Below are 69,109 nucleotides of genomic sequence, written 5' to 3' on the forward strand. Positions count from 1 at the left end.
ATAGCAAATGTTGGAGAGGCTGTGGAGAAAAAGGAACCCTCATACACTGTTGGTGGGAATGTAAAGTAGTACAACCATTATGGAAGAAAGTATGGTGGCTCCTCAAAAAACTGAAAATAGAACTACCTTATGACCCAGCAATCCCTCTACTGGGTATATATCCCCAAAACTCAGAAACATTGATACGTAAAGACACATGCAGCCCCATGTTTATTGCAGCATTGTTCACAGTGGCCAGGACATGGAAACAACCAAAAAGCCCATCAATAGATGACTGGATAAAGAAGATGTGGCACATATACACTATGGAATACTACTCAGCCATAAGAAATGATGACATCGGAACATTTACAGCAAAATGGTGGGATCTTGATAACATGATACGAAGCGAAATAAGTAAATCAGAAAAAAACAGGAACTGTATTATTCCATACGTAGGTGGGACATAATAGTGAAGCTAAGAGACATTGATAAGAGTGTGGTGGTTACGGGGGGGAGGGGGGAATGGGAGAGGGATAGGGGGTGGGAGGGGCACAAAGAAAACAAGATAGAGGGTGACAGAGGACAATCTGACTTTGGGTGGTGGGTATGCAACATAATTGAACGACAAGATAACCTGGACTTGTCATCTTTGAATATATGTATCCTGATTTATTGATGTCACCCCATTAAAAAAATAAAATTATAAAAAAAAAAAAAAAAAAGAAAAAAAAAAATCCAAATGCACACTCTCCTCAACAAAGAATCACCGTTTCCATCTTGTGGAGCATGTTTTTCAACACCTTTCATAGTAAATGTTTGAAGGCTTGCTGCATTCTTTTCATCATGACCTCAATTAGCCTTTCCTACAACTTTGAGATGGGGGCTCTTCATATTGTCTTTTCACAGATGAGAAAACAGAAGCTCAGAAAGGTTAAGCAATTTATCCAAGGTCACATAGAAGTGAGGGCAGGAGTGTGAGTCTAACACCTGAGTCCCTGCCCTTAAACACCCTGCTGTATACCCTGGTAAATATAATGTAACAAAATTAATTTGAAAATATATTTTTTTGTGATCTGTAAGTGAATTCACTTTTTTTATGAGTAAAGGTGGAGATGACAGCCAGCTGATAGATGCAGAACACCCGATGACCTCTGCTTCTTGTGGCTGAAAAGATGGCCAAGGTGAGACCACTGGTGCAGAGTGGCCTTTGGAGACACCCTGGGAACTAGGCTTTCATGATCAGCATGGAAAACACAGCTCTGGTGGATCAGAAAGGCCCCCATGTAGAGTGTGCGCTCAAAGTATGAAAATAAATAAACCAGTGGGCTTTGGGAGCTGGGAAGAACAGGATGGCCACCTCATCCAGGCAACCCTTCTCTGCCTGGCAACCCAGGCGGTCCTTTGTCACTGTGAGGCATGCGCCAGAGAAACTCTCCAGGCGCTCCTTTGCCTGTTTGCCATATCAGCTCTGGTGTACTTTGTGGCCCTTACAACAATGCACATGCTGTTACCCTCGGGCAGGAGCCTCTCTAGTGGCCAAGAATGCAAGTGGCGAAGAAAGGATAGAAACCCCCAGCGAGGGGCTGACCTCTCAGCCATAACCCTGCTGTGCTGGCTCAGGGTTCCAGCTCCCATTGCGTGAGTGTGCCGAGGAGGCTAAAAGGCAGAGGAGTGACCCTACTGTCCATCCTGTCCTCCCTTTGTCATTCGGAACCTCTTTCCGGAGGGTCACAGTCATTTTGATACGCTCAGGTTTATTCTTCAAGCTGTGAGGACAGAGTTTAATTTCTCTGTAATAGGAGTTTAATTGCTTTCTTTTGCACCTCCTTATCTGACTATAGGTGTCAAGGGCTTTGAAGATTAAAGCATAAAAAACATTAATTATTTAAGGAAAAGCATTTGAACTTGAGACAGAATAAATGTAGATTAAAACCCAGGAGGTCCAAATTGGCAAATACCGGTGGCCAAGATGAATACCAGCGGAGAGTAAGGCATTCTAATTTACAAACTTGCATGTGTTGTTCCACTCTTGCTTGTAAGCAGGTCTCTGATACGAGTGTATCACTCTAATCTTACAATTTAGGATGCCAAGGCCCAGAGAGGGTCAGTGCCTGGCCCAGGGTCACACAGCTTCAAAAAAGAACGGAGCACAAATTTGAGCCCAAGTTCAAAGTCTGTATGACTTTTAGGTTCACTGTTATTCTGGGGCTGGCTCAATAGACTTGATGTATTTGTTCTCATAGAAAGTGTTCAATAAAGCTCTTTGTGACTCTGGCTTTTCCTATTCATGATGTATTGATTTGAGATTAAGAAATAACCATTTGCAAATATATTTAGAAAGAAGAATAAATCCCATAATGTCGATCGGGGCGCTTAAACTATCAGAAATTACACGGAAGATTCGCTGTTGCTGTGGGCAGAATGTGGGCTGTTAGTTATCAAATCCATTAATGATGACAGCACTATAATAAGGCAATTGACTGGGCTTCTACAGACTAATTCTGATCCTTGTGTATGCAGAGAAGTCAGATTTCCATTTGAGTGCAGTATCATCAGGCCTGATTGTCTTCCCGGCTCACAGTTATTAAACGCCTGGGGTGGATGTTAATTTTAAGAGGATATGAGATGGTAACCGCTGCTTAATCGGGTAGAATCTGCAATTGTGGTTAAGCACTAGGTAATTGGACAGAGCCCAGCTCAGCCTCCTCCGAGCGAGCGGAGTGACTTCAGGCAGAATGCTTCACTGCTCGCCTAAGCCTCCATCACCTTGTCATTCCAACGGAAAAAAGAGCAGCGTCTCCAACCTAGCAGTGCGGTTGGTGTGGCCTGCTGGGTGCCTCCTAGGTTCATAACAAGCAACCAGTAAAACATTTACCGCTGCTTTTTTTTTTTTTTGCCAAGGGTATTGGGTTGCGTGCATGTGTGCATTTGTGCGTGGATCTGTGCGTACACGAGTATGTGTTTTAAGGCCATGAGAATGGCTAAAGAGCAGAAACGGGACCCCGGAGACCTGAATTCTCATTTCATTGATGACTCAGAAATCCTGGAAAAGTTGTTTATTTTCTTTGAGACCCAGTTTCCTCACCTATAAAATGGGATTAACCTAGATTATCTGTAAACTTCCTGTCTGTATAAGGCAGCAATTTTCAACTTTTTCACCTCGTGGCACACATAAACTAGTTACTAAAATTCTGCAGCACACCAAAGAATATATTTTTTGCCAATCTGACAACAAAAGGCATAATTTTGATTATTCACACTGGATGGCTATTATTGTGTTGACTGTTGTCATTTTTTTATTTGACAATCTAAGGGAAAAGAGTTCTAAGGGGAAATAGGTATTGCACGCTTTTTAAATTCTTGTGGCACACTGGTTGAAAATCGATGGTATAAAGCATTCTTTGAGTTTCTAATTCTTTTCCCATCTCATACAGATGCCGAAACATCACCGGTGGGAAAGGAGCTGGTCACAGACACAGATTGGCTGGGTGGGGACAGAGACAGTAGGACAGGGGTCAGGAACCTTTTTGGCTGAGAGAGCCATGAACGCCACATATTTTAAAATGTAATTCTATGAGAGCCATACAACGACCCGTGTACATTAGGCATTATCCAAAAAAAATTTGGTGTTGTCCCGGAGGACAGCTGTGATTGGCTCCAGCCACCTGCAACCATGAACATGAGCGGTAGGAAATGAATGGACTGTAATACATGAGAATGTTTTATATTTTTAACGTTATTATTTTTTAATTAAGGATTTGTCTGTGAGCCAGATGCAGCCATCAAAAGAGCCATATCTGGCTCGCAAGCCATAGGTTCCTGACCCCTGCAGTAGGGACTGGTGAGGACTGTGGTGAACTAAGCCCCATTTGAAGGGGTCACCAGTACTCAGGAACAGCTTATTAGTGCCATAGGAGAGCAGGCTCCACACTGTCAGTTTTTCCTGTTTGCTCAAGAGAAGCTAGAAATATAGATTTTTAGATGAAACTTTGCCATTTTAAAATATTAGCAGCTGATTAAAAACAAAACTGTCTTGAGTGTGAGATTCAGACATGGCCCACATTTGTGGCCTCTGATTCAGCCATATCATCAGTTCAACATCATTCCCAGGCAAGATCACCTTGAGGGAGGACTGGGCGATCTTTTATTTTATTTTATTTTTATTTTATTTTTTATTTTATTTTTTTTCATTTTTCTGAAGCTGGAAACAGGGAGAGACAGTCAGACAGACTCCCGCATGCGCCCGACCGGGATCCACCCGGCACGCCCACCAGGGGCGACGCTCTGCCCACCAGGGGGCGATGCTCTGCCCATCCTGGGCATCGCCATGTCGCGACCAGAGCCACTCTAGCGCCTGAGGCAGAGGCCACAGAGCCATCCCCAGCGCCCGGGCCATCTTTGCTCCAATGGAGCCTTGGCTGCGGGAGGGGAAGAGAGAGACAGAGAGGAAAGCGCGGCGGAGGGGTGGAGAAGCAAATGGGCGCTTCTCCTGTGTGCCCTGGCCGGGAATCGAACCCGGGTCCTCCGCACGCTAGGCCGACGCTCTACCGCTGAGCCAACCGGCCAGGGCTGGGCGATCTTTTATTTTAACATTGTTTTATTTTTAGCATTTTCTCTTAACATTAAGACCCATATAGTTTCAGTCGCTCCTCGCAAGGAGGAGTAGAAGTTCTCTGTTCTGGAAGTGGGCTCAATGTAGTTGATGCATCATCCTGCAGGGCTGCTCTTCCAGGCAAAAGGTTTCAGGGCGGCGGAAAGGTCCTGATGTCCCTAAATCTTCCTCAGACACCTAGGTGCCACCATCTGTGCTGAGGACACTGACCTTCTTGGACCCAGGCAGGTATTCCTTGTTGCCAGACAGTTTTTCATAGTGCAAATAAGTTTCAGAGTCCTTTGGGGTACTTTATTTAATTTAAAATTTTTTTTATATATATGGCTTAATGAGATGGTGGCACAGTGAATAAAACATCAGCCTGGGACACTGAGGATCCAGATTGAAAACTTCGAGGTCACCGCCCTGAGTGTGGGATTATAAACATGACTCCATGGTCGCTGTCTTGAGCCCAAAGGTCACTGGCTTGAAGCCCAAGGCTGCTGGCTAGAGCCCAAGGTCGCTGGCTTGAGCAAAGGGTCACTGGCTCGACTGGAGCCCCCCGTCAAGGCACATATGAGAAAGCAATCAATGAACAACTAAGGTGCTGCAACAAAGAATTGATGCTTTCTCATCTCCCTCCCTTCCTATCTGTCTGTCTGTCTCTCTCTCTCTCTATATATATATACATATATATATAAAACATACACAAATTAAAATTTATAGTATATGTGCTGCCGAAGTGAGCACTAAAATTTATAAATTATATAAAGATGTGCATAACATAAAAGTTACTTACCATCTTAGCCATATTTAAGTGTACAGTTCAGTGGCATTAAGCACATTCACATTGCTGCGCTACCATCACCACCATCCATCTGCAGACTATTTTCACTGGCAAAACTGAAACTCTGTCCCCACTAAATGATAATTTCTTTTTTCCCCTCCTCCCAGCCCCTGGCAACCATCATTCTACTTTCTCGCTCCATGAATTTGACTATTCTAAGAATCTCATGTAAGTGGAATCATACAGTATGTGTCTTTTTTTACGAATGGTTTATTTCACCTAGCACTATGTCTTCAAGTTTTATTTATATTGTAACATGAGTTAGAGTTTCTTTCTTTTTTAAGGCTCAATAATTGTCTAGCGTGTGTGTAGATCACATTTTGTTTATCCATTCATTCATCACAGGAGAGTTGGGTTTCTTCTACTCTCTGGCTATTGGGAACAATGCTGCTATGAATGTGGGTATGCAAATATCAGTTTGTGTCCTTGCTTTCAGTTCTTTTGGATATATACTCAGAAGTGGAATCGAACATATGGTAGTTCTAGTTTTAATTTTTTGAGAAACGTCCATACTGTTTCCATAGCAGCTGCGACATTTGACATTATGTCTAGCAATGCACAAGGTTCCAATTTTTTCAGTTGGTGCCGTCTTCACCAACACTTGTTACCTTCTGTTTTGTTTGTTTGTAGTGGTTATAATGGGGTACCTTTTTAAAGGCTCAAATAAGGGGAAGAGGGAGATAACATGAGGGGTCGGGGAGATATAAAGAAATTCTTGAGAGGAAGCAGTTATAAACCACTCCACCACACGCAGCAAGTGCTCCAGAGCTGTGCTGTCCAATGAGTGCAATGAAAATTCCAGCTCTTCTACTGCACCAGAACATTTCAAGTGCTCCATAGCCATGTGTAGTGGTAGGTGGCTGCCATATTGGACAGTGCAAACCCAGAACATGACATCATCACAGAAGGTTGTATTGGTCAGTGCTGCTATGGGGTTTACAAAATGCACGCACACAAATATATCCCACTTGGATGTTTGAGACTCCAATATTGGCCCTGTTTACAAGCAAGAAAACTGAGGTCTGAAGAACACAATGACTTGATCTGTCTTGTCATACAGCCTCTGGGTGACAGAACCCCCTAGATTCCTGGTCTAGTGTCCTGTGTTCTCTCCCTCTCACCACAAGTTTACATGGAACATGACGGGCAGGGGCAGGGGGTGAAGGGAGGGGATTGAATATAAAGGGTACTGGCTCCACAACATTTCCCAGAATTTCTTTTTAAAGATGATTAGCCTGTGTGTTTATTTCCTGTGCGCTCTGCTAATATTTCTTGCCTCGTGGTTTATTAAAAGTAATTCAGATGCTTCAAGGATCATCTCGCCCTCATTGCCTGGTGGCTGACAGCCTTTGGCTTTAATCAGCTTCGTTACTGCAGTGGGCCCAGGAGATTTTATGACCTCATGTAGCCAATTCTCTTTTCTTCCACAGTAATATAATGTTAGCTGGGCACATGGCCATGCAGAATAAAGATGACATTTCCCAGCTTCCCATGCAGCTAGGCGTGACCAAGTTCTGGCCAATGGGATGTTAGTGGATGGTTAACATGACTGATCTGCAGATCTATTTTAAGAGATGACTGGCAGGCATATGCCCTCTGCCCTCTCTTTTTCCCTGATCCCTTTCACCATCCTGTTGTCTGTAGCTGTCACTGTGGACCCTGAGGACAAGGTCAGATGTTAGGGATGAAGGAGTGAAGCAGAGCCACCATGTAGCCCTGAACTGCTGTTTGGCTTTTTATGCGAAAGTAAACCAAGCTGCTGTCTAATTTAAGTCGCTGTTATTTTGGGTCACTGTTACTCACAGGCAAACCCAAGCCTAGCTGATAAGCCAGGTAACAACAGTGGCTAACTGTGTCAGGCTCTGTCTACAAACTGTTGACCCTCAGAACAACCTTAGTAAATTAAGGATTCTCAACTGGGTATGAATTTTGCCCACCAAGGGGACGTAGGTATTGTCTAGAGACATTTTAATGGCCCTGACCAAGGGGAAGGTGTGAGTGAGTGTGTGTGTATGTGTGTGTGTGTGTGTGCGTGCTCATGCGCGTGTGCTACTGATCTAGTAGGCAGAGGCCAGAGACGCTGTTAAACATCCTATGATGGACAGGACAGCCCCATCACGAGAATTACCTGATCTCACATGTCAATAGTACTGAGGTTGTAGAGCTGGGGTTTTTTTTTTTGGGGGGGGGGTTGTTACAAAAAAGGAAATTGAAGTCAAAGGACATACGTCTCTTGCCTGTGGTGACACAGCATGTTAGCGGCAATCAGGATTCAAACCTAGGCGGTTTCAGTACAGAGTGAGGGCTGGTGTACACTGCACAGGAGACGAGGCACAAGAGGCATTCAGCATGTCCCCCAAACACCCTGCATGTTCCCCCCTCATCTCTAGGAGTCCAGCAGCTCCCGGCTCTGCCACTCACTAGAAGAGTGACCTTGGGCTGGTCACCTCCCCTTTAGGCGCCCTGTTTCTTCCACTGTATGAACAGGGGATGGTAAAGCCCGCATGCCTGTGGAGAGTGTTGACGAGTCCAACACAGTATGCATCAACTAACCAGAATGGGTGGGAGAAGTAGGGTCCCAGAGGACGCTGCTGTCCAGGATGAACCTGCTAAGTTGCCACACCATGGAGAATCACAGAAAGGGATCACAGAGTCCGGGTGGGGGACACCTGGAGATCTGGGGGGAAGAGACTGGATGCTTATCGGTATGTGAAGATTTCAATACTTTACCAACCTGCGTGGCCATTCCAGTTACGCATCCGCCACATTTCAGCTTGAGTAGATGGAGAGATTGCTCAGATCTGGAGGGAAGCTGGGCTCGTTTGGAAAAATGATTTCGAGGAGCCAGTCTCCCTTAACATCCAAGTTATCGCACCCATTGTGGGTTTTAGGAAATGAAAAGGCATCCACTATTTAGATAAAAGGCTAAGGGTGAGAGGTGAGCTCTGCCTAAGCCCACTCCTTGCATTCCCACAGCTGCCCTGGGAGGGGGGCTCATTATTTGTTCCCATTTTACAGATGAGAAAACAAAGACCCAAAGAGACTTGGTACCACTTTCAAGGTTTGGCAGCTGGTAAGTGAACTCGGAAGTTTATTTACACAACCACTCCATTAGGAGGGGTGGGGTTTGGGCCTGAGACCATCTCATATTGGCACTGTCAGGGAACCCTTACTGATAAAACAAATAAACAAACAAAATAACAGGAAAGATCTGGCCTTAAAGTGCATTTAGCTCACTAATATTGCTCTGTTGGCCTGAGCACTTAAGGTGCACCAGGGAAGAAACAGACTTATTGCATTTGTTTCCCCGCTGCCTTTCACCTTGACTCCAGGGACCCGCCTGCCCCATCTGTTCTCCCTGACTGGGGCCCTAAGTTAGCACCAGCCTGGTCTTTGTGCTCCTCCTCCATGCCCCCCTGGCAGGGCTGCCTCTGGATTAGGGAGGTGCTAATGATGTGATAGCTCAGCCCAGGGATTTAATTGATCCCTCAGCTCAGTTGGAAAAATTCCCTCCCTCTAATAGCCGTTTTATCTCCACTTTAATTACATTTCTCATCAGATGCCTCAAAGGAGAGAGAATTAACAATAAAAAAAAAGTCAAGATATTGGGAGCTGGGGGAGTTTCCTTTCTAGACCATTTGGAAGGCAATTGCTGGTTATCACCCTGGAGACATCAGCTTTCACTGGAGACTGAGAGGTGTCCTCTGAGACCGCTGAAATGAACAGTGAAGCGCACAGAGGCGTAATCTTCTCAATGGTCACAAAACCTGGGCTCTAGGGGATATTACATCCTCTAGCCTCCTATTTCTCTTCTCGGGCCATCAGTCCCCTTGGCAAATGGTGCCTCAGAATGATTCATGCCTCCACACGTGGTTAATGGTGCATTAAACCATCTCAAGTCACTATAATAGAGTTAACTTTTGGCAGAAGGACCTCACCAACATGACGAGGAGCTTTGTGAGTTTCAGAAGCTCACAGGGTGAAAGCTGTGTGTGTGTGTGTACACCTTTTTTTAAAAAAGATTTTATTTATTCATTTTAGAGAGGAGAGAGGAGAGAGAGAAAAGGGGGAGGAGCAGGAAGCATCAACTCCCATAAGTGCCTTGACCAGGCAAGCCCAGGGTTTCGAAGCAGCGACCTCAGCATTCCAGGTTGATGCCCCATCCCCTGCGCTACCACAGGTCAGGCTGTATATATATATACTTTTAATATAAACTTGACTTCAGTAAAATGACAGACTTTTTTACATTTTGCTTTTAATATAAATTATAAATATAATTTTTAAAACTTGACCTAAGTAAAATTGGAAAGCCACAAGCTGAAACAACATGATTCAAAATCAGGGTTTTTTTTAAATTTTTTATTTATTCATTTTAGAGAGGAGAGAGAGAGAGAGAGAGAACGGGGGAAGAGTAGGAAACATCAGCTCCCATATGTGCAATGACCAGGCAAGTGCAGGGTTTCGAACCAGCGAACCAGCGACCTCAGGTGTTTCAGGTTGACGTTTTATCCACTGCGCCACCACAGGTCAGGCTCAAAATCAGTTTTAAGAAAGAACATATAGCCTGGCCTGTGGTGATGCAGTGGCTAGAGCATCGACCTGGAATGCAGAGGTCGCTGGTTTGAAATCCTGAGCTTGTCTGGTCAAGGCACATATGACAAACAAGCAATGAACAACTAAAGTGAAGGGAACTATAAATTGATACTTCTTGCTCCACGTCCCCCTCCTTTTTCTGTACAATCAATAAAGAAAATCTTAAAATAAGAGAGAGAGAAAACACATTAATATAGGTACTTCATAACTGGTGTGGTATCACAGGATACAGTCATCCAAATGCAGTTTCTTAGGGTTTGAAGGAACACAATAGGTCTTGACATTTCCTGGACTGATGTTAGCCATATGAATTCCAGAATAAGAACTGTGAGTGCTAATACTCATCTTTAAAAGTCACTGCGGTAGCGCAGTGGGTAGAGCATTGGACTGTGATGCCGAGGACCCAGGCTCGAGACCCCGAGGTCACCAGCTTGAGTGCGGGCTCATCTGGTTTGAGCAAAAGCTCACCAGCTTAGACCCAAGGTTGCTGGCTCGAGCAAGGGGTTACTCAGTCTGCTGAAGGCCCACGGTCAAGGCACATATGAGAAAGCAATCAATGAATGAAAAGATGTCACGACGAAAAACTGATGATTGATGCTTCTCATCTCTCTGTTCCTGTCTGTCTGTCCCTATCCCCTCTCTCTGATTCTCTCTGTGTCTCTATAAAAAAATAAAAAAGTTGACCTGGCTGGTTGGCTCAGGGGTAGAGCGTCGGCCTGGTGTGCAGAAGTTCTGGGTTCGATTCCCGGCCAGGGCACACAGGAGAAGCGCCCATCTGCTTCTCCACCCCTCCCCCTCTCCTTCCTCTCTCTCTCTTCCCCTCCCGCAACCGAGGCTCCACTGGAGCAAAGATGGCCCGGGCGCTGGGGATGGCTCCTTGGCCTCTGCCCCAGGCGCTAGAGTGGCTCTGGTCACAACAGAGCGACGCCCCGGAGGGGCAGAGCATCGCCCCCTGGTGGGCAAAGTGTCGCCCCCTGGTGGGCGTGCCGGGTGGATCCCGGTCGGGCGCATGCGGGAGTCTGTCTGACTGTCTCTCCCCGTTTCCGATTTCAGAAAAATACAGAATAAAATAAAATAAAATAAAAATAAAAAAGTTGGTGTTCGCCTGACCAGGGGTGGCACAGTAGATAGGGCGTCAGACTGGTATGCAAAGGACCCAATTTCCAAGCCTCAAGGTCACCGGCTTGAGCATGGGCGCATCAGCTTGAGCATGGAGTCACTGGCTTGAGCGTGGGATCACAGACATGAACCCATGGTCACTGGCTGGAGCAAGGGGTCACTCGCTCTGCTGTAGTTCCCCGATCAAAGCACATATAAGAAAGCAATCAATGAACAACTAAGGTGCTGCAATGAAGAATTAATGCTTCTCATCTTCCTCCCTTCCTGTCTGTCCCTATCTGTCCCTCTCTCTGACTTTCTCTCTGTCTCTGTCAAAAATAAATAAATAAATAAATAAATAATAAATAAAGTCGGTGTTCACCAATGCGAAAGGGTTTTGATGAAAGGGCCTGGCCCAGGGTGAGGAAGCCCCATCAGAAACAAGAGCAACAGCAATAATAACTCACATCTAGTGAGCACCCAGAAGGCAGCTGCTGTGCCAGGTAATTCCCAGGCATTATTTCTCCTACTCTTTCCAACAATCCAAAGTGAGAGAGATGTTATTGTTGCCCCATTTTACAGATGAGGACATTGAGGTATAGGATCCAATAACTTGCCCACAAATACATGCTCTGCCATGATGTTGCTCTGTGACCTTCCTTAGTTGAATTCCTATATGGCTATAAAATGTAGTGGTCAGACTTTGACCTTGACTACTTCTCAGGCAGAATATAGCCCACAGGAGTGTTTTGAGTTGGCCCTCGCAATGTTATCTACCCACCAATCCTCATCATAGGCTGGAGAGGCTGTCACAAGCTCTGGAGTTGGGCGTGCCTCTGGAGAGGTAGACCAGTAAGCCCTTGAGAGGTGGAAAATGAATTTGGGATTTTATCCTGAGGGTAGCTGAGGCCCACTGGAGCAGGGGGAGGCTGGGACCAGGTTAAAGCTCAGCTGACCATAGTGGGGTTGAGGGTTAGGAGGGCTTGAATGCTGCAGAAGCAGGAGTTACTGACACTCGGCATCTGATGGAGTATAAAGGATGAGGGAGAGGGCAGCCTCCTGGATTCCTTCTGGGTCTCTGGTCCGGGGGATGAGGTGGATCCTTTGAGAACATGGATAATAGAGAAAGGCCAGCTTTGGGCAGGATGTGATGGTGGCTCCAGCTGTGATGATACTATCTTTGAGAAAGGCCAGCTTTGGGCAGGATGTGATGGTGGCTCCAGCTGTGATGATACTATCTTTGAGGGACCAGTGGAACTTCCATGCCGTGACAATTAAGCTTCAAGAATGAGGGACATTCCCCAGATGGAAAGTATAGCAGTATCGAAAGAACAGCATGTATGAGTGCGTGGAGGGGTGGAGGAGCAGGATCTGTACTTAGAATAAGAGGAATTCCATATGATGGCACATAGGACATTTAAGTGACAGGAAAAGGATGAGAAATGAGGCTGGTGATGGGGGCCAGGATGTGAAGGACTTTGAGTGCCCTGGAATTTGCAGGGCAAATCTATAAGCCACAGATTGCTCCCTGGGGGTTTTAAGTAGATAAGTGATTTGAGCAAGTCTTTTTTGTTGTTGTTAGAGGGAGGCCAGAGCACAGAGGGACCCCACTGGTGGTGGGAAAAGTTAATGCTAATGCTTTGAACTGGGATTACCAAGCCCTGGGATAAAGCTGCTAAGTCAATATCTGGGTGTGGGGAGCCAGCGTCAGGTGGAGAGTTCATTTAATATAGATATTTGATGATGAGTTAAGAAGATTATGGAATCTGGTTCTGAGGATTAGAGGTGCAAACAGGCTGTTGACTTCTGTCACTTGGCCACAAAAGTCCTTGTCAGCCAGGCCCTTCCAAACGCAGATGGAAAGTGTTTGGCATCAGCAGTATCTATTCAACTTACTCTGGTAGCCACCTCTTAGAGCATTTTGCATCTATCCTTCCTTCCATCCATCTACTCATTCTTCATTTACCCATCCATTCATCCTCTGTCTTTCTTTCCATCTCCATCCTTCCACCCATCTATACTTCCATCAACCCATCTTTTCTCCCATCTATGTATTATTCTTCCTTCCATCCATGCATCCATCCATCCATCATGCATCCATCCAGCCATAAATATTTAAATTCCTACTGCATTGCCAGTTCTGTTTTAGGCACTTGGGGAGTCATCAGTGTACAAGATAGGCAAGGTCTCTTCTCTGTGCAGTGACCTTCTTGAGCAGGGGACAGGCAATAAACAAAGTACACGAGAAACTGTGAGAGTGATCGGTGCTGCAGGGAGAATTAACACTGGGCAGTGAGAATGGCTGGCTGGCTGCTTTAGCTGGAGTGACTGGAAATGCCTCTCTGTCTCTCTAAGGAAGTGACATTTGAGCTGAAACATAAACGATAAGGGGACAGCTATACCAACATTTTCTTTTATTGGAAGAAGAGCGTTCTAGGTGGATGGAATAGCAAGTGAAAAGGTTTTGTCCAGGAATGAGTTTGGGGTGTTTGAGGGACAGCAACGCCAGTGGTGCTGGGAAGGCAAAAGGGAGGAAGGGAGCAGAGGCTGATGAGCTGGAGGAGGGTGGAGCCAGCCTGAGGGCCTGTAAGTTAAGGTGAAAAGTGCTCAGAGTGAGTACCACCGGAGGAAAGTGAAGTGCTCCGACTATGTGACTGTCTATATGCCTACCACTTTCCTAGCCCCATCTTTTCTTCCTTAGTTGTAAATTATTTTTTTATTGATGCTGTAACAAATTATACACATTTAGTGGCTTAAAGCAACACAGACTTATTATCTGACAGTTCTGGAGATCATAAACCTGAAAAGGGTCCCACTGGGCTAAAATCCAGGTATCAGCTTGGCTGGGTTTCTTTTGGAGACTCTGATGAAGAATCATTTGTCTTTTTGGGTTTCCAGCGGTCACTCACATTCTTTGGTTCATGGCTCCTTCCTTCATCTTCAAAGCGTCTTCTGTCTGTAAGGGCAAAGGCGACACCTAGTCCACCTGTTCAGGTATGTGTGCATGTGTTCATATGTGGGCATGAGTGTGGACAGGTGATGTTGCTATCCCAGGACAGAGAGGAGTCATGCTTTCTGGGGTCCTCTCACTTTAGGGGCAGCCAGGTGTTTATGAGGCAGGAGGTTGGGTGTGACTTCAATAAGATGGCCAGCCCACATGGAGATCTGATTCTAGACCTTGGCCTACCTGGAGTTAAATAAATGTGAAAAATTGAACTGCCACAGAACAAAGAATTTTGCAAAATCTTGGGAAACATTCCTTTTGGCAGGTCCAACAGTCCTACTGCAGTCCTTTTTCAATACCAAAGAGTCACTTTATCATTTTATATGCATAACCCATGTCATTTGTAGCAAAACGGGAGGGAGCACATAGAAGAGCAAAAGAGAGGGGTTCGTGGTGCCGCTCCCAGAGAAAGCCTGTCGATGTATTAGTGTGTGTTCTTCCGCATATTTCTATGCACACATGCATAAAATATGCATTTTTGCAAAAGTTGAAATATACTACATATTTTCCTGTAGAATTTATTTTTATTTCTTAGCAATATATTATGAACGTTTTCCCAAGTCGGTAGAATTACATGCCGTTTCAATAGGGGCATGAGTTCCAGTGCCTAGATATATCCAATTCTCTAACCAATTCCTTATACTTGGGCATCTGTCCTCCTCCCCGCCCCACGTGTTAGAGTGACGCAAGGCAGAGATGGGCCTTCTTAACGGTCCATCTTTCCCTGGAGTTGTCTTTGCTGTTATTTTGCTTAAAAAATCAAATCAGATGCTGATGATAAAGTCAGACCAGCTCTAATCAATTATGACAACTTTCAGTTTAATAAGGTAAGGAATTAGTGAGGCCATCTAGCTTGGAAGTAGACAATTCCTCTTCCTTGCGTCTCAATATTCACCTTCTTTCTTCAGCAGCATCTGGCTAATTCCAGCAGGGGGCGTTGTGAGTCGTGAGTCGTGAGCCAGCCCTACATCCGTTCTTGACAACCGGCACTGGCTTCATGATTAATCGTCCTTCTAGTCCCCTTTGGATGTTCCCCGGGGCCCCTAGCTTCCTCAGTGTCTGTTGGCAACTTCATTTTAGAACAATCTTCCTCCTTTTCTCCCTCCTTCCATCCCTCTCTCTCTTCCTTCCTTCTTTCTCTCTTTTAATCTTTCTATTAATTCATCTGTGCTCACTCTACCCATTCTGAACCAGTTTTCCTAGACTTCTTTTAGAAACATTTATCCCGAATCTGAGATGTTGCTCCTTGATTGCTAGAGGGCTAGGGTCCCACCTGGAGAGAAGGGGAAAGTGCGGACTCACGTTCACCTCACCACCACCACCAGGAGGAAGTGTGGTGGCTCGACCAGTGCAGGGTTTATTTTGTTTCATTTTGTTTTGTTTTTTCAAAGAAATCTCTGCTTCCCAGGGAAATCTTTCTCAGAACCCCCAGATTTGCATAATAGGATAATAAAAAGCACCTCTTTTGACTGGGCATTCCAGCCGGCACTTGACTAGTTGGCAAGAACCCGCATTCTGGAGTGAAGCTTAGTAGGATGACCGCTCAGCATTCTCTCATCCCCCACCTCCAGGCCACACAAGAAACTTAAGAAGCCTTTGGGTATGAACAAAAACAGGGAGGGAGGCTTTCTTGGGAGGAGTGTGCATGTGTGTCATTATTCCCAATCCTCAAGCCAAGGAGGGTGTGGAGGGACTGCAGGGGAACCTCTCAGAGAACTTGCCCAGGGAGATGGAGCTGATGATCAGCTATACATAGAAATGTTTACAGGGAGGGGCTGGCATTAAGGAGCCGTGAGAGCTGAGAGTTTAGGGGAGCTGGTGGCACTACCAGGGTTTGGTGGGCGGTCAGCATGGACCACATCTGGCCACTGTTAAAGGTCCTCTTGACTTACAGGGACTTGCCCACAAGGCCTTCCCACCAAGGCTGAGACCTGCTTCATTTGCCTTCCCCTACACAGACACTAGGACAGCTATTCAAGTGCCAGTGGTTTATGTGGGAGGTGACCCCAGGGAATACTAGGAAAGACATGAGGAAATGGGCTCAAAACAGGAGCAGGGGTGCCAGTTACCACGGTGGGCAGCGGGAGCCAGAGCCAGCCGGGACCGCTGGGAGACAGGCAGACTACACACGTCTGAGTTACCTATGCCCTCACTGTCCCCAGCCAGGGGCAAGGGAGCTGAGGAGTCAGTTACAGGGAGTGGCTGCTCCCAATGCACCAATTTCATGACTGTCCCAGCCAGATCCTCTGAGTGGCCAGAGATGCCTCAGGCCAATGGATGCAAAGCTCGGGATTACAACCCAGCTGCCTCACACCAAAATGGTCACGCCAAGGGCATGTGGTGGGGAATCGACCATATGGCCACTGACCTCAGTGGAAAGAATTTGGGTTGGACCCTCCGGTGAGAAGCTGGATGGCGGGCCACGCCCACACCAGTGAGCCAGAGATGGAGGTTCAAACATCAGCCTTCCGAAAAAGGCCTTTTTTGTTCCTACGTCTACCTGTGTTGCCTGCTCCCTCTCCAGAGAGGCCCTAACAGCCGCCGGCCAATCGGGGTAGCAGGTGAGGGTGAAAAATGTCGAAATACCCCACTCCTCACCTCCAAGGCAAAAGGAAATTCCAGGGGGAAGGAAGAGAAGAGAATTCAAATCAAGTCAAATCTGGAGTTTCAATGTTACACTGGACAGGCTTAAAAAATACATAAGAGACTGTTGGTTATTACCAAACGTGACCCCCAAAAAGTCATGAAGACTGCCAAATTTTATCCAGGGTTGGGAAGAAGAAACTGAGAAAGCATATGTGAGGGGGTCAGTGCTGGGTCAAGTTGCTCAGTGCTTGTCCCTGAATGGTCCTCATCCAGTGAGCAGGTGACACAGGACACAATCAAAGGTGCTCCAACTGAAGAGAAGGGGTTCCTGGATTGGGGTGGAGCTGTGAGCCTTATCCACTTGAGCTCCCAGGAGCTACCACCTCCTCCTTCCCCCAACCCCCAGAGGGTCTGAGCCTTGAAAATGGGGGGTAGGATTTAATGAGGAACAGGGAAGGGCATTCAGGGAGAAGGGAAAGGCATCAGCAAAGGCAGATTGCTGTGAGTTTGTCTGCGCTATTTGGGCATCAGCCACACGACACGCACTGGGGCTTCTCCACTGAGGAGATGGTTGGGGAAGGTCCCGGTTCCTGCGTCATCTGCAGGAAACAGAGCAGGTGTGTGAACATTTCTGCCACCTCCCCAGAAGGGAAACTTCTCCCCTGCTAGGCCAAGTGGTCCCAGGGGGAAGAGCTGCACAGTTGTGTGGAACTGGAATCCTTGGGTGGGGGAAGTCAGGGCCCAGGTGACTAGAGGTACCTGGGTGTTGGGAGCAGGTACATATCTTGAGTCATCAGGTCACACCTCCATGGTGGGATGTCAGGGCCACAATGACAGACAGAGCCCCTGGGTGATAGGGTTCTGACTATAATGGAGCCAGCTCAGCTATTAACCAGGTGTGTAACCTTGGGCAAACTACCTCTGAGCCTCAGTTTCCCCATCAGTGAAATGGCAATAATAATAGTACCTGCCTTGTAGAGATACCATATGGATCAAGTATGTATGTGAAGTTCTTGGCTTGGATGAAGACAGTGTGTCACTACTGCTATTTTTATTGCTAGGATTATTATTATAATCATCATCATCCTCTGCCCTGCTCTCCCAAACCCTGATTTACACAGAATTCACAACTTCCCCACCAGGGGGGTGACACTGCCCAGAATAAGGGGTGTGGCAGCAAAAGGTGGGGTGTTCTCTATCACCCCTGGAGGTCCCTGGGGTCCTGGCTGCCACCTGCCCTCCTGTTGGGGGTGTGCAGGGTGTTAGATACCTTCTGTACTGCTGATCTTTATGTAAAAAGCCTTCAGCTTTGGTCAAGAGTGTTGGCTGGTACCTTTGACACACATGCCTGTGTCCCAGACATTCTAGTCATTCATTCACTTCCATCTGACTTCCAGTTCCTTCTGGCTGATCTGTGGCATGAGGTCATTCCTAGGCTTTCTATTTTCCCAGTGTCCCATGTGATGTCATTTGGTGGTGCCCTAAAATTATGGGCACCATAAAGTAAATTATTTAGGCTCACTTTTGAGTTTCTAGAATGAGGTTATCATGGCTTACATTTAATAAAAACACTATTTGCTGAGTTCTATACATAGTACTTCTCATTGGTTTTCTTTTTTAATTTGTACAACAGTCCTAAGGGACAGATGCCATTATTATGTCCTTTGATGGGGCAGGAAGTGAGGCTCAGAGGGTTTGTACATGTATCCCAGAAGACATTTCTGGGACATGGCAGAGGTGGGATTTGAACCTAGGACCATGTTCTTAGTAATATTTTCTCATTGTAGACAAATTAAAAATACAGATAAGTAAAAATTAAATTCACCCTAATTCTGCCATCCAGAAGAAGCGACCAGGAACATTTGTGATGGGAGATCCATGGATATAAGTGATGTCTGCTGTTCACCTTGGCTTGGGGTCTGCTTCCTGCCCACTCAGTGTGTTGCAGGCTGTCCTGGTGGGTGAAGTCAGGTGCCCCCTAACACCACAACCCTCAAACCCAGCCGCTATCTATTTGCACTTAATTAATATGCTTGGGAAGGCTTTGTTATTTTGGTTGAAAAAAGAGGGACAAGAGTCTCTGGGAGGAGTAGTCACTCCCAGAGGACAAAAACCTGAATTGCCTCATGAGTCAAGGAGGGACAAGCCTGATGTGTGGTCCCTTTGAGTTTCAAACCTAGCTTCCTCTCTAAGAGAACTCTGAATTAGATATGGAGTTTTCACAGGCCTGGACAAGATTTTATAACAAAATGTCCTCATGGAGATTCCAAGTAGGGTAGTCAAGAAATTGTTTCTTGTTTCTTATGTGATTCTTACAACAAATTGAGCTGGTGTTCACCCCAGGGCCTTTGCACCTGCTGTGCCTCCTGCCTAGAATATGCCTTGACCTCTTCTCTATGCAGAAATGATTCCTTTTCACCACTCCATTCTTGATTAGAATGTCATCTGCTTAGAGAAGACATCTCTGCCCACCATCATACATAACTCATTCTCACTGCTCTCACTGTTTTATTTTCTTCATACTCCACCACTCTGGGGTTATTTTGTTCATTTATTTCTCTCTTGTTTGTGGTGTGGCATTCCCCACTCCCCCCCCCCCCATTAGAATGCAAGCTCCTGCATCAAAGGGCCTAGAATAATGCCTGGCACATAGTAGATGCTCAGTAAATATCTACTTACAAATGAATGGAAAAACAGTGTCCCCTTTCTTTGTTCTCACCACCTTGGGGCTGGGGCAGCTACTTATTGCCATTGTTTATCTCTGGGTCACCTCACTGTTCTTTGCTTGTTTCTCAGCCTTTTTGTAGCCTGCATAGCCACATCCCTGCTTGAATGCTGTTTTATTTATTATTAATTATTTTTTATTATTGATTTTAGAGAGAGACAGAAACATCAATCTGTTTCTGTATGTGCTCTGACTGGGTATCGAACCAGCAACCTCTGCACATTGGGACAATGCTCTAGCCAACCGAGCTATCGGGCCAGGGCAATCCCCTCTGTTTTAAATACCCATCACTGTTTCCATGGTTCCTTGCTGATACAAATCCCGTGCCTTTGCAATAAGAAAAAAAAAAGTTATAAAAGTATTTGGGGGCTGATTCTTGAGGGATGGATGAAGAGGAGGGTAGGACTGTGGCCTGAGCGGCAGCTGTCACCTTTCTGACCCACCTGCCAGGGCTGTGGCCCTGCATGCCCAGCAGGCGGAGATCACTTTCTGAGTTGATATGCCCGTCACATCAATTCGTGATTTATGACGGGACAGCTTGTTTTCGCCAAGTGATAGATTTATGTGCAGCAGGCACTGCGCAGTAAGAGTCAAAGCTTCTTTCTCTCTCTCCTTTAAAACTCTTGCCAAGGTAAAGTGTTCTCCGAGACTCCTGCCAGGAAGGGCAGCAGGAAGCTCAAAGTGTCCTACTGTCCCCATTGACCACTCTCAGCCAAACGACCTGCTAGAGTCGTTGTCCACTGGGAAGGAGAAAGGAAGGGCCCGGGTAGAATCATCCTATGGGTTTTGACAATGCGTTCCCCACGGTCAAGTGGAACCCAGTCAGGCTCCCAGTCTCTCTTGGGGGCCTCTTGGCTCTGGGGGCCATCAGGCAAATGGGCATTCTCAACCCTTAGACAAGGATGGATGTTTGCCAAGAATGATGTCTCAGCTCAACTGAGACTCCTCCCCTGCCAGGCGGCACCATCACTGCCCCGAGAGGCAGGTTGGCCAGGTGCCCTCCAGACCTGGGTTCACGTCCTGGTCCTGCCAGTTGAGCTCAGGCAAATGTCCTCACCTCTCAGCCTTGGTTTGCTCTTCTGTTAAGTGGAGTAATATCGCGGTAGCTGCCTCCAAGCCCTGGTCTGAGGACTAAGGAGAGCCCTATGTAAGACGCCTAGGGCAAAGTGTGGCAGCAGGTAGGCGCTCAAGAAGTGTAAGTCTCCCCCCCCACCTTTCCCCGTTAGCCTCTGGTTTCATAGATGCTCATTAGCCAGGCTGGATTTGCACTTGTTGTGTATCAGTCAGGATGTATTTGGTGGTCAGGAACAAAAAGCTCCAGTTCAAATGGCTTAACCCTAAAGCAGATTGGTGGATTTATGTAACATGAAGCCCAGAGGTAGGACAGCTCCCAAATAGCTCAGCGATGTCATTAAGACTCCGGTTTTATTTTCCATGCTGTCATCTCAGTGTTGGCCTCACTCTCCAGCGGACTCTACTCGTGGTGGCAAATGGCTTCTGCAGACCCTGACATCGCATCCTGATGCACAGAGGAACCATTACTTTCTAGCATGTCTCTCAGGTGTCAGGACCACTTTCCCAGGAGCATTTCATCTGACTTCCATTCACACTTCATTGGTCCAGATCAGGTGACAGACCTATTTTTGAACCAATCACCAGTGAGGGGGGTGGGAATGCATAATTGGGTTAAGTCAATCATTGGGTGGCTAGGGCTGTGGAAGAATCAGTCACCCTTAGCAGGTGATCACTCTTTGAAATCCTGTTGCCTTCCCCCTTTTCTCCAATTCCTCCCCTCTTCTCTGGATACAGTCAGAGCCTTTTCCTGCCTCTCTAGACCTTTGCGACTTTACAATCCATTGGGGATTGAGGGAAGAGTCAGTGGCCCTGCCTGGAAGATTCTTTCCACCACACCTTCCCCCTCAGCTTGCGAGCTCCTACTCATTTCTGAGTTCAGTCGATACCCCTGGTCACACTTCATCACCACTTTCTTCCCCATCCCACACGATGCTCCAAAATCACTTTCTCAGACTTTTCTGTCCTTACATTATTGAGCATAATTTCTCTATGTTTGACTCTGTGTCTCTCTCTCCACCCCGCACCTCCACCCTGGCCCCCAGGACTATCCCCTTCATGACAGAAGGGGTCTCTCTGCTATTAGATTCAGGTCCACTGTGTACCAGAACCCGTGTCAGGGCCCAGGACCCCTGCCATCCCGCCACCACCACCATCACAGGGCCTTCTGCGATGCCAGGTGTTCCAGAAAAATACAGATGAGGAGGGATGTGGGAAATATTTTCCTGCAAAGTTAAGACATTGCTCTGGGGAAAGATTGTGAAATCTTCAGCACACCTCCCAGGCCAGACGTCAGCAGAGGGGAATGTTCTCACATCCAACGTTTCTGCAGTCAGAATTTTATTTTTGTTTATTTTTTAAAAGGCATTCTTGGCAAATGACGTCTTGGACTGTTTTGCCTGGATCAAGTTTTATGGAGCGTCAGCATCTCCTTCGATTGTCTGCCATCTGCCATCTCAGTGTTGGCCTCACTCTCCAGCGGACTCTCATGGCACCTTGACCACCCATGAAATTGACCTTGAGCTCTCATTGGGACCATAAAGGCAGGAGGGAATGAGGGAGTGGTCAGAGGGTCAAGCATCTGCCAATATCTATGCAGGTGTCTTGGTGGTCGAAACTCAAATTGGTTTCTCCTCACCTAGTCCTTTTAAATTTTTTTCTACTTTATTTTGATTGAGGAAAAACTCACATTACTAAGTTAACCATTTAAAAATGCTCAGTTCAGTGGCATTTAGTACATTCACAGTGTTGTGCAACCACCATCACTATCTAGTTACAGAAAATTCTCATCTCCCGCAGAGGAAACTTCATATCATTATCAGTCACTCCCCATTCCCTTATTCCCTCAGCCCCCGATGTAGGTAGAGCACAGAGCATTTACCTAGTGGCTATGGCTGACACAGTGCTGTGAGAATACTTCAGCTCCCGGAACCTTCCTGGGCACAACCAGGAAGGAAGCTCGCCCGCTGTGCAGAAATGACTCAGCGCCAGCCGGGCAGCCCCCTGACCTTTTTTGGCGATTTGCCCTACCATAACACCTATTAGCTGAACCCGTGTATATAAGCTTGCTTACTTCCTGAATAAAGCAGATCTGCGTCACTGAACCTGGTCTCCAGAGTTGGGTCTTTGCTTCTCCGTCGTCCTTACCCCCGGCAGGCCTTGTCCACAACTGGCGCCCGAACAAGGACCTAACCGGCATCCAAGGGATGGGTGAGTGACCCTCTGCAATGGGAAACCTTCTCCCCCACTCTTGAGCCCCGCAGGCTTGAGCCCTGCACACCCCTATTGCAGAGTAGACCAGTTGAAGTTTGTGAAGAGGATCTCTGTACTTACTGGGAGATTCTCTCTGGTCTCAATCCCTGGACTGAGGACGCACCCCTCTGGGACCCAGATACTTGGGCCCAAGCTCTCCGATGTGTTCGTTAGGAGGAGGTACATGGACAGCAAATGTTCCCTCTCAGCCTCACTCCTGCCTTATTGGCAATACACTCCTGCTTGACTGGTGCTTCTGCTGGGGACCCTCTTCTGGTCCCTAAGGTCCTACAGGCTACTATTCTTTCAGAGGAGCCCCTACCTCTGTATTCGCCTCCCCCTGTAGAGGAAGAAAAGGGTTGGGCCACCGAGTATGATGGACTTGCAGCCGAGCGTGCAGAAACAAAACTAGATACTTTAGAAACCGCACCATCAGCTCTGCCATGTGAATAAACGGAAGTCGCTACTTCCACATTCCCTGCCAGGGCTCAATGCCCCACCCCAGCCTCTCAGACGCCATTTTCTACCCCAGCTTTAACTCCAACACGTGTTCCTGCTGCAGACCCATGGGCCAGCTTATACACCCCTATGTATCAGTAGAAACATTTCCCGTGCAGCATTAGGACTAGAGCCCCCTCACCTTTTTCTGGTCATATTAACCCTACCGTTGCATGACCACAAGCATGGTATCCACATGACCAAAAAGCAGACGTTACGCTCAGAAAAGCTATCCAGGAAGATGACCTTTATTCTCCCTAAGTTCAGCAATTACTTGAAAATATCAGTATTGATTTAAATTGTCCCCCTTTATTTATGCCGCATACACTTTGGGGACAGGATGTGCTGTCTTTACTCCGTGTCTCTATTACCAGCCAGCCCCTCCCCCATTCTAAAGGCCACTGCTCAATTACAAACTCCGGAACCCATCAAACTTACATGGGATACTGACCAACCAATTTGGGTTGAGCAGTAGCCTTTAACAGCCTCTAAATGAAAAGAATTACACAAACGCCTGACCTGTGGTGGCGCAGTGGATAAAGCGTCGACCTGGAAACACTGAGGTCGCCAGTTCAAAACCCTGGGCTTGCCTGGTCAAGGCACATATGGGAGTTGATGCTTCCTGCTCTTTCTCTCTCTCTCTCCCCTCTCTATAATGAATAAATAAAATCTTAAAAAAAAAAGAATTACACAAACTAGTTCAGCAACAATTAGAAGCCAAACATATTGAGCCTTCCACTAGTCCTCATAATTCACCTGTTTTTGTAATTCAGAAAAAGTCATCTGGAAAATGGAGATTCCTTCATAATTTAAGAACTATTAACAAGCACACGGCAAAGACGGGCACTTTACAACCAGGTTTGCCACATCCCTCTGCAGTGCCACAGGCTGCCCATATTAAAATTCTAGACATCAAAGATAGTTATTTCTCAATCCCCCTCCATCCAGAGGACAAGCCTTATTTTGCTTTTACTGTGCCTTCTATTAATCATGCCCTTCCAGCTCAAAGGTATCAATGGGCAGTCCTACCGCACGGCATGAAAAATAGCCCCACCATTTGCCAGTACTAAGTAAGCACGGCAACGCAACCATTACAGGAACAGTACCTCATCTACCATTATATGGATGACATGTTAATAGCTCATGTCGATCCTATGATCTTAGAAGAATGTTACCAGCAGCTCTTAACTAATCTGAATGCCATTGGACTTTCTGTAGCACCAGAGAAAGTACAGACCTTGCCGCCCTTTACTTTCTTAGGGTACCACATAGGGGAAGAAATTACACCTATTTCCCCTATGCTCGCAGTCCCTCAACAATGCTCTTTACATGAATTACAAGAACTATGCTGCCAAATAAACTGGATATGTGGATATCTATCTATTTCTACTGCCAAATTAGACCCCCTATTCTCTCTCCTTGAGGGTGACATAGAGCCTACTAGCATCTGCCGTATAACTACAGCAGCAAAACAGGTTATAGCAAATATCAACACTGCTATTAGCTCTGTGTTTACAGCTAGATTAGAACCCGATCAGCCAATCTCAGCTATTGTCCTAGCCACAAAAGGCACTCCTACCGGTGTCCTGTTTCAAAACAAACCCCTTTATTGGGTATATATAGCATATAATCAGCTATCTAAAAATCACCCCCAGCAAGACTGCAATCTGTATTCTTGGCCTGAAGCTGCTGCAAGCTTGTGTCACCTTGTATGGCTGAGAGCCTGATGTACTTATTCTGCCAATTTCTCTCAACCATATACAATTTCTCTTAGCCAATGACTTAGAAATGCAGACACTCTTAGCTAACTATACTGGACAAGTAGACAATCACCTCCCCAACGTTTGACTCTTACAGACCCTACAAAGAGTCCCCCTTCAAACCACCCTTCATTCGTATCCAGCATCTACCCCTCTTCCACACAGCATGCTTGCGTTTACAGACGCCAGCCGGTCCTACTGTGGAATAGTGTTCAAAGCACAAACAGAAGGCACTAAATTCCACAAGTTTAGCTATGAGGGATCCGTACAAGTAGGTGAACTACTAGCCATTTACTATGCGCTACGCCTTTGGCAACATGGCCCCCTTAACATTTTTTCAGATAGTGCTTATGCAGTACAAACAGTCAAAGGCCTTGCCCATCCCACCTTCCAGCCCAAGCAGACATTACTAGATAGGGCTCTCAGCCAGCTTAAAGAACTGTTAGAGGAGCATCAACACCCTTGGTATATTCAGCATCTTCGCTCCCATTCTGGCTTGCCTGGCCCCCTAGCGGCAGGCAACACACAAGTTGATTGTCTAGTTTTAACAGTCTCCCCTATTGAGCAAGCCAGACAACTTCATGCCTGGTTTCTTATGTCTGCCCATTCTCTCAAATCTCTCTTTCCCCATCTCACTCAGGCAACCTGCAAACACCTTGTTCGTTTATGTAAACAGTGCGGGTCCTTACTACCCTTAGGCCCCTTACAACCACAGGGTGTCAACCCTCAAGGCTTACAGCCTAATGCTGTGTGGCAAACAGACTTCACTCATGTCTCCCAATTTGGCAAACTCCGCTACATACAGGTAGCAGTAGACAACTTCTCCGGAGCCGTCTCGGCCACGGTCTTGGCAGGAGAAAAAACTACACATGCAATTCGTGCCCTTCGACAAGCCATGCTTTGCCTTGGTGTACCTTGGGAAATTAAAACTGACAATGGGACCTGTTATACCAGCAGCCAATTTAAAGCCTTTTGTTCCCATTGGCAAATCACACACTGCCTTGGCATTCCTTATAATCCCCAAGGACAAGCTGTTGTAGAATGGTGACATAGAGACATCAAGCTTCAAATTCAAAAAGAAAGGGGAAAGAAATTAAGGCAAATTCAATATGCCCCGGGCCTCACCCGGAGAAGTGCTCCGCAGTGCTGAATTCACTCTTAATTATTTAACTTTTGATTCTGATGGTATAACCCAGCCTACAAACATTGAGGAGGCCTTCGTAGCCACCCAACCCCTTTACCATTGGTACGCTGGAAGGACCCAGCCACAGCTCAGTGGCAGGGACTGCACCCCCTTCTAACGCAAGGAAGAGGTTATGCTTGTGTTTTTCCAGAAAACAGCCTGCATCCAATTTGGATCCCAGGAAGGAATGTATGGCCACTCCCGGTGTCCCAGGATGACCCCACTGACGACGCCTCCAACACCTGCTCCAGTTCAGGAGATGGCCAGCCTCAGCCTTGATGAACGGCTGCCTGGAGGAGGTCCTCAGCGCTCCAGGAGGAGACCTCGTAACCAACGTGCTTATAACATAACCTGGGGAGATATGAAGGCGCTAGCCGAACAGGCTCAAAGATTAGCCCCTGACGGACCCCCAGGTCCAGGCACTCTGTTCCTCCTCATGTGTGCCATTATCACAGCGAACTCCCAGGCACGAGGAGATCCTCACATCTGGGCGGCTGTTCCCCACCCTGGCATAATTATGCTCATTGAAGTTAATAGCCCAGTCTGTAGCAGTATGTTCCAGTAACTGCTCCCTTAGTCTCCCTTGTGACAATAGTGGCCAGGAATCCCAATAGTGGAACGGCACTATATGGGGTAACCTCAGTGACCCAATGCTACTTAAGTTTAATAACACCGTCCCCTCGGAGGGGTGGATCCTCCTTCGAAATCATACCATGAGGGACTTTGCTGGAAATGGCCTGCCTACAAGCCCTCCTCCCCCTAGCTACCAACAACTGGGCTTGCCTTGCTAATCTTGCCTTCCCAGGGTGACTCTTTGCCTGTTCCTGTATGACGAACATCTAAGAGCACATCTGAGAGAAGAAATTCCCTGGAGAGACTGCTGCATTGCCTCTGGCCCTGATGTGCAGACCATCAACCTTGGAGTTTGGCATCGGAAGCTGAAAGACGGAATACAACCATATGCAATACGCAGCCCGTGGCAAGCCATCTGTTCCGTGTTTGGACGCTGGGACCTTTGTGGGAAGGGGGCGTGCATGGACCTACGTCCATTTTTTGCAATCAAAATGGAACTGTGTTTAATGGCACCTGGAAGGTCTCTGTAACACAATGGGAGGGAAATGACATCCTGACCCCTAGGAGGAATCCCCTGTTTAAGACCCTCGTTCTATTTCCTAACTAGTCAAACATTACAGAAGCTTGCCTCATTGTTTAATCCAGCTAATCTACTAGCATATAGTACAGTGTGTCCGTAAAGTCATGGTGCACTTTTGACCGGTCACAGGAAAGCAACAAAAGATGATAGAAATGTGAAATCTGCACCAAATAAAAGGAAAACCCTCCCAGTTTCTGTAGGATGATGTAGCAGCATGTGCACATGCGCAGATGATGACATAACACCGTGTATACAACGGAGCAGCCCACGGCCATGCCAGTCAAAATGTGGACGGTACAGAGGAAAGTTCAGTGTGTTCTGTGGCTCGCTAAATTCAAATCTGTGACCAAAGTGCAACATGAATATTGGCGCATTTATAACAAAGCGCCACCACATAGGAATAACATTATTTGATGGGATAAGCAGTTCAAGGAAACCAGCAGTTTGGTGAAGAAACCCCGTTCTCGTAGGCCATCAGTCAGTGACGAGTCTGTAGAGGCTATACGGGATAGCTACCTAAGGAGCCCTAAAAAATCTGTGTGTTAGCCCACATTGAACTGCACTGAATAGGTATGAAACTGGGAGAGTTTCCCTTTTATTTGGTGCAGATTTCACATTTCTATCGTCTTTTGTTGCTTTCCTGTGACCGGTCAAAAGTGCACCATGACTTTACGGACACACTGTATAATAGGTTTTATAGTTGTTTTATAGTTCTACTAGGGTTCCGTTGCATAATGCATAGCATTCAGAAGCTGCAACAGCAACAAGCAGTCATCAAGCAAGTTCAACTGGCCTTAATTAAAAGAGAAGGGGGAGATGTAGGTAGAGCGCAGAGCATTTACCTAGCAGCTGTGGCTGACGCAATGCTGTGAGAATACTCCAACTCCCAGAACCCTCCTGGGCACACCCAGGAAGGAAGCTCACCCACTGTACAGAAATGACTCAGCGCCAGCCGGGCAGCCCCTGACCTTTTTTGGCCATTTGCCCTACCATAACATCCTATTGGCTGAACCATGTATATAAGCTAGCTTACTTCCTGAATAAAGCGGATCTGCGTCACTGAACCCAGTCTCCGGAGTCGGGTCTTTGCGTCTCTGTGTCCTCACCCCCGGCAGGCCTTGTCCACACCCCGAAACTGCTCATCTACTTTCTGTCCCCATGATTTCCCATCCTGGACACTTCATGTGTGTCTGACTTCTTCCACTTCTCTTGTCTCTGAGGTTCATCTGTGTTGTGGCGTGGATTAGTTTTTCATTTCTTTTTATGGATGAGTAATATTCTATCACATGGCTCTATAAGAATCTGTTGATTCACTCATCTTTTGATGGACATTTAGGTATATCCACTTTTGGGCTATTGTTAACAGTGCTGCTATGAACATTTGTTTACAAGTTTGTATTTGAACACCTGTTTTCCATTATATGGGGTATGTACTTAGGAATGGAATTGCTGGGTCATATGGTAATTTTATGTTTAAATTTTTGAGAAACTGCCAGATTGTTTTCCACAGAGGATGCTCCATTTTACATTCCCAACAGCTGTGTACAAGGTTCAATTTTTCCAGGTCCTTGCCAAGACTTGTTATTTTTTATTTTTAAAGAAATTCTAGGCCCTGGCCAGTTTGCTCAGTGGATAGAGCATCGGCCCAGAGTGAGGACCTCCAGGGTTTGATTCCCAGTCAGGGCACACACACATAAGAAGCAAGCATCAGCTTCTCTTCCCCTACCTCTCCCTCTTCTCTCTCTCTTCCCCTCCTGCAGCCACTGACTTGGTTGGTCTGAGCGTCAGCCCCAGGCACTGCCAGTGGCTTGATTGGTTCAAGTATCGGTCCAGATGGGAGCTGTTGGGTGGATCTAGGTCATAATACATGCGGAATCCGACTCTCTATCTCCCCTCCTCTCATTTAAGAAAAGACTCTAGCCACCCTAGTGGGTAGAATGTGGCATCTCATTGTGGTTTTAATTTGCATTTCTCTAACAACTATGGTGTTGAACATCTTTTCTGGTGTTTATCGGCATCTGTATGACTTCTTTGGAAAAATGCCTATTCAACTCTTCTGCCCATTTTTAAATTGGGTCGTTTGTCTTTTTGTTGTTGAGTTGCAAGAATCCTTTAAATATTCTGCCCTTTAATATTTTGTGCCTCTATTTTGATATAATGAAAACTGAAACTGCTACAAGAAACTTTGATATATAAGGGGTCCGCGGGTTACAACACAGTTCCGTTCCTATGACAGTGATGTAACCTGAATTTTGGTGTAAGTTGAAACACACCCTAGCTTAAGTCACTTACTTATCCTAACACAGTTGTAAAATTGTAATCTGAAACATAAAATTACAACTAAGCCACAGAAAAAGGAAAAGGTCATAAATATATTGTACTGTACGCTGTACTATAGTAACAGAAAAAAATGACAAAAAAGAAATGTATAAAAGAATTCCTTACCTTTATTTCTGTGGTTGGCTTGCACACTGGAAGGGGCATTGCAAGGTGGGAGAGAGTGACCTATTGGGAGGAGGAAGCTGGAGAGGCAGGAGAACCTGTAGAAGGTGCTGGAGATACTGGGTCAGGTGAATCAGGATTCCATAAGTATGCCATTAATGGTGTAAGCTGAAACACTCACGTCTCAATTTTTTAGAGTTTTTGTTGGAGTGAACATCGTAAACTCAAAACATCGTATATCGAGACTGTCATAACCTGAGGACCTCCCTTTACTCTTTACCCAAGTCCACGAATGAATTGCATTTTGCCCCATTTGCTCATTGCCTGCTCTGAATGGCAGGTCTCTCTTAGGTACAAGATGTTCAGAATTGGATTGTTGGAATTATGTTGGTGACACGAAGGGGAAGTCACACTTGCCCCCCCAGTGTGAGTGCAGTAACCCTGAGAACAAGGGGTTGCTGTGGACTCCACTTCACTGGCCAGGAGTGGAGGCCTTGGGAAGACAGGGGAAAGCAGGAATGGAATCTAGGCAGACTCTCAAGCCCTGAGCCTCAGGTTCATGCTTCCTGGTGAGTTTATTCCAATCTGGTGGGGTCTTATTGTTTTGTTTTGTTTCTTTCTTTTAATGTGTGTGTGTGTGTGTGTGTGTGTGTGTGTGTGTGTGTGTGTGTGATATAATACATACAGAAAGAGAATGGAACAGATATGGACAGTTTAACAATAACTATAAGCCAACATCCTGACTCCACTCTGTTTGATGGTAAGACGGTCAGTTTAATGACCACAGTGCAGGCATTCTCAAAGGGGGGGGGGTGAGTTTTCCCCCTTGACTAGGGGACATTTGGAAATGTCTGGAGACATTTTTGGTGGTCACTCTGGTGGAGTAGGAGTCTGGTAGAACACTTTGGGCATCCAGTGGGCAGAGATCATGGATGCTGCTCAACACCTGATGGTTCATGGGGCCGCTCCCACTGCAGAGGAGGGTCCAGCCCCAAATGTCAAGAGGCTGAAGAGAAGCCCTTGGTACAGTGTGCTGGCAGAGAGGAGCGTGGTATGTCTCCAGCCCCTAGGATGCTGTCTAGCACAGGTGTGGCTGTGGGGTGACACCACGGGGGCAGGTGCTGCTGCAGGTGCTCGCATAAGTTCAACCAGGTCAGGGGACTTGGTGCCAGGCAGCGGGTGACTCTAAGATCACTGGCTGGCATTAGGAAGACCTAGCCAAGTCTCCTGGGTAGGAGCTCTGGAGGGCTTGTGGGAGCATCCATTTAGCCGTGCAATGCATGTCACTGAGCTCCTACTATGTTCCAGGGGCATAGGTGAGAAAGGGAAAAAAAAAACCCAGAAATCACAAAGACACAGTCCTGCCCTTAGCGCGTTTACCATCCATTGGCAGAATCAGGTCTTGTTAGAAAGAAATGACACTCCCTCCGTGGGTCGTGTGGGTCCAATCAGGCGGAGGTACACGGGACCATGAAAGCCTCTCCTAAGGAAAGTGGGTTTGTTTGGAGAACAGGAAACATTTCTGGGAGAAAGGGGCCAACTGTTTTGCTGAGAGTTAAGATGTGAGGAAAGCCTTACCAAGTTCACTCAGGCAAGAAAATAGGGCAAGTGTCAGGGGGAGGAAACAGCATATGCGAAGGCCCCATGGTAAAAGGTGCAAGGTGAGTGTGCACACAGGTGGGTGAGTCCAGTGTACTGCTGCAGTGGGGAGAGCGAGGGAGCTGGAGGGACAGGAGGCCCGGAGAGGGTTGCAGGGGATGAGGTCGGGGGTGGGGCCAAATATGTCAGAGCTCCTGGACCTGGATGCTCATTAGAATCAGCTGGGGAACTTTGGCCAAGATTGGGTCTGACTTCACTGATCTGGGTTCTGGTTCGTTCACCTGATCATTTGTCCTGGTATGGGTGCTGTTGAAATGCCTGGGCAATGCTAACTGTGCAGCCCAGCCTATTAAAGCCAGGATGACGTGCATGACAGTAAATTGCGCACTTTTATCTTCGTTTAAGTTACGCATTTTTATCTTCGTCTCGACAGGACCAAGGCAAGGTTTCAGCTTGGGAGGTAGGACAGGGTCGGGTTTCACAATCAGATTTGCTTTAAGAGAAAAAAACAAAAGCAAGTGGCCCAGCAGCAAACCCAGCTTTGGGGGTGGGTCCAGGTCCTGCAGAGGAACAACAGGAGAAGCTGAGGAGCTGAGTCTGACCCCAGGGTGGAGCCTCAGCTGGGAGAAGGGGGCAGAGAGCCAGGTCACCTTCATATCTGACCTTCCGACCCCTGGGAGGTCCCATTGGCCAGAGCTGAGACGTCAGTTTCCAGGAATTTGACCTGGACAGGTCAGGGCAGGAGGAGGGCAGCAGGCTTCGCTGGAGTTGGAATTGGAGTTGAGAGAGAAGCTGGGAGTTCCCTGGCAGGGAGGACATCCACTGAGTTAAGGGGGAGCCCGGCACTGAGTGGAGGTTAGTGACACAGTGGTGGGGTGAACCGAGGTCAGGGTCTGGCTCTCCAAGAACAAGGCGGCCCAGAGGACATCTGTTTTCATTCACAGCCCAGAGCAGAGCTGGGCTGCAAGGTTCTTTAAGGCTGATTGTGCAACTTGAGGGCCCTTTCCACCAGCCCTCCCCGCTCTTGCAGAGAACACGTTGAGGAGGGAGCTGGAGAGCACGGCATGTCCTACGTGCCCAGTAGGCTTAGCTGTGCCGTCCACTTGATCCCCCGGCTCCCTGGCTCGGAGAGTGCGTGGGTTTGCCTGAAGTCACACGGCAGTATGTGGACCCGGGGCTGTCTTCTCCCACAGGCACGGCAAACGCGCTGCCCAGGGCCCACAAGACTTTTAGGGGCCCAGGAAAGTGTTTTAATTTCTCTTAAAATCAGAATTTTAAAAAAACCCGACCTGACCTGTGGTGGCGCAGTGGATAAAGGATCGACCTGGAATGCTGAGGTTGCCAGTTCGAAACCCTGGGCTCCCCTGGTTTCAAAGCACGTATGGGAGCTGATGCTTTCTGCTCCTCCCCCCTTCTCTCACTCTCTCTCTCCCCTCTCTAAAATGAATAAATAAAATCTTTAAAAAAAGAATAAAAAAAACCCATAATCCAGTTTGTATTACTTGTGTTTTTCTTTATCAATGAACTATAATAGATAATTTTAATATTTTGTAATAGAGGACCGAGTCCAAGTAGGCAAAGTACCGAAGGCCTATAAAAAAAAAAAAAGTGGGGCCCTGGCCGGTTGGCTCAGCGGTAGAGCGTCGGCCTGGCGTGCGGGGGACCCGGGTTCGATTCCCGGCCAGGGCACATAGGAGAAGCGCCCATTTGCTTCTCCACCCCCCTCCCCCCCTTCCTCTCTGTCTCTCTCTTCCCCTCCCGCAGCCAAGGCTCCATTGGAGCAAAGATGGCCTGGGAGCTGGGGATGGCTCCTTGGCCTCTGCCCCAGGCGCTAGAGTGGCTCTGGTCGTGGCAGAGCGTCGCCCAGGAGGGGCAGAGCATCGCCCCCTGGTGGGCAGAGCGTGGCCCCTGGTGGGCATGCCGGGTGGATCCCGGTCAGGCGCATGCGGGAGTCTGTCTGACTGTCTCTCCCCGTTTCCAGCTTCAGAAAAATACAAAAAAAAAAAAAAAAAAGTGGTTTGGTTTGGATGGTGGTCCCACCCAGCCCACACCTCGGGTTAGCCGGTGCCCCTCGCTCTCCCACAGCGGGTGTTCTGCCCTGGTCTGTCGGAATCCAAACCCCAAAACCCAGTCCCTTTCCAGCTTTGTCTTTTTGTTCTCAGGTATGATCACCTCTGCCGGGAGACCTCTACTGGCCCCTCTGATTTGATCAACTCCCCCCTTCGTGTGTGTTTGTTGGAACTCAGCAGTTCTGTGGATCCATGGTGTAATGAATTTAAGAAATTTCTAATTTATTGCTGGATTTTTAGAGAGAGAGGAGAGGAGAGAGAGAAACATCTATCTGTTGTGGTTCCTATGTATGGATTCATCGGTTGATTCTTGCATGTGCCCAGACCAGAGATCAAACCCACAGTTTTGGCGTGGTGTAATGACTTTTCAGAATGCAGGATCTGAAAGCGAAAGTCTGGGTTTGAATCCCAGCTCTGCCAATTATCAGCTCTGTAGATTTGGGTAGGTTGTTCATCTCTCTGACCCTCAGTTTCCCTGTTCATGAAATAGGGAAGGTCAGGGTATCTACCTAACCAAGTTGTGATAGTTTAGATAAGTGAATATTTTTAAAACCCTCAAGACTGCGCCTGACACCAAAAAAGTGTCATCTAAGTATTTCTTAAACATGTTTGATTAGTATCTGACCCCTCCACTTGGCAATAAGCCCTGTAAGTGCAGAGGCTGGGCCTGATTTTGCTCTCTGGTAGCTCTAGGCCTTGCACATAGTAGGCATTCAAATATCAGAATGAATGAAAGTACTCTGCTCCTCCTTCTTTTGTCTGTATGTTTCTTTCTGCTGGAAGTCATTCACACCTTAGTATGAAGTATGAATCAAAGGCACCCAGTTCCCTTTCCTCAGCACTTATTTGCCTGACTTGAGCACCATGGAAGAAAATGGTTTACCTTCCTGGGGAAGGAGCAGAAAACCTTAGTGATCAGGTGGGGAAGTTTTATCAGGAGTGGAAGGGCAGATTTTATTCTTAGACCCTGTAACTGTGACCCATGTCCTCTGCTCCATAGAGTGGGGGCCCAAAGCACTTGTGCCCATTCTATTTTTCAAGGAGACCGCTTCCTCCCTTTTCAGAGGATGGGAAGCCCGCAGCAGGGAGCAGCTGTCAGACCCCAGCGAGCAGCAGCTATCAGGCACCAGCAGGCAGGCCTCCCCAGCAGGCCCCTGGGAACAGAAGGGATGAAAGTCCTCACCAGCCCCAAGGCTTTCCCGGAGGAAACCTTGCCCACAGATCTGCAGGAAGCCACACTCACGGGAGGACAGCCCACTAAGCTTGGGATCAAATCCAGGTCACCAGAGCTCAGATAAACTAGGACCTCTGCCACTTGGAACATGAAGTTCTGAGGCTTGGCAGGAACCCGGGAGGAGTGGCGGCAGGGCTGGGCCCCAGGCCCAGGCTGCCCCCCCTGGACCCCAGCTGGGAGCCCCCAGGCTGGCTGTCTGGCCAGATCCTGCTTGTCCCTGATCAGAGAAAAGCGACTGCTTTCTCAGGGAAATTTGTTCCGTGTTAATTTCTCCTCTTGGAGCTTTATCTCCTTTCACGTGACACCCACAGTGTTGTGTGTTTCTGGGGTAGTCACCCTTGCTGTCCTCAAGACCTTGAAGGGTTATTTTTGTAAGTTAATGTTTGCAAGAAATTAACTGAAGGATCATTGCTCGGCACCCTGGGACCCTGTAGTCCAAATACTGCTGTGGAACTAATATTTCAATTGAAGAACATCTCCTGAGCACCTATTGTATGCCAGGCCCGTGCCACGTACCGAGGAGAGCACTAGCGGGGACTCTGTGCACTTAGCCAGCCCCTACTGAGTGCGGGTGCGGCCGGGTCCTTTGGGGGACACGGGGGCCCAGGCGATAAGGCACAGATATTTGACCTTGTAGAGCCAACATCCCACTCCGGGGTGTATGAGCTTCCTGCTGCCACTGAAACAAGTGACCGCAGACTCAGTGTCCCAGATGAAAGAACGGAGGGGTAGCAGCAGAAGAGGATTTCTCAGCATCACACAGTCAGAAGCTGAGCTGGGACCTGGCCCGGGTGCATCTAAGTCTGGAGCTTGAGTCCCTTCCATTTCACCGTGTGGTGTGTCACAGTGGTCAGGCAGGTCTGGGGTTGAGTCCCAGCTCTGCTGCTGGCTGCCTGACCTCAGGCAAGTATCATACCTCTGTCTCTCCACCTCTGTGAATCAGGCATCAAAACAGGACTTGTCTTGGGGTTGCTGTGCACAGATGATGTAATATAAAGTGTGTGAAATATTGAATCCCTGTATAAAACACACACACGCCAACATTGTGGGACACTGATGATGTATGCGAAACGCTTCTCACACACAATTCCATTGAACTCTCCCAAGAAACACACAATACGAGTAACTGTCCACAGGCCCACATCAGAGAGAAGGGCACCAGGTTCAAGGGCATGAGTCGTCTCCCCACAGCCATGTACTCAGCCAGCCCCCATTCAGCAATATCTTCCAAAGGAGCTTTTATAGGCAGACAGAGTTCATCAGCCCAGCTCAAAATTTGGATGAGGTAGCAGCTGGAATCCCCACCCATCCTACTGGGCTGGTTCCCCTGTGTGCCCGCCCCTGCCCGCCCCCAGCCCTCCCAGTCAGAAGCCAGCATACCTCTGGGAGAGACCGCCCCAGACTGCAAGGAAGAGCTCATTATCCCAATGTGACAGGGCCACTCCCAGCCACGTCTCCAAGCAAGCCCGTGGGATGGGGCGGGGGGTGGGGGTGGGAATGCCTCCTCCTGTTGCTGACCACTGCCATCTGAACTGCCTGGTTGCAGTCTCTGGGGCCAGATGTTATAGGGCAAGCTAAAAATAACCTGGCTGGCCACTATCGAGGGTGGGGTGGGGGCATGTGCTGGGCGTGGACACATGATCTTAGGGACCCGGCTGAGTGGAGCTGAGACAGTCTGGCAGACTGTGCACACTTCTCCTCCCCATTCATAAGACCCACCTAGAGAGAGGGCTCCTTTTCTCTGAACATCTGGGAAGAAAGCCAGCTGCAGGATGGGCAGCAGCAGAAGGAAGGTCATCCGGGTTCTGTGCTCCCTGCTGCTTCTCCTTGAAGCCAGTTGTGCCAGGAATATCTGGAAACGATCATTGCACGCGAGACTGGCTGAGAGATCCCACGTAAGTGCGTTCCGGGGAGGGGAGGCCGGGAGGAGGTGGGCTGTCCCCAGACACTGTATGTTCTGCAAGTGCTGCCCAAACGCAGGCAGGGCAGGCATCTCTCTTTATCTGTGAGTGTCAAAGGCGAGTGGTGGGCAGATGGAACTCACATCTTCAAAAGGCTCCCTGCCTGGAAGCAAAGAAGCAAAGAGAACACCGAAACTGTGCAAGGGGACTGTGGTGCGCTTTTGCCTACCAAGGTGTACTTTCTCCTGACAAATAGCACCTGAGTGCAAGGACTTACAACTGAGTGGTGTGTCTCAGCAATCAATAACCAAAGGTTTGTGAAATATAATTATGCATCCATGCAGTTATTTACTCATTAGTAAACATTTACTGGAAACAGCTCTTAGCCAGGCGCTGTGTGTGTGGGGGAGTCCAGTGGGTACAAGATGGAGACCCCAGCTCCCACCCTCGAGGACAACACAGTGGAGTGGGGGAGGCAGTTGGGTGATAGGCAATGGCAGTACAAAGGGATGGCATGACATAGCAAGTGGCAAGAAGCATGGGCCCTGGAGCCAGGTTCTGGGTTTGAACTCAGGCTGTGCTGCGTACCAGCTGTGTGACCTCGGGCAAGTTGTTTGGACTCTCTGAGCACCAGTGAGCTCATCTGCCCACATGAAAGAGACAGAATGATACATTTCTTTCAACAAATGTGTTTGATCACCACTGTTTTGCCAGGCACTGTCTAGGCTGCTGGGATACAGACATCAAATATGGAATTCACATGACAGAGCAAAGGCAGAGAATAAGTGAAAAATAAAAGGAGATAATACCAGCACACTTAGTATATGTGTAAGCGTTAAATGACTCAATATACATAAAGCACTTAGCATATAGAAAGCGGTCATTGCATCTGGGTGACAATTAAGTAATTGAGAAAACAGTTGGTGCTTGGCTCCCCAGGTGGAATATAGCCAGACAGAATCAGGTTATAGCCTGATTCTGTCTCAGTTAGTGCCATCTTCTTGGTGCCTTGCCAGGTGCCTGTCATTAAGTTGGCACCCAATACATTCTTGTGGGGAAATTATGGGCAAAGGGATTGGAAGCGCAGAATATGTGAAGCTGTACCCCAGGAGAGTCAAGGAGGTTTTCCAGGGTTGGAGGCATTCAACCTGGGGCTTTGAAGGATGAATAGGAGCTTTCCAGGTAGAGACATGGGAGAGCAGCTGTTTGATGAACCCAGGCACGGTGAGGTGCATGAAATTGTATTGAGGCTAATTTCAGCCTCCAGGAATCACATTCCACAGGTCAAGCAGGAGGTCACTGGTAGTGAAAAAGACTAGTAGCAAGTTAAACGATAGTATGTGTTTAGAGGAGGGAGAGCTCGTGTGAGGTGGTATAGTCACAGAGGGCTTCCTGAGGGAGGTGAAACCCTGGCTAGATCTTAAAGAACTATTTAGAATTAGGAAGAAGGACATTCCTGGAAGAAGGCTCAATGTGGGCTGAGGGCTAGAGGCAGAAGCAGTGTGTCTCAGAGCCCCTGAAGGGGCAGTCCCCACTATAGGAGAGGGCTGTGTGTGCAAGGAGGGAAAGAGACTCCTCTTAGGTTTGACTGCTCCATGCTCTGCTGGCCCAACAGGACAATTTGTCCTTCCTGGTATTTAGCACTTAAGACCAGAAAGAGATTTTCAATCCATCATCTGGTCTTATCTCCACCTTGTCCTGGGGTGTGTCATAGGAACAGGTGCCATGACAGCTCACTGGGAGGAATGGCAAGGCTGGGGGTGTTGGGGAGGGTGTGCACAGGGGGCGAAGGGAGTTTCTTAGAAAACAGGTCTGGGTGGGCTTCGGAAATTGAATTGCTTCTAGTCACCGTTTTTCAGATGCAAGCATTTCAAGTGTACCCCTCGCTGGGCTGGAACTGTCCCTGGTTATCAACAGTACCATCATCCCTCCCCAGTGCTGAGACACAGGAGAAATTTGTGCCAAGAACCTGCTCAGAGAAAGCCCCCAGGGAAAGACAGGCTGTTGTTGGCTTGTGGCTCAGAGGACAGGGAGGCTGGGCAGGGTGCCAGGCACGGGAATTCGTCTCAGTGGCATCTCTAATGAGTAGTTAGAGATGGGCTTGGGCTACTCACTGCTTCTCTCTGAGCCTCAGGTTGTCACCTGGGAAATGAAGGCAGAGGACTAGATGGCTTCCAGGGCCCTTTCGGTCTGATTCTAACTTCCATACAAATGTTCAACAGGGAATTTGAGGGTCCTAGGAGGCAGACCTCACACACTCAGAGACAAGACCTTCCAATGTGGCTCCTACTGCCCCCATCCCAAGCTGAGCCAGACCTTCGGCGTTACCCCTGGACCCTTGGGGGCTTCGGGGCAGGTCAGAGTGGGGCAAGGCCAGGGGTCCAGTAGCATGCTAAAGCCAGGTTGGACCCACTCGGAGAGTTAAACAGAGCCTTTACTAAAATGTAAATCAGACAAACTTACAATTAATTATGTGATTAAAATTTTTAAAAGGATGGAAATACTCAGAAATGTATCTCTTCCTATTTATTTCACTTCCTCTGTTCCCAAGACTGCTTATGTCAATGGTATCTACTCCTCGATACCCACAATTTCATCTCCTTATTCAGCACCTTCCGTTGGCAGCCGGAAATCGGCCATGGTGGCAGGTTCAGCCCAGGGACCCTGGTGAAGGCCGCACCTGAGGGCCAGTTGCTAACACTGACAAGCATGGCCATCTGCCCCCTGCCTGCATCAGACACCCTCTCTCTCTTTCTCAGAGGCCTGCCTCTCAGCAGGGTAGACAATGGGCTAGAGGCATTTCCTGGCCTCTGTGTACATTACAGCCTGGGGACTCAGAGACGGTGCCATAGAGGATGGCAGTGCCTTCTATTCCCATGGGACCCCTATGGGAGGCTTGTAAGGAGGAGGCTCCTCCTCTCTGAGCTTCAGTTTCCCCAGTTGCACATTAGAGTGCCAGTGTTGTAGTCCAATGAGAAGACCATAGAGCAAGACCAAAGTCCCCAAACTTTTTACACAGGGGGCCAGTTCACTGTCCCTCAGACGGTTGGAGGGCCGGACTATAAAAAAACTATGAACAAATCCCTATGCACACTGCACATATCTTATTTTAAAGTAAAAAAAAACAAAACGGGAACAAATACAATATTTAAAATAAAGAACAAGTAAATTTAAATCAACCAACTGACCAGTATTTCAATGGGAACTATGCTCCTCTCACTGACCACCAATGAAAGAGATGCCCCTTTCGGAAGTGTGGCGGGGCCAGATAAATGGCCTCAGGGGGCCGCATGTGGCCCACGGGGCCGTAGTTTGGGGACCCCTGCCTTAGAGAGCCTTCAGCTCCATGCACGGCAAAGAACCACCCTCTCTGCATCTGTACAATTCAAAACAAAATTAAAAGCAGAGCCAAATATTTATGAAGCTATTTAAGACCGAAGTGAAATGTTTGTAAGTAGCCTAGTGGCCTTTTCTGGGAGATGAGGGTCAGCACTGGGGAGCTGGTGTTTGGGGCTTCTCTTTCCTGGCATTTAGTGACACTTGTCAGAAACAATTCTTTCCTGAGCACTTCCTAATGTCTCAGGCCGAGAGTTGGCCATGCATTAACCCTCAGGATCTGCTTAACACATCTACCAGGTGTCCAATGCCAAGGCCATGTCAGCCTGGGGACCGGCTGGCTCAGTGGTCCCGGTGTTGCTGTAGCTGGGTCTGCTTCGCCCCTTGAGCTCCCACTCAGGGCCGCGGGAAGTGGCTGTGTAGTCTTCCCCCTGCCCCGAGGTGCTTGCCCAGTGGAGGGGGCCGCGAGGGGCTGCAGCAGCAAGGAGCAAGGTCACCTCTTTGTCATACATCCTGCTCACAGGGCGTCCCTTGCACTCAGGCCACCCAGAGCTGGTCTTTGAGTGATGGGCACAAAAGCCCTGCAGGAGCCAGCAGCCCGTGCAAAAGTCCTGTTCCTCAGTCTCCCCAAGCTGGTTCTTTCCCTTGGTATTTCTGTGAGTTCAAGAGCCCTCGAAAGCATTTCTTTTATTTTGTGCTAAGTAGCAAGAGTGGGAGAAGCAGATGGCCTGGAGCTGTGTGTACCTCCCCTTGCTCTCATCGTCCCCTGAGCTCCGACTTCTTCACCTTGGTCCTTTAAGTATCTGTGCCTGCTTAGAGTGTCCTTAACCATTTTTATAACATCCTCACTTCTCCTTCATAGTGTTTAGCTCTGTTATAATTATCTGCATGATTTGTTTCTTTATTGTGGCTTGGTTTAGTTTTTCATGAATTATTTCTACAGATGACAAAAGAAAGAGAGAGAGAAGAAGAAGAAGAAAAGAAAAGAGTAATTAGTTTGCTTTATCTGTGATGTTTGGTTTGGTATCTGTCATTTGTCCCGGAGCTGTGGCATGTGAGGGCAAGGACAACATCATCTGGCTTGGCTCAGCTCCCCCTGGAACGTAGTTGGCCTGAGAACTGTGAATTTACCGTTAAATGAATGAATAAGTTATGTTAAAACCTTTCAGAACAGGATAGAATGGATGAGAAGTTCTAAAATACTTCCAGGTACACCGCAGTGCCCAGAGGTCACCAGCTGAAGGGTTAGTCGAGTGTGCGGTCTTGCTCCCAACATGCACTGAGATGAGCTCGCCCCCAGGATGAGATCCTCGCTTTTGAGTAACCTCTCCAAGGACGTTCCATTAGGCTTGCACCAAACTCCGCTGTCAGAGCCCAGCGCTCAGGTCCCAGGGCATCAGGAAATGGCATTCGTCAATGCACACTGAACCTACGTCCTCTGTTCTAGAGAGAGGCTATTTTTAGAGCTTTGACGTCCAAATTCCAAAGGAAGAGCGAATAATGCTTAAAGGAAAATTGGCTTTCTTCCTGTACCAAGTACACGAGTCCTGGGGTGCACTTTTATTGGTCTGACCGTGTAGTTGCTGGAACATTCCAAAGAAGGGTAGAGCTCTTGCTGGTGGAATGAATGGGGGGTGGGGTGGGGAGGGCTGAGGGAGAGACAGGGGTAAATTAGGGGAGGTCTAGAGATTGGATTCTTTCTCCTTAAATGGAAATGCTTTCAATTTTGTTTGGATTATAAAAATGTTAACTGTAAAAGAAATTCAGACAAACAGACTTTTGTAAATAAGTAAAAATGATTTAAATTCTTCCTGTACGACATAAGCTTTGTTGACATTTTGGGGTGTGTTTGCCTGAACTTTTTCATGAAGCAATTATATTCCATGCACATTGTTTTCTTAATGGGATTTTATTTGTATTGTTTAAAAAAAATTTTTTTTATTAGGATAAAATTCACATAACCATGTTAAAGTGAACAATGACACTTAGTACAAACACAACGTGGTGCAACCACCACCTCTATCTAGCTCCGAGACATTTCCATGAGCCAAAAGGGAGACCCCAGACCAATTAGGCGGTCACTCCCCATTCCCCAGTCCCTACCCCCCAGCCCCTGGCAGCCACCACTCTGCTTTTCGTGTCTCTGGATTTGTCTATGTGGGATAGTTCATATAAATGCAGTCATAGAGCACATGGAATCGTGTCTGGCTTATTCTTCTTGTTTTGTACCTTGTGTTTTTCATTGAACAATATATGATGAGTATGTTATTATGGTAGGCAGATCGGTGTCCTCTTTTCAAAGCCTTCTATGTTGTTCCAAGGCCCAGACATGCCATTATTTGTTTCCCCAGCTTCCTTTGGGTGGACATCCAGGCTGTTTGCTTCAGTGGACTCCAGACTTGGACTAGCAGAACTGGACTTCCTACCGAAGGAGCCGGAACTGACATTTCCCTAACCTGCTTCCCTAATTGTAGCAGAATGGCTCTGCAAATCTGCAGAGGCCTCCGTCACTATCTCCCCAAGGAGCAGGAAATAGCTGCCAGGCCGATAACCTTAAGGGAGGCAGTCATTTTTATCCCAGTAAGGCAAGCAGCCCTGGAAAGCTCCTGTCTGAGTTGCACTGTGAATGGAGGTCCAGTAGCTGCTTGGAAATGTTACCTGCTACCCAGTCCCTTAGCAGATAACAGATGAAAATCACAGGCTGCTCTGGGGTTTTCATGAACGTTGTCCATCTGGGTGACCGCTATTATTTTATTTTCTGCCGAGTGGTAATAGAGGGGTGGGCTGGCTGTGGCTGCCAAGAGCGTCGGTGCCCCGGACGCAGTCGGGAACAAAACCAAGGCCTTAAGAGCAGCATGTTGTAGGGAGAGAAAAACAAGAAAATGACGAGTCTGTCAAACACAGTGCTCCCTTGGTGGTCAGCGGTTCGGACCTACTTAAAAGCCAGAGCCAGGCAGGTATCTTGGGTGAGAGGCACAACCTGTGCAAAGGCCCAGCTGTGAGAATGAGGCTATCATGTTCTAGGGATATCAGCAAGGCCAGGGCACTGGACAGGAATGAGTGAGGGGGAGAGTGGTGGGTGGGAGGTCAGAGACAGAGGGGTTGGGGGTGGGGGGGTAGCTCAGGTCTAATCACCCATCAACTGTCCCCGGCCCCCACGGGCTGGGAAGACACTGGAGGGTGATCTGTTTATTTCTTCGATAAAAGTCCATTCTTCCTAGCTGGGTAATTCAGTTAGTTAGAGAGTAGTCCTGATAACACTAAGGTTGTGTGTTCAATGTCTGGTCAGGGCACCTATGAGACTCAACCAATGAATGCATAAATAAGTGGACCAACAAATAGATGTTTCTCTCTCCCCCTCGCTCTCTCTCGCCCTCCCTCTCTCTCCTTCCCCTTCCCCTTCCTCTTTCTCTAAAAAATAACCAATTAAAAAAAATTTAAGTCCGTTCTTTCTCAGAACTCCTGGAAACAGCCTTTGTTTAGGACCTTCTCTGAATATCACCTTGCAGGACATGAAATCTTTTTAAAAACATTTAATCCTTTAATCTGAGCCCCTTTGGGGAAATCAGTTCTTTATCACCCATCACCATCTGTTATTTCCAAGGCACCATCTAAATAACTCAGGGAGATTTGACTTTTAAGGCGCTTATCTCTTTAGTTCTCTTTAAATTCTGAGAAACATTTGAATTTTCTTCAAAGAGCAGTGGCGCATCTAAAATCGATCTCTCTACATGCCCCCCTTCAGGGTATCGTCAGGGGGTCACTGGACCAGGAGGTGTCAGAGGCGGATAAAAGGTATTTCACTTCTGATCTCCAGGTTCCATTAAATTTCATAAATGAGGCTCAATGTAAAAACAGGCTAGGCAGAAGAAATAGCGGTCTCCCCCAGACCACGCATGGGCATTCCCACCCCCACCCCCCGAAAGAGGCCCGGGCAGCTGTCACATTTGATTAGGATTAAAATGGTAGAGCCCCAACATAAGTCCAATGTCGTTAATTCTGAAGAAAATGAACTAAGAGCTAATGTAGGATTATGTCCCCCCTGCTTGCAGCTTGGAAATTATTCATGATGGCACTTGAAATTAGGGTGACCGGGCCGAGCAGAGGATAGTGAAAATGCTGAACTAGGAGTTAGAAGTTTCACACTCCCCTCTTTCCTTTGTTTTAAGAAAGAACCAGCTATCTCCTGAAGCCTTTCTCCTGATCTGCGAATGTTGGCTTTGTGTTCATTTTTACCTTTCACCTATAGAAGGGAGAGAAAAGGAATCCTCTGGGTGAAACTGGAGTGGGAGCCAAGAGACCCACCCCGCCTAGGCTGTTCCCCTTCCCACATGCTTATTGCTTTCTCCCTTCTCTGTCTCTCCATCTCAGCCCTTGGGGGTGGAGGATTGGGGGTCTTTGTGGATAAGTTTGAAAAATATACTAGTCCTTTGTGAGTGCACCAATTCGAAGATGTGCGTGTTTGAGACCTATTCTCGGTGACCTGTCGCCCTCTACAGGGCACTGAGAGTAGCGCATAGAGTTAGCAGCCACAGCCAGAGATACGCTGGGATGTTCATGCATCCATCCTTGACCTTCCCTCCTTTTAGTTGCGATCAGATGGCATATGCCATTTTGTATCTTGCCTTTTCATTTTTTACTAACATATCATAAGTGCTTATCCTATCATTAAAAATTCTTCGGCCCTGGCTGGATAGCTCAGCTGGTTGGAGATCCATCCCCATACACAGAGGTTGTTGGTGGGATCCCCGGTCAGGAAATATACAGGAATCATTTGGTGTTTGTCTCTCTTTCTCTCTCTCTATCCTTCCTCTCTTTCTAAAATCAATAAAGTTAAAAAATTCTTCTTAAGTACTTCAATAGTTGAAAAATTTTTAATTGTCTTCTTTAAATTGAAAAGAATAACATGTGCGTGGAAAAAATATATACATGTATGTACATAAATACTCTTTTGCACTAGTTATATATACAACAAAATAGTAAACAATGAGAAGAAATGTCTCTTGGCTTTAGAACTTAATTATTCTCTCCAAAGGCAATCTTTAATAACAGTTCCTTGTGTGTTCTTGCATCTCTTTAAAAAAAAAAAAACATCTTCTGGGCTTATACAAATAGATACATATTACGTATGTGCATATGTGTATTTGAAAACATAGTCAGGAGCACAGCAAACTAACTGTTCTTTGCCTTAATTTCTTCACAAACCACAGTGTTTGTGATCTTTCATTAGCAGGTTCAGGGCAAGTTTTGATGGCCATGTGTTGGGGACCAAAAGCCAACAGGGTCTTTGTAGTTTAGATTTTGGGGGGACAGAGGTGTGGGGAACTGGCAGTAAGCTGACAGTCTGCCCAACACTCCACCTCACTTGTTCTGTGAAGTTGATAAAGGCTATTTTTCCCACACCTTCATAGCTCTGGTGCTGAATTGTTTATACTCTTCCTATTCTCCATGTCCCTCAGAAAGACTGGAGATAGTTTCTTTTTATCCTTTGTCTTGTTAAGTTAAAATGTTATGTATGGTGGAGGTTTTCTACACTTGGGAGAATTCTTGGGATGCCTTGGAAATGTGACTTTGTTTTAATGTTCTCTTTGAGTTGCTAATGGCCTCACTCTGCCCTATAAATAAAGCAGGTAGGGGGTGGTTTGATTTTTGCAAGCTATCTCTTGCATTGCAGAGAGACCTCCCGAGCCCATCCATCCTTTTTCTCTTTAAGCCTGTTTTCTTAATTCTGTGCCCTTCCGACTCAGGACCTGGAATTACTAGCCAAGCTGGTTCGCGGCAGTCCAGTCAGCAGAAGGGCATTATTTACTTGGATAGTAGAGAGGGTGAGGGTGGGATTTTGAAATATGTGTGCATGGAAATGGGGTGAGGGGTTGTAAATAGGAATTTAGATGGCACGAGTAGTTTAGTCAGAGCAAGCTAGAGTGTTTCTTCCCAATGAACCTATTCTATCTAACTGTGGTGTGTGTGTGTGTGTGTGTGTGTGTGTGTGTGTGTGTGTAGGGATGTGTAAGATCTGCCTTCCATACAGCCCACTTTCAAATCCAGAAGCTGACAGTGTTCCAGGCAGGAATGGGGTCTGGTGTCAGAGACCCAGAGTGAGTTGCCTGGTGTCACAAACTCTCTCAACTTCCCCTCTAATGTGCTTATTTTATTGATCATGTGCCTGTGTGTCCTATATGTTAAGTACTGTGTCTCATTAACTTTTATTGAAACGTAATACCAAAAAGCACAAAAAATAGTGTGTCCAGCTCCATGAAGCTGCACAAAGTGAACCAGCAGACTAGGGCCAGCCTTCAGAGAGCTCTGTGTCCCTCCCGGTCACTGTCTGCTAAGTGTCCTAAGTGTCCACTATCCTAACTTCTCTCACCAGAAGACAGTTTTGCCTCCTTTTGAACTAAAAATATAAACAGACTGTGTGTTCTCTTGTGAGTTGACTTTTTTTTGCTCAATATGCCAAGTTGTGTGAATTTATCCATTCTATGTATGATTTGTAAATTCTCAAAACTCCATATGGATTATAAGATATATATAGAGAGATATGTGTATGTACATATGCACATTTTTATATATGCGTATAGACACATATATTCACTGATATATATATAAATATATGTATGTAACATATATGTGTGTATATTATAGTATATCAGGATAGATGCTTAACATACAAACTGTTCACATTCATTTATCCTTTTTGCTGCTTGAGGTCATTTCAGTTGGGGACTGTTACAAAGAGAACAACACCTGTTAATCCTCAGAGCAACCTGCTGAGTTTGCTTCTGTTGTGTTTATGAGAAGACTCAGGTTCAGAGAGGCCCAGCGACTTGCCGGCGCCACACAGCTCCAAGGCGGGCCGGGATTCTAACGCAGGTCCTGCCTGCTGCAGCCTGCCAGGGGACACCATTGACGCTGCTCTCTCCCGGCAGGATGAGGAGGAGGACGGCCCCTGGCAGCCCGGCATGGACAGCTGCCCACCGCCCCCGCGCTTGCTGCCTCCTGGCGCCTGTCAGGTGGCACGCTGCCAGGCCGACTCTGAGTGCCCAGGAGACCAGCGCTGCTGCTACAACGGCTGTGCCTACACCTGCCTGGAGGCTGTGCCACCCCCGCCAGGTAGGCACTCCGGGGCCAGGAAAGGGGGCGGTAAGGGTGGCGGTGGTGGTGGTGGGGACCCAGGTGAACTGTCCAGCCCTGTCCTGCCTGAAAGTTCCGTCAGGGAGGAACGCAGACGGGCTTAAACTTGGGCCACCTGGGTGGGTCCACCTGTGAAATGAGAGCAGAGCGGCTGGCTCACTGAGCAAGCTTCCAGCTGGATGTTCTGAGCGCCGCTGCCTTGAGAGAGCGCCAGTCCAGAAAACATGCATTCCAGGGGATAGGACCCTTCCTGTGAAGAAGATGGGGGATATTGCTCAGAGAAATCTAGATTCCTGGCTTTTCTTAAAATATTGGACCACATTCCCTGGGCCACCTGCTGAAGCCTATGTGCTCCTAGATGGCAGCAGGGCCCTCCAGTTCTCCACGGACCCCACCAAGTCCCCTTCACTCATGGTGCCTGGTCTTGAGGGCATTGGAGGTGGAGATCCGGGACCTTAGCAGTCCAGATGGGGTGTTCCCGGAGAGGCAGGGGGGTGCAGAATCCGGGGTTCAAATCCACGGGCCAGCTGGTCACTTCCTTAGATCCCCCCACCCGTGAGACAGGACTGAAATGAGGCCATGCAGCTCCTGCTGAGTCTGATCATTCAGAAGTGCTTGGGACCCCATCAGGGCAAGGAGCCGATAATAGTATGTACGATCTTAATGGGAATCCCTTTGGGAAACAGATCTCAGGGAGTGATCTTTAAAAAGAAAGGTTTTCAGATCCCTTCTGGAGATGTTTAGGACGGGATGGAAGGGAGCACGTGAGGAACATTGAGCACCTCCCTCTGAGTGGGGAGAAGGTGTCCCTTGGTGGTTGGTAAGGGAGCAGTAAAGTTTCCTCCACTGTCAGTTCTGCTAGGGCTGAGCCTTAGACAATAACAGCCTGCGTGGACCACAGCTGAGGGTTCCATGGGCCTTAATTACCAAATGTGGCCCCAACCCCTCCTCCCAAGCCAAAGCAAGAGCGACTACACTTTGTTTTCTTTGAAATGAGGTCACAGCAATGACAAGGGACTCAGCACCCTTAATGATGCTCATAATCACAGTCTGCCCTGCATTTGGGAGCTGCTTCTTGTTCAGAGACTGGGCTGGTCCTCGGGGCCAGGAAGCTCCTACAAAGCCCTTTCTAAGAAAGGCAACATGGCGCCGCCTCCTGGTGGAAGAAGCACATGCAGATGCTTCCCTCCAGATGTGAAAGTAAAAAAGATGCTGCCTACTTTGGACGGCGACAGGGCACAGGAAGTCTCGCCTCACTTGCCGCCTACCCAGTTGCTTTTGAGCGGTGCACAAGCTGTACAACTGTTCATGAAATTCCGGGTGGCCTACCATACCTCATCTCGTTTTATGCTCACACAGTCCGGGGTATGGAGAAACTGTTATCAGCCCAGTTTTACAGTTGAAGACACCGAAGCTCAGAGAAGATGAGTCCCTTGCCCAAGGTCAATGGCAGGCAGAGATAGAGTTTCAATCCAGTCTTCTGTGAAGACTGAATTGCCTTAGGCCCTGAGTGCAGGGATGAGGGGTCGGTCCTTGTTCTAGCCTATATGGGGTTCCTCACTGCCTGAAACACCCTTCCCCCAGAGACACCCACACTCCCTCCTCATCTCCTTCAGATCTTTGTCCATATGCAGTCACTTTCTCAGGGCAGACTTCCCTCTCTTAATGTCAGTCCCTCCTCCAGCCATTCCTTACCCCTCTTCCCAGCCCAATCTGGAATACTGTGTTTTGTTTGTTCATTGACTGTTCCCCCCACTTGCAGGTCAGCCCATAAAGAGAATTTGGTTCTCTGCTGTATTTCATTCACTGCTGTATTCCCACCATTTAAAACAGCCTCTGGAGCCCTGGCCGGTTGGCTCAGTGGTAGAGCATCGGCCTGGTGTGTGAAAGTCCCGGGATCGTTTCCCAGCCAGGGCACACAGGAGAAGCACCCATCTGCTTCTCTACCTTTCCCCCTCTCCTTTCTCTCTATCTCTCTCTTCCCCTCCTGCAGCCAAGGCTCCATGGGAGCAAAGTTGGCCCGAGCACTGAGGATGGCTCCATGGCCTCCGCCTCAGGTGTTAGAATGGCTCCAATGGCAGCAGAGCAACACCCCATTCTATGTATGCCCAGAGGGCCTAAGCATCGCCCCCTGGTGGGCATGCCGGGTGGATCCCAGACGGGTGCATGTTGAAGTCTGTCTGTCTCCCCCACCCCCACCCCCGCTTCTCACTTCGGAAAAATACAAAAAAATAAAACAGTCTCTGAGACCCTAAAAGTTATCCAAAAGTTGTATCAATGATTGATAAGATAATAAAATGACTAGTTTTCACTGGCCAGCTGGAAGAACCATTAGTTAGTCATAAGAACAATTGTAATAATAATATTTAACACAAAGTTTCTTACCTTGGCACTCTTGGCATTAGAGGTTAGATCATTCTAACTGAGGATGTGGTGGGGGACTTACCTGGGCATTGTAGGATGTTGAGCAGCATTCATGGCCTCTACCCTCTAGATGCCAGTAGTACCCCCACCTCACATTGTGACAACCAAAAATACCTCTAGACTTTGCTAAACAGTCCATAGAGGACAAAACTGCTTCATTGAGAACCATGCTCTAACATGAGCAGATGACTTGAAATGCACCGGGCCCTATTCTGAGCAACTTACACACTTCATTGCATTCCCAGGGGGTGGAGAGACTGTTATCAAAAGCAGATCTTGAGATAAGGACTAGGGTGTGGGGAATTTACTCAGCAGGCGATCCCAGGAAGTTCTAGTGAAGGAACAGAGAGAGGAGACAGTGGGCCTCCCGGCCTTTACGAGTCCGCAAATGGATGGGAGACCTCAACCAAGTCTCAGTATTCCAAAAAGCATAGTGAAATGCATATACTTTCCCGCTGCTCAGAAGCCTTTGACCAGTGCAAAGGAGAATGCAAATAGTAAATATTAATATTTCTTATTTGGTAAAAGATAGCATTGAAAACATTTTCTATCGTGTGGTGGGAAGAAAGAAGGAAAAACCAGAAGATAGAGATTGTGGCTGCTGAACCCTGTCAAACCATCCCTCTAGTTTGGAAATTGCAAACTGTTGGTTTGTTCCTCTGTTGTTTCAGTTTCCACACTGTGAGCCGTCATCTCAGGCTCTTTTAAAGAAAAAACTAACAGCATTTTTACCAATACCTGCCTATGTACTTTCAAAGGCGGTAGACAGCACATAAACCTCTTTATTTTTGTCATATTTCTGATCCAGGCTAAGGCAGAGGTCATAAACAAATGTAACTCTAGACCAGTTATATTTGATCTCCAAAGTGCTTACAAATTTTTTAATTAGTTGCCAGCATTTAAAAGCCAGAAAGTTTATATTTATTAAAATACAGATTTGTAGTTTAAAAATCAGCTCTGAAAGCATTGGGAATGGCTGGCCAGGGCTGACCAGCAGCTGGCCAACGAGGCAGAGACTCTCTCCAGTTTGCCATACTTGTTTGTCCTACCTGGCCTGCTTTTCTCCTTTATGTTACCTGTCTGCCCTGTGGAGGCATTTGGGTTTTCAACCCCTACTTTAAGTTTTTGAAGACATCTTCCACTCTACTCAATGGATCACTCTTCTGGTTAAAAATGTGTTGGTTATAGAACAAGCTGTGCTGCTATAACGAAAAGACCCATAAACCTAGGGGTCCAACCAATTATGTGTTTACTTCTTCCACAGTTAATAGTTCAGAGGTAGATTGATGGTCCATGCAACCAGGTGGCTCTGATCCACAGTCATCCAGGGACCCATCCTATTGCTCCACATGGTCAAAGTGGCTCCCAGACTGCAGGAAGAGGGGAAAAGAAAGACGAAAGGGATAAAATAGGCATCAATGCAAGAGCGAGACCAGCAGTTACATGATCACTTCTGCTCATGTTCTATTGGCCAGAACTCAGTCACATGGCCACACCTAGTTGCAAGGGAGGCTGGGAAATGTAGTATCCAGCTTGGCCATCCAGTGGCCAGCCAAAACTCAAAAGTTTTATTACTAAAAGGAAAGAGCAAATGTGTGCTGGAGAACCACAGGTGTTTCTCCCTCAGGGAGATTCTGTGTTTTGTCATGAAGGTAGGCTTCCCTAACCCCACAGGCTGCAGCATTTCTCAGCTGCCTGAGAAGGGCCTCCATTTAACCATGTGTTATTTTGTTAGTTTTAGATTGGCTGGTAGAGCCGAAACCTCGGTGGCTTGGCGGCAACGGCTGGCTCCTGGATGGCCCTGAGGAGGTGCTGCAAGGTACTGACAGGATGAAGCCCAACCTGACGTCAGAGCCAGGATCCCAGCTTCTCAGGCTGCCACCAGAGTGCGATAGCAGGGGCTGTCTCTGCTCCAGCGGGCTGCCTGTCCCCAGATTCTCAGACTTCTTGGATCCTCCCCACCTCAACACAGAAGGGTGGCACTGCGGCTTGGCTGGGCTCCCAGCATCCTCAGGACTCTGCCTGGGAATGGGGCTTCCTTCCGGGTGGAAAATTGAGAGGGAGCAGCTTGGGGCTTGTTTACAGATCCCTGAAATCATAACAAGGGGTTTGCTGCTTCCTGATGATGAGGCCTCCTCGGGGAGAGAGGGAGGAAAGCAGTTTCTAAAAGAACCCCATGCAGGCCCAGGGCCTAGAGAACTGTAGAGGTCCAAGTGTGTGCACTTGCCTGTGTCACCGTGATTTTGCACACTGCTGTGTGTGTGATGGTGTCCGTTAGAGTGTGCAGCTGCGTGAGAACTGTAGCCTTGTAGGACTGAGTATTTGTGCATCTGTGTTCATGTGAGTGTACGTAAGTATAAGTGTGAATGGTGGATGTGTATGTGCCAGATTTGTGTGCGTGTGAACATGTGTGTGTAGGTGACTGCATGTGTAGTATATACATGTGTGTGTTAGAACCTGTGGGATTGTGAAAATATATGTGTGATGTGTGAGCATATGTGTGTGTGTCAGGATTTCTGTGTGAGCATATGTGTGTGTGTCAAGATTTCTGTGTGTGAATATATGTGTACACATGTGACTGTAAGCATGAGCATGTGTTTCAAGGTGTGAGTGAATATATATGTATGTATGGCACTATGCATGTGAGGGCATGTTTGGGATCATGTGACTTTGGACTGTTCTGTGTTTGTGTGCATGTGTGCATATGTGCATGTGCACACACGAAACTGTGAGATCCAAAGCACAGTCTGGAACCTGGGGACACAGATGAGAGGTGGCCCTTCTAAATAACGTGCATTCACTGCCTCCATGGAGAAGCCACCTGACACCCTGGCATGTGTCCCTCCCACAGCAGAGGCCTGCAGCACCACAGAGGATGGGGCGGAGCCACTCCTCTGTCCCTCAGGCTACGAGTGCCACATCCTGAACCCAGGTGACATGGCCAAAGGTATCCCCAACCACGGGCAGTGCGTCAAAGAGCGCCAGAAAGCAGGTAAGTGTGGATGCCCAAGCCCAGCTCCTGGCTCCTGCCCCAACCTCACTCTCCCTCTAAAGCACCCCCCCACGTGTCGCAGGTAAAACCGCCAGCCCCCTGAGCGTGGCGAAGACCTGCTCCTGTCTTCCTACTGTCCTGCTCCTTTCAAATCTTCTGTCCTTTCCCTCTCACCTGCATGTAACACAGGCTGTCAACCGCAGCTCTGCCGCCTCCGAGCTGGCTGACCTTGGGGTCAAGTGCTGCAGTCTCTGAACCTCAGGTTCCTTACCTGTAAGAGGTAAGAGGCCACTTCATGCTGTTATGAGATTAATTTAAATCATACATGTGAAGGCCTCAGTAAACATCCAACATTTTACATCCATCTATATGTCTATGTTCTGAACTGTCTGAGAACACTTCATTTCTGCTAGGACCACTCAATGTGACTTAGTTAGTCTTTGTCTTTCAGGAGGAAGGCAATAAAATAGATCAGTGAAGGGCATGAACAGTATCACTTTAGTTTACATAATTTTCCCAAGAAGGGCAAGGACAGCAAAGCTAAGACTGATGGTGGGACCTAAAACCCACGTGTGTCTCACGCAGGGGGTAAGGGTGAGAGGTTTGGTGTGGATTTAGAAGAAATGTGTGGCAAGCAAAGAATCTGGAATTTCAGGGTAGCTCATCCATACCCTTCAAGGTCATGTCCCCACTTCTGCTTCTCCAAGCTCACAGATGGCACCCCCAGTCCAGATCAAGGATAATTACAGTGACCCTATTGGCCAAAAAGACACATCAGAGTGCATGGTCTGCCAAAGCTTTTTTTTTTTTTTTTTTTTTGAGAATTTATTTCTCTGAAATGTTTCCGGAAAGACACACACATTAAATCAGTTACACATGTAGCATCATTATCATTACGAATAATAAAATTCTGAGATATTAAAACTGTCTGGAGAATCCTGATCCCTGGAATTATGAGCTTTGGGAAAAAAATGCCTATAAAAGGAGTTGAAGCAATTAGGGTGACTTCTACATTCCACTCGTTATTTGGGGAGACACGCAGGTTCTCCAGCCAGGTGGCCACTTGGCCCCTCACTGCTGTGTGTCCCAAATACTAGAACCTTTCCAAACCCCATTTTCCTTATCTTTAAATGGGCTTATAATAGTTAAGCTGCCATGCCTCTTACTTCATAAGCACAGAACAGAATCTTTCGACAGCAAATCAAACTGTAGGTGGAGGGGCATGAGGTGCAACAGCTGCTGAACTCCGAGGGCAGGCCAGCCTGCAGGGAACATGCAGGAGTAGGGAAGAAAGGGCCAGTATCAGAAGCGAGTTGCGGGGTGCGTCCAAGTACTTTGGATAGAGAATGCCATCTTTATAACTGGAAAGGCCTGGCATACTGGTCCTCTCTCATCTCCTGATCTTGCTCATTTAGTTATATGAGACCCACTTTAAGGATGGAAATAAAGAGATCAATCAAATGGTGCCCGCTGTTGATAGAGTGCCTCAGAGATACTGTCTGGATGCTTTATTGCAAGCCTGTACAAGGGAAAGTGTAACCAGAAGGAAGTGTCACGTGTGCTTAAGAGCACAGGCTCAAAACCACAGCAGCGGCTTCAAATGCTACTGCTTTCTTCCCTGGTGACTTTGGGCAAGTAACCTCCCCTTTCTCAGCCTCGGTTTTTCCATCTGTAAAAGGAGCTGGTGGTGATCATGATAGTAATTGCTTCATGGGGTAGTTACAAGGTTTGAGTGAGAGAGCACATCTGAAGTGCTTGGAGCAGTTCCTGACACATAGTAGGTCCTCAAGGAATGTATGTAGCTATCTCTCTGTCTTATGGAAAAAGGAGGATGAGTTCAAGACCTTGCCCAGACAGTGCACACAGCTAACAAGGAACAGACAAGGAATTTCAAGCCTGCCCCCTGCTCCAAAGCCTGTGTGTGTGTGTGTGTGTGTGTGTGTGTGTGTGTTCCTCCTCCCCCTCCCACAAGAGAGATCTGAGCTTTGCAGATAGAAATGTAAATGAAGTGTCTGTCCTTGGTCCCAGGGGAGCTGTCACTTAGCAAGAATTGTTGGTACTATAGGGAGTTTAAAGACATCCTGAGTTCCAATAACTTTCTTGGAGCTGAGTTTTCAGGGAGGAGTGAGACACTCTTGACTGGAGCAATCCAAGAAGAAGCTCTTTAGACAATTTTTTTACACTGCATATTTTAAGTAATTTTAGACTAACAGAAAAGTGAAAAGAATACAGGGTGGGGCCAAAGTATGGAAAATAAAACAAGAATTAACAAATAACAATACAAGAATAAACTCTTGTGTTGCATACTTAATAAGTAATACAAGAATAAACTCTGCTTCACGTACGCACAACTGTAAACCTACTTTAGCCCACCCTGTAGCATCTTGGACCACCATTCATCAGTTGTTAAAATATTGTCACATTTGCTTTATCATTCTCTGTCTCTCTCTCCTCCATCCCCACTGTCTCTCCATATAAAGCTCCATATTTATTTTTCGGGACTATTTGACAATAAGTTGCAGATCTCACGCCCACAGGTAAGATGCCAGTCTCCTCAGAGAGCCGACTTCTGGAGGGGCTGATGACCATTAGGTTTTACAGTCTGTCAGCCTGGAACCTGACTTTTGAGGGGTTCATGTGGTTTTACAGTCCATCAGCCTGGAACCTGACTTTTGAGGGATTCATGTCTTTCTCAAAAGGAGAGTAAACATGAACAGGTAGTAAATCTGACTTTTCAGAGAGGAGGGTCAGGGGAATCACTGCATGTTTCTGAGTGGGTTTAAGGTCACTCAGAAGCTGAGTGCCCAAGGCCAAGTTGTGGAATGGGGCCCTGTGCTCACTTCTGACAAGTGACTTGACGGGCTGTGTCATGTGACCTTGAGTGGACATCCTCAAGGAGAAGTAGGAGCAGCGCCTAGGGCCATACTCAAATAATTGAGCCACTGGCTGGGAGGGGGGGCATGGGGGAAAAGGAGGGATAGAAAAGAATAGGGTCACTTGTCCTGTGTGCCCTTACCAGGAATTGAACCCAGGATATCCATACACCAGGCCAGTGCTCTATCCACTGAGCCATCCAGCTAGGGTCCTTATGAACTTCCTAACAGGTGTTTAATCCTCTTACTTGTTTTCCAGACAAGCAATTCCTAAGACACACAGTTAACAAAGAATATCCAGGTAAGAGAAGAACCCAGTCTTTCTTTGCAGAGTCCCAAAAAGGACAATGAACATTTCTTGGGTGAAGTTGGGTGAAGAAGAAAAATAAAATCTCATGGACTATTATGAGAACTCAAGTTTGAAGCTGCTGAGTAGGAAAATGGCCCCAAGTGCTTTTATGCTGTCAGGTGCCAAGATGTTTCCATTGTGAAAAATCTCTCCTTCAACCTGGGCAGTTCTCCACGTGGACTCTGACATGTGCAGAGCCATTTCTGGCTGCAGGCTGGGAGGGTGGAGAGAGCACCTAGACAGGTGCCTAAGACAGGGACTGAGGCAGCAGATCAGGATAACACACGGGAGACAAAATACATAGAAGCTAAGGTTGGTAAATAAAGTAGAAGACCTGGTGTCTGATGGTGCACAGAGGAGGTATGAGTCAAGAGGAGTCCACAGCAGATAGGATTTTATGCTAAAGGTCAGTACCTGGGATTGGAGATGCTTAAGTCCCTCCTACTTTCATTCACAGAATTGGAAAATATGGCTGACACCATCATTCTATACAATTATTCATTGATCTAGCCATCTAGTAATTCAATTATCTATATATTCATCATCCATTTAATAATTTATTCAGTCATTCATCCATCCATCCATCCAATAATCCATTTAATCATTCTACCCATCTATCATATCTGATTAAGCATTTATCAAGCATTCTGTGTTTATTCATTCTTCATTCTGTTTTTTATTCTGTGCTAGAGGTTGGGGATACATCTGTGAACATGGCAGATCTATCTCTGCTGTCATTCAGCTAATATCAAACAGGAAACTCAAACAAGAAGCCCAGGTAGCTTTTTAATAACAGCAAGTGTGAAAGCCCTGAGGTTAGAAACAACTAAGCCGTCAGGGCAGCTGGATGGAGTGGCTTGTAAGTGCGGGGAGAGAGACAGGAGGTGAGGTCAGAATTGTGGGCAGGGCCAGAACACACAGGTGGTGGGGTATGATGAGGAAAGGGGAGAGCCTGCAGTGGGGACTGGGGGACCTCATTTGTGGGGGAAAGGAGGACAGGGCCAGGCCGAGGCATTTGGACTTAACTTAGCAGTGTCTGGTGAGCCTTTGAGCAGCAGTCAACACGCCTGCCCTGACAGAGCCCTGTGTTTGCAGAGGGGGACTCCAAGAACGTGGCGGAACATGGAAAAGGACAACAGAGACATTTTCAATAAAGCAGTAACAGCAGGTAAGTGGAGGAGCAATGTCAATGGTAGGGGTGAGTTTGACCAATGGGAAGGTGAGAGTGGGGCTTTACCTGCGGTAGAATTTTAAACTCCTTTATAATTTCAATGTGAACATATGAAAATTTTCTGTATTATCAGAAGTGGAAGTTTCCATACCCTCTAGGCCAGGGGTCCCCAAACTACGGCCCATGGGCTGCATGTGGCCCCCTGAGGCCATTTATCCGGCCCCGCTGCACTTCTGGAAGGGATACCTCTTTCATTAGTGGTCAGTGAGAGGAGCATAGTTCCCAATGAAATACTGGTCAGTTTGTTGATTTAAATTTACTTGTTCTTTATTTTAAATATTGTATTTGTTCCCGTTTTGTTTTTTTACTTTAAAATAAGATATATTCAGTGTGCATAGGGATTTGTTCATAGTTTTTTTTATAGCCCGGCCCTCCAGCGGTCTGAGGGACAGTGAACTGGCCCCCTGTGTAAAAAGTTTGGGGACCCCTGCTCTAGACCTACATCCAAGGACTCAACTAGATTATACCTTTCCATCTCCTTACCACTCCTTTCCCCTAACGCATCCATGAACAGGCAGACAAGTCCTCCACTGTCTCATGATATCTCTCTCTCCCTCTGCCACATGATACCATCAAGTGCCAGCTCTATGATAGACATTTACCAGCACTCATATGCTCTAGAGTCTACAGCAGTGATCCCCAACCCCCAGGCCGTGGACTGGTACCAGTTCGTGGACCATTTGGTACCGGTCCGCAGAGAAAGAATAAATAACTTACATTATTTCCATTTTATTTATATTTAAGTCTGAACAATGTTTTATTTTTATTTTTAACTTTATTTAGGTGGGTTTTTTTTGAGAGAGAGAGAGAGAGAGAGAGAAGGGGGAGGAACAGAAAGCATCAACTCCCATATGTGCCTTGACCAGGCAAGCCCAGGGTTTTGAACCGCCAACCTCAGCATTCCCAGGTCGACACTTTATCCACTGTGCCACCACAGGTCAGGCTACAATGTTTTATTTTTAAAAAATGACCAGATTCCCTCTGTTACATCCGTCTAAGTCTCACTCTTGATGCTTGTCTCGGTCACGTGATACATTTATCCGTCCCACCCTGAAGGCCGGTCTATGAAAATATTTTCTGACATTAAATCGGTCCATTGCCCAAAAAAGGTTGGAGTCCACTGCTCTACAGTCATTCACAGGATCTATAGTTTTTCACAGCATCTACAGTCATTCACAGTATCCACAGTCATTATGATATCTACAGTGGTTCATGGTACCTACACTCATTCCTAGTATCTACAGTCATTCACAGTATTTATAGTTATTCACAGAATCTACAGAATGCCAGGAGTTGTGCTGGGGTAACAGTGAATAGAGCGGAATTCCTGCTGTCATGGGTTTACATCTCCTATATCCTATAGAATAAGACTAAACAAGTCAACAAGTAAGGGACAGACTGCGATAAGTATTATGAAGGACACGGATAAGCGATGTGGTGCATAGTAACGGGTGTGGGCAGCGAGCGGCTTCAGATGGCGGTTGGGGAATCTGGGGCGAGGACTGACATCTAAGCCAAAATTTAAGATGAGGAGGTGATGGAAGACCTGGGAAATGGGCACCCAGGCAAAGGAGCCAGAAGAAACATCTTGAGGCAGGAAAGATCTTGGCTTAGCACAGCAATTTTCAACCATTTTCAACTCATAGTGTACATAAACTAATTTCTAAAATTCTGCAGCACACCAAAAAATATATTTTTTGCTGATCTGACCCAAAAAATTGGTATAATTTTGATTCATTCATATGGGATATCTATTGTTGTGTTGTCATTTTTTTTTTTATTTGACAATCTAAGGGAAAAGAGGTCGGTGCCCCTGGCTACATAGTCAGGTATCGCATGTTTTAAAAATTCTTGTGGCACACTGGTTGAAAAACGCTGGCTTAGAGAAAGCACAGGGAAGCCATTGGGGTGAGAACAGGATGGTGGCTGGGGAAGCTGGCTCTGTGGAAGCACAGGGAAGCCACTGGGGTGGGAACAGGGTGGTGGCTGGGGAAGCTGGCTCTGAGGAAGCACAGGGAAGCCATTGGGGTGAGAACAGGATGGTGGCTGGGGAAGCTGGCTCTGAGGAACCACAGGGAAGCCACTGGGGTGGGAACAGGGTGGTGGCTGGGGAAGCTGGCTCTGAGGAAGCACAGGGAAGCCATTGGGGTGAGAACAGGATGGTGGCTGGGGAAGCTGGCTCTGTGGAAGCACAGGGAAGCCACTGGGGTGGGAACAGGGTGGTGGCTGGGGAAGCTGGCTCTGAGGAAGCACAGGGAAGCCATTGGGGTGAGAACAGGATGGTGGCTGGGGAAGCTGGCACTGAGGAACCACAGGGAAGCCACTGGGGTGGGAACAGGGTGGTGGCTGGGGAAGCTGGCTCTGAGGAAGCACAGGGAAGCCACTGGGGTGGGAACAGGGTGGTGGCTGGGGAAGCTGGCTCTGAGGAAGCACAGGGAAGCCATTGGGGTGAGAACAGGATGGTGGCTGGGGAAGCTGGCACTGGAGGAGGTTCTAGGTTAGGTGCAGGCTCTGCTCTCAGATGCTGGCCAAATGAAATGTGTGCAGGTGGACGCAAAGGGCCGTGGGATTGCAGGACCAGGAGGAATCTTAGGTTAAAACCTTAACACCCAACCACCTCTGTGAGAGCTGAATGTCAACACGTGGTAAACAAAAGCCCTTGAATGCAAGCAATTTCCCCCGGATGTCCTTGAAAGGCAAATGAGGTTTCAGATTCCAGAGTATTCAGAGACCAGGCCTCCTGGAAAACTAGAGCCAGTGGGGATGGACGCCAGCATGTCTATTACCTGCTGATGACAGGAGGAGTCCTTGGAGCAGGTCTGACCCACCAGAGGACTGTGAACCTTAAACAAAGAAGTGCTGGCGACCAGTGGGGAAGAACACGACTGGGAGAGGCAGTGGCTTTTAGGAATTAGCCAGACCTGGCTTTAAATTCTTGCTCTGTCACCGTGTGACCTAGGCAAACTGACTTCAATGCTCCAGCCTCAGTTTCCGCATCTGTAAAATGGGAATGATGGGAGGGATGTTAGGAACTAAATAAGATAGTCCTCGTAGAGACTTTACAGTGAGTTTAGAATTTATCCTCAGCAGAAACTGGCATCTCTCTGGAAGGGAAGGAGGAAAGGGATGACACAGATATGTCACCTCATGTTCCGCCTAAGCAGTGGTCATACTCATTTCCTCTTTGCTTCCTTTTCAGCTAATTTGAAAGAACATTCTTCACGTTCTGCTAAGCCTTGGGAACAGTTTTATGAAATGCTTTGACCTCCAGAGGTCATGCCCAGCTTGGCAGAGCATGACCTGAGATACTTAAAGACAGGACACCGGGCTCTCAACCCCAGTGTGGCCCTCCCTGCCTGGGTGACTTTGGGGGAGCCACTGACCAGTGCTGGGACCTATTTGCTCATTCTGGAAATGCCTAGGACCTCAGCTGATCCTTCAGCCCCACAGATGCTGCCCTGGAAGAAGTCACTGCCTTGTGAGCGTGGAAGAAGCTCCTTCCTAAGACAGAGTTCAATGTCTTGTTATTTACAGCTTTATTCCAGGTTTGACTCTGAGAGGCACGTACCCATCACTTCCAGAGTCTCAAAATACACCCATGTGCTCGAAATATATTCGCTCATTATAAAAATGAAAATAAACTTACCTATTATTCATCCGTGAGTCATAGTTTTAACCACCTGATGATGTTAAATGGGAGGTGCTGAAGCCGTTCACTCCTGGGGGTGAGAGGGACGGTGGGTGCTGCCTGGGGTGTCAGCTCAGCTCTGCTTTCCGGTCACGTGTTAACTAGTTTAGTTACGACCGTGGGAGGAGGATGCAGTGAAAGCAATGTATCAGGAAAGTGCCTGGGAAAAACCGGCAGCAGGTGGAGTGGGACAGGAGAAAGGTCAGACAAAGTGAGGTGTCAAGGTCTTGTAGAGGGTAGCTTTGGTGCCAACCCCTGGGAGTCCCAAAGGCAGCCTGAGTCCCACCAGGGCCAGCTCCAGGGGCAAGAACGTGTGTGGTCACTCAGAAGGACCCTGCACTTGGTATAATGAAATTCTTAGAAATTGTTGAGCCAGGGTCCTACATGTTCATTCTGCCCATCAGGGGGAAGGGGCACCAAGTATGTGGAAGGCTCCCAGCACCCTCCATGATGGGGAGGGGTTGCCAATCCAGGGGCAGCCTACTTCCTGCGCACAAAGGGACCCACCCCAGGGAACAAGGGCAGAGCCCTGAAGGCATCAGTTACACAATTCAAATCTCATCAGTGTCTGCACAAAAAATGGACCTGTACATACACAGGCTGTGGGGGAACTGATTCAATTTACCCCAGGGCCCGCCTTCAAAATGGACTGTGATGATTGGTATTAATAACTTGTTTGGCAGGATTCAAACATTTTAATTCCAAATGTGGAGACAACACGTGAATACCCATATTTTAAAAACAAGCGACTCTCCTGTCGCCTGCCCCCTGCACCTCCCCAGCCATGCACACGCTCCCCCCATGTAATCCATATTTCTTGGAAACGCTCCAAGTCCAATTCAAAGTGATTGATGGCCTAGTGTGTGTGCCATTTCTAGTCCCCTTCTTTCAATATTTTACTTATTGATTTTTAGAGAGAGAGAGGAGAGAGAGAGAGAGAGAGAGAGAGAGAGAAAGAAGGGGGAGGAGCAAGAATTATCAACTCCCATATGTGCCTTGACCAGGCAAGCCCAAGGTTTCGAACCAGCAACCTCAGTGTTCCAGGTTGACGCTTTATCCCACTGTGCCACCATAGGTCAGGCCTGTGTGTGCCATTTCTAAGCATCAGTGCATTCAGGCTGCTCAAGGATTCTTATTGTTCATGTATATGGAACATGCATGAAAAAGTCTAGTGATTCATGTAAAAGGTGTATGAAGAGGGCATCTGTCACACTACCTGGGGAGGTTTTGACCTTCCAGACACAAGCTGCATCGTGGAATTAATACATGAGATTTCTGATTTCTGTGGGGGCAAGCCAGGGGTCACAGCTTGGGTGACTCACGAAATACCCAGTGCTCCAAGTGTCCTGGAAGGTCAATCTCACTGGTCTGGAAGGGACCTGGGCCTAGGTTTGGCTGTAGCTCCTGGCAGAGAGGGGGATCTAACAAGTAGCAAGGCTCATCAGGGCTGAGGACCACCAGGGTACTGTTTACTCCATGGCTGGCCATATGCAATGGAAGCAAACAATTACAACCAGCAGAGACCGAGGGTGCCTCAGACTCCTCGTGTGGGTCTTGGTCAAGGAAACCAAGCGTGTGTCAGAAATCTAAAGGACTCACCCAAAGTCACATAGCCTGTAGGTGCCGGGGCCAGGATTCCAGCCAGGCTGGTCCTGCCCACAGCTCGGGCTTGGAGACCCTGCTGTTCTGCTGGTTCTGGCCTATTGAAGCACATCCTCCAGCCACTGAGGCCTAGAGGGTGGCACTGCTAGTACATACTCTGGGTAGGGCTCTGGAGACAGGGCTAAGCTCATCCCCACTTCTGGGGGGGCTGCCCAGGAGATGGGATGAAGAGATCAGACTGGTCATCCTGGTTCCAGTTCTGAGCAAGGTGCTTACCTTCTCTGAACCTCAGTTTCCTCCTCTGTGAAATGGGTGTGATGAAGGTTTCTGGGGAAGATTATGTGAGATGCTAGATGTATAGTAATAAGTACTTGGTGGGCATGGTTATAACGCCTTATTCTCATTATCTTGGCACAGTAGTCTTCTGGGGCAAACTGCCCCAGTAGAGAACCTCTGGTTGAAGCCCAAAGAGTTTCTATCATTTGATCCATCTCTAAGTTTCACTGGAGCATTTCCCTTACATTAATTAACTTCTCCACTCACTCACCACCTGTTCACTCAAGCACTCAGACAGTCGTGCTGTCAATAATTATTTACCAAGCACCAACCACCTTTTCTTGGTAAATCCAAGACGCACGCGTTTGTTACCTGTTCGTATCCCTGAAGCTGGTATGTGTCACAGTCACAGCCAGCAGGCAGCAAGTGTCACTGGCGGCATATGAGCACATTGCCATGTGCAGATTGAGTGTCAGCAACTTGGTGGAAACTTCCAGGAACAACATAGGAACCGCTTGTGGGTTCCAGGAACCAACAACACAGGAACAACAGAGAACCCTGGAAATTCTGTGTCACCAGGGCTCCCGGGGCTTCCGAGGGCCAGACTGGCAGGAAGACTCTGATGCGGGGAACTCAGCGTGGAAAAGGGATGTCAGAAGGGCTGGATTCAAAGCCGATAACCTTGGAAATGCCTTCTTGTCCCATTCATTTCACTTGATGTTTTCTTCCAAGGTACAGTGATACCTCGGTTTTCGAAGATAATCTGTCCGAAAACAATTGGCGAAATCTGAAACCGACACGATTATTTCCATTATGAATCAATGTAAATCCAATTAATTCGTCCTAGACACTTCAAAATACATACCAAAAACACATTTTATAGAGAATAGATGTAGTGTCTAATATTAAAAACAATAAGAAATTAATATAAAATGAATATAAAAGACTAATGTAAAGAATAAATGAACATTTAACATGGCATTTACCTTTCTAAAGACTCTTCTTGGCGCATGGAAGACAATGAGGAGGGGAGGGAGAGGTGCTGATACTGTGTACGCAGTGATCACTTACATGTAATTGTAGTATTAACACTCACAATCAATAAAAAAAGCACAAAAACACTGGAAAGCAGTGGAATTGTTTGGCAAGGCGCGCGGGGTGATGTTCACACAACGAGAAACAACGCCACACTGAGCAGGAGAACGTGTGAGTCACCCTTTGTTTTCGCAAAATTAGCAGCGAGTTCACGTGGGCACACTGATGAAATCCGAGGCAACCCGTGAAAACCGAGACAAAATCACCAAGGAAATTCTCGACGAAAACGGAAACCAACGATAACTGAAGTCAACCAAAATCGAGGCATTACTGTGTATACAGAATGATACATGAATTAAAAAAAAATTTTTTTAATTTTTTTTATTTATTTATTCATTTTAGAGAGGAGAGGGAGAGAGCAAGAGAGCAAGGAGAGACAGAGAGAGAGAAGGGGGGGAGGAGCTGGAAGCATCAACTCCCATATGTGCCTTGACCAGGCAAGCCCAGGGTTTCGAACCTGCGACCTCAGCATTTCCAGGTCGACACTTTATCCACTGCGCCACCACAGGTCAGGCCTGATACATGATTTAAATCGCTGTCTGAATGCGTATGAAAGAGGTTTTTAGTAAGTTTGAAATAGAAAGGTAAAAGCATCCTATCAGCTTAGTGGCAGTACTTCTTTCTTTTACTGATATACACAGTTATGTTCGTGTTATACATGTGCTGAGATGTGGAGAGGAGGCTCAGAAACGGTCCCTGCCTGCACTGCGTTCACATGCTAGTGGAGATTGAAACCATGGCCTGCTGACGCCGGGGGGCTCTGCCCCTCTTCCCACCTCCCCAGGGAGGGGCTGGTGAGCCCCCTTCCTGGTGGAACCTCCTCCTGACGCTCACCTGCGGGCCCCCTTGTTGTGTCCTGCCCCCGGTACTCAGTCTGGAGGGGGCGCACAGATGAATCGGTGATCTCAGACAGGGAGAGAAATGCCCAGGGCCCATCTGGGAAGTGGCTGTGTATTCTGGTTTTGAGCCTAGAGCAGTGCCCTTTGCAGCTGGCACAACCCTCCCCTGGACCTGAATTGTTTGGAAACCAGGTGACAGCGCTCCTCACCTGAGCTAAGGTCTGAGCAGAGGTCCAGCTGTCTGGGAAGGAGAGAGCTCTGGGCATGGCACTGGGTTCCAGCAATGGCCTCAGTTTCTACCACGATGGGATGGAGAATGACACCTGTCACACCTTCCTCAAGACCAAATCAGATCAAGGGAGTGGAAACAGCAGGACCCCCAGAAAAGCCTGACCAGGGTCTTCCAGGGCTAAGAAGCAGAGAAGGCACAGGGTACAATGGAGGCCCACTCTGGGATTGGAGGGGACTGAGGGGCTATCTGTCCACTGTGCTGGTGGTGATGACAGAATCCTTGCTCTAACCAGCTGGGCAAATAGTGCTACAAGGAAGGGCTGGGCTGATGGGTTTCAAGTCCTGGCTCTGACACTTGTTAGTGTGTGAACTTGCACAAGGTAATCACTGTGCCTCAGTTTCTCCATCTGTAAAAGGGGGCGATGATACTGCAGGGCTATTACGTAGAGTGAAAGTGTTAAAAATATATATGCAGTTCTCAGAACAATGCCTGGCTCACAGTGTATATTACATTAGCTTACTGCTATTGTTCTTGTTGTTATTATTACCTCTAAGAAAGAACTGACTGACCACAGCTTGGGAAGACAGGGCCTCAGCTGAGCTCCAGGGACAGTGAGAGTCAGGACTGGAGTATCTTGGTCTGTCTGTCTTCTCCGGTCAGACTGACTTTCTCCTCATGATGTGAGTGAAATGTGGCCCCGGAAGCTCAGACTCTCCATCCTGCGCACCCAGCCCCTAAATAGGACTGAAAGGAAAACTGTTCTGTGTTCTCCTGACACCCTGGGAAGCTGCCCGGATCTGGGCCTATCAACTGAGGCCAAGGGAAGAGTGAAAAGGAACTGGCAGCTCCCCTGTCCCCAATGGCAGTAGGAGTGGGGGTGGGGGTGGGATGGCGCACCAAGAGGGGGTCCAGGAAAATGAGCACATGGTGGGTGAGCAGACTACCTCCTAGATGCAGAGACCTCATTTCACAAGGGAGGACAGCAGGAGCCCAGAATGTATTGTGACTTGCCCAAGGTCATGCACCACCAGGTAGCAATAGGCGGACAGTTAACATTACTGGAACTCCATCTGCTCCTAGCACCCCCTGTATTATTTCATTACTTCTCATGGTGACCTTACACAGTAGCGGCACCTTCTGAGCACAGACCATGTGCCAGGTGCCCTATAAGCCCTTTACAGACACTAACAACTCGCCCTGGCCGGTTGGTTCAGCGGTAGAGCGTTGGCCTGGCGTGCGGGGGACCCGGGTTCGATTCCCGGCCAGGGCACATAGAAGAAGCGCCCATTTGCTTCTCCACCCCCCCCCCTCCTTCCTCTCTGTCTCTCTCTTCCCCTCCTGCAGCCAAGGCTCCATTGGAGCAAAGATGGCCCGGGCGCTGGGGATGGCTCTGTGGCCTCTGCCTCAGGCACTAGAGTGGCTCTGGTCGCAACATGGCGACGCCCAGGATGGGCAGAGCATCACCCCCTGGTGGGCAGAGCATCGCCCCTGGTGGGCATGCCAGGTGGATCCCTGTCGGGCGCATGCGGGAGTCTGTCTGACTGTCTCTCCCCGTTTCCAGCTTCAGAAAAAGACAAAAAAAAAAAAAAAAAGAAACTAACAACTCATCTGAGCTCTCCTAACACACGAGGAAGACACTATCAATACCCATCCTATAGACAAGGGACCCAGAAGCATGAAGAAGTCAAGTCACTGGCCAGGGTCTCCAGGCAGGGGTCTCAAACTCGCGGCCCACAGGCCGCATGCGGCCCGCCCACCAATTTTGTGCGGCTGCAGACTGGCCCGCAGACTAATCCACGAAGTTTGATTAGTCTGCAGACCGCACAAAATTGCCCGCGGGCCGCGAGTTTGAGACCCCTGCATGAGAAAGTGAGGACCCAGACCTATAACCTGATTCCAGGGTCCTCGGGAGGCAGAAACCTTTCCTTTTTCTTTCTTCTAAACAGGGAGAAAAAGTGTTGTAGCTTGAGTAGTTACATGAACACATATAGGTATTGTTTGAGTTTTTGATGAAGTATAGACTTCATTGTGACATTCTTATATCAGTAGCATAGAAGTAGACAGAGATGACACAGTTACTCATCCCCTAGGAAGTACAAGTTACAGGAGACCCTTCGGGAAGGTGTAGGCAGTCAAGGACACATTTGGGGGTTTTTTTGAGGCGAGTGCCATTCATTGTCAAAGTCAGATGACATCTCATACTAAGGTCTTCCACCTATATATTTTTGTCCTTTTTAAAAATAAATTTTAAAAACTTTTTATTTGGAATAATGGAACATTCATGGCTGAGTGGGACATGCAAGGAAGTGAACAGGGAGATCCACCTCCCCTGGTGACATCTTATGTAACCACAGCAAGCACGGCACCACAACCCGGAAGCTGGCACGGGCACCAGCACAGGGCGTACTTGGTTTCCTCCAGCGCCTCAGAAGAGGCTGAGAGGGTGAAGCAATCCACCCAAGGCCACCCAGCGTGGACTGGGCAGAGCAGGCCGCTGGGACATCAGAGCCCCACCTCCCATTGTCCCATGAACTGCAGGAGGCCAATCCCACTTTGCCCAGTCCCCAGGCTGGAGTTTTCTTTCTTGCCACACAAGACCTCCCAAAGCCAAGAGACAGAAGAAGCCATGGCCACCACCTCTCTGGCTGCCTGAGGACTGTTTCACAGCCGTGGGGGTAGGGTGGCCCAGGCTTTGAGAGGGCTTCGTCCCTTCTCATCGGGCCTCAGAGCAAGGCCGTGAGGAGGGGTGCCAGGAAGCCAGGAAACAGGGGACAGGACCGTGGACTGCTCCAGCCCCGCCTGCCAGAGACAAAGGGCTTCTCCAAGGCTGCTGAAAAACGCCTGGACCGCGGGGGCACTTGGCTAAAGGCAGAGGCCTGCCAGGGGCCTCACCTGCTGAAGCAGCTTTTCTATAAGAAGGAACTTAATTACAGTCTCTCTGTTCACAGTCTCTTCTGTTCCCTGGGTAAACCAACACAATTACAGTCTTTCCTGGGGTCATTCTCCGTCTGAGCTGCCAGAATTAACTAACTGCCCGACCCCAAGTATTTTTCTAGAAAATTCTCACACAGGTCAGCAAGGTAGTCGAAAGGGGAAGCAGGTGGGGCCCTTCCAGATGATAAAAGTGCAGAATAAACTACCTTATAACCCCAGGGAAGCACCTCCACCTGGGAGGAGGTGACTAGGCCCTAGGGTGAGAAGGAAGGTGAGAGGGGTCCGGCTCCCAAACAGACTTCTCCCTGTAGGCACCTGTCTACCTGAAATCCCACCATTAGGGTCTCCTCTGTGGTTGACAGTGCCGAGGCCCCCTTGACTGTGGATCCCTTTCCTCTGGGAGAGGCGGCAGCCATCTAAGCCATTAGCTATCAAGATGCCTGTTGTCTGGAGGAGAAACACACAGGTGTGCGGGTTATCACAGGCCCTCTAGGAAGTGTGAGGATCGGCCATACATGGCCCTCGGTATCTGGTCAGGGTGAGACATCAGGGCGGGCTTCTCAGGAAAGGGTGTCTGAGCTAAGTCTCTGAATGTGAGTTTCCCAGTGGCTGCCATGCAAATGACCATAACCTGGGCATTTGAACAACAAGAACTTATCTCCCACAGCTCTCCCACAGCTCTGGAGGCTGGAGGTCCAAAATCAAGGTGTCGGCAGGGTTGGTTCCTTCTGAGGGCTTGGAGGAAGAATCTGTCCCATTCTTGGTGGGGCCAGCAGTCCGTGACATTCCTTGGTCTGTAGATCTATCACTCCAGTCTCTGCCTCCATCTTCCCCTAGCCTTTCCCTCTGTGTCTGTGTTTCATATTTCCCTTGCCTTTTTTTTATATATATATAAGAATACTTACCCTTAGATTTAGGGCCAGCCTAAATCCAGGGTGATCTCATCTCAAGCTCCTTAACTTAGATACATCTGCAAAGACCCTATTTCCAAATAAGGTCACATTCACAGGTTCTGGGGCTCTGAGGGTTAGAATGTGGACCTATCCTTTTGGGAGATACAGTTCAATCCAACAGAGAACCCATTAGCTAAGTTAGGTGGTATGAGAAGAGGAAGGGCGTCCCAAGCATAGGGAACAGTATGTGCAAAGGTACAGACCAGAGAAGTTCAAGGAACTATATACAAACAGTTAGGCTTGACGGGAGAAAGGGGCCACTCTGGGAGTGGGAGGACACAAGGTAGAAAGTTAAGCAGGTGCAAGGCAATTTACATCTTGTGTTTGAACTTGACCCTGAAACTGATACGGTACCACCAAAGACTTTATCTGGGTAATTATCTCATCTGATTCTCCCCACATCCCTGAGAGTCCAGTAGTGTGGTTCCATTTACAGATGAAGACACTGGGCTCAAAGAAATAAAGTCATTTGCCCAAGAGCAGACCATTAGGGAAATAAGAAAGGCAGGATTTGAATTCAGGCCACTCCTAACTTCTTCATGGAAAGATGAATGAAGCAGGG

The 69,109-nt window shown here is 47.7% G+C and overlaps 1 protein-coding gene across 1 annotated transcript; it reads left to right on the top strand.

Moving 5' to 3' along the window:
- Window positions 1-36,179: 36,179 nt before the first annotated feature.
- On the top strand, window positions 36,180-60,584 carry WFDC1 (WAP four-disulfide core domain 1). The gene is made up of 7 exons (XM_066242585.1): window positions 36,180-36,583; window positions 46,855-47,038; window positions 51,219-51,302; window positions 52,335-52,475; window positions 55,608-55,649; window positions 56,793-56,865; window positions 60,128-60,584. Exons 1-6 carry the CDS (start codon window positions 36,461-36,463, stop codon window positions 56,849-56,851), a joined length of 633 nt encoding a protein of 210 aa, XP_066098682.1. The 5' UTR covers window positions 36,180-36,460; the 3' UTR covers window positions 56,852-56,865; window positions 60,128-60,584.
- The last annotated feature ends 8,525 nt before the right edge of the window (window positions 60,585-69,109 follow it).

This window comes from Saccopteryx bilineata, chromosome 9, assembly GCF_036850765.1.
Source record: "Saccopteryx bilineata isolate mSacBil1 chromosome 9, mSacBil1_pri_phased_curated, whole genome shotgun sequence".
Taxonomy (NCBI): Eukaryota; Metazoa; Chordata; class Mammalia; order Chiroptera; family Emballonuridae; genus Saccopteryx; species Saccopteryx bilineata.

Coding starts and splice junctions, on each gene's coding strand:
- WFDC1 (XM_066242585.1), top strand. CDS start 36,461: ATGGGCAGCAGCAGAAGGAAGGTCATCCGGGTTCTGTGCTCCCTGCTG. Junction 36,584..46,854: donor GACTGGCTGAGAGATCCCAC/GTAAGTGCGTTC, acceptor CTCTCCCGGCAG/GATGAGGAGGAGGACGGCCC. Junction 47,039..51,218: donor GGCTGTGCCACCCCCGCCAG/GTAGGCACTCCG, acceptor TTATTTTGTTAG/TTTTAGATTGGCTGGTAGAG.